The sequence below is a fragment of the Salvia miltiorrhiza genome, chromosome 7, assembly GCF_028751815.1.
Source record: "Salvia miltiorrhiza cultivar Shanhuang (shh) chromosome 7, IMPLAD_Smil_shh, whole genome shotgun sequence".
NCBI classification, from domain to species: domain Eukaryota; kingdom Viridiplantae; phylum Streptophyta; class Magnoliopsida; order Lamiales; family Lamiaceae; genus Salvia; species Salvia miltiorrhiza.
In genome coordinates this window covers 50,015,282-50,087,370 of record NC_080393.1, presented here as the reverse complement: position 1 = coordinate 50,087,370, position 72,089 = coordinate 50,015,282, and the positions used below count along the sequence as shown (strand labels likewise).

At 37.8% G+C, this 72,089-nt stretch overlaps 3 protein-coding genes across 3 annotated transcripts in view; 1 reads left to right on the top strand and 2 right to left on the bottom strand.

The window, feature by feature from the left end:
• Window positions 1-38,667: 38,667 nt before the first annotated feature.
• LOC130994649 (cyclic nucleotide-gated ion channel 18-like) lies at window positions 38,668-46,371 on the top strand. The gene is made up of 6 exons (XM_057919711.1): window positions 38,668-39,168; window positions 40,610-40,828; window positions 40,895-41,190; window positions 43,330-43,441; window positions 44,772-45,008; window positions 45,425-46,371. Exons 1-6 carry the CDS (start codon window positions 38,758-38,760, stop codon window positions 46,136-46,138), a joined length of 1,989 nt encoding a protein of 662 aa, XP_057775694.1. The 5' UTR covers window positions 38,668-38,757; the 3' UTR covers window positions 46,139-46,371.
• A 254-nt stretch (window positions 46,372-46,625) lies between these two features.
• Window positions 46,626-56,240, bottom strand: LOC130994648 (uncharacterized). The gene is made up of 12 exons (XM_057919710.1): window positions 55,981-56,240; window positions 55,322-55,440; window positions 55,066-55,172; window positions 54,855-54,942; window positions 52,382-53,381; window positions 52,163-52,217; window positions 51,998-52,079; window positions 51,322-51,402; window positions 50,471-50,575; window positions 50,342-50,391; window positions 49,343-49,457; window positions 46,626-47,038 (listed from the first exon to the last, which is right to left on the bottom strand). Exons 1-12 carry the CDS (start codon window positions 56,150-56,152, stop codon window positions 46,958-46,960), a joined length of 2,055 nt encoding a protein of 684 aa, XP_057775693.1. The 5' UTR covers window positions 56,153-56,240; the 3' UTR covers window positions 46,626-46,957.
• Window positions 56,241-70,875: 14,635 nt separating this feature from the next.
• Window positions 70,876-72,089, bottom strand: part of LOC130994336 (uncharacterized protein At2g29880-like) — a 1,232-nt gene continuing 18 nt past the window's right edge. The window contains exons 1-4 of the mRNA XM_057919384.1: window positions 72,024-72,089; window positions 71,352-71,940; window positions 71,018-71,133; window positions 70,876-70,893 (exon numbers count right to left, since the gene is read on the bottom strand). The exon at window positions 72,024-72,089 is cut by the window's right edge and continues 18 nt beyond it. Coding sequence (XP_057775367.1) covers window positions 70,876-70,893; window positions 71,018-71,133; window positions 71,352-71,940; window positions 72,024-72,089 — 789 coding nt within the window. The remainder of the gene's footprint in view (window positions 70,894-71,017; window positions 71,134-71,351; window positions 71,941-72,023) is intronic.

Here is a 72,089-nt window from a genome sequence, read left to right as displayed (position 1 = left end):
GTTAAAATGCTAAAACACTATCAGTATCTGTCTACACCCTTCTCTTAACTGAAATTATTTTCACTGATCACTTCACTCTACACCTTTCAGTATCAGTTGAGATACTGACTTCAGTTTACAAAAGAATTTTTAAACTAGCCTACTGGTGTATTTCCCCTCCCCCCATACACCAGTTCAGTAACCCTCCGGGATCCAACAATAGGATCACACTTTTTATGTGTATTGTTGATTCGCTAAAAGGTGCAAAGATAGTGTTTGGTGTTTAATCTAATTCTAGTCAACGTTGGAGATTGAAAGATATTTATGGACTAGAATGAAATAAGGCATATTATTAAAAAAAGTAAAAGAAAACCTAAGCCCTTGAAAGCACAGAAAAGTAGACTAAGGGCCGAGCCTCGTTAAAACCTTCATAGGGAAAACCCGCGAGGGAAAAATCCCTAAGAAGGAAAAAGAGTACTCGTCTAAGCAAAGCTAAAGAGGAAAAAGCAACTAAGAAGGACGGGAAGGGTTGTCTCGAAAGCTCCGGCCTAACCATCGCCCTCAAACAGCTCAGGTCCAAAGGAAAAAACAAAAAGAAGCTAAAAGAAACCAAGTTCCAAAGAAAAAAGAGCAGCCATAAGAGCAGAACCACGAAATGAACTCGACGCCGATCATAGGAGAACCCATGCATCGCGGATGGACTAGATTATGATATATTCTAATAAGCTTTAATTAGTTACCAAGTAGTTAGACTATTGGATTAATTAATTGGAGACCATAAAAAAAATTCGACCTATTTATCTAAGGTAACGGGAGTGGATTATTCCTATAAGTATAAGAATATACTTCATTCGTCTCCCAAATAACTTCCTAATATGGACGACATGAGTTTTAAGAAAAAGTTGTTAAGTGTGTTGATAGTGGAGAAAAAGTGTTATAAATTAGTATTGAAAGTGGTGAAAAAATGTTATAATTAGTATTAGGAATGGTGAAAGGTTTAAAAGTAAAAATAAATAAAGTATTATTAGTGGTGGGGAATGTCCCAAAATGGATAGGAAGTTATTTGGGGACGTCCCAAAAAGAAAATATAGAAAGTTATTTGGGGGACGAATGGAGTATTTCTTTTGTTAGACACATGAAAACATAGGAACACAAGAGAGAAAATACTTGGAGCACTATATAGAATTCAATCGGAGATTTCCTAGCTTTCGAAGATTGAATCGTGTATTGAAAATTATTCCTGCATCGAATCTGCATATACGTCATAGTAGCAGATTCAACTGTAGGAGTTGCTACAATCATTTACTACACAACAAGTAATAAGTTATTCTAATTTTTGACTGATTATTTCTACACATGATGCAATTATAAATCTAAAAATCTTATCCTCGATTATATTTTCATTGCGTATCATTAGATAATATCAAAGATTTCCAATAATAATCACACACATTTATTGAGTTTTCCATTACTTTTAATCAAAAGATCACAACTTTGCAAGTATTTTCTTTTCAAGTTCCGAGAGGAAAATTTATTTTAGTCGCATGTCTATTTTCAATCCGATTTCTTTTACTAAAATATACCACGTTGTTGTAAATATATCTTCTAGATATATCTTATGTGTGTTGACCAAGAAATCTCCCTGAAACCCTAGCTCCCTACTTGTATAAATAGAGGTCTCTAGTCCTCATATTGAATACGCTTAATAGTTCTAGTTCTCTCATCTTCTCTCATTTCCCTTCGATTGTAGAAAGGTAATTCTATTTTATTTATTGTGCCGATTTTATGTGAATCATATAAGAGTGTAGTTAATTAAATAATTTCATCTCTATTTGATTTCACGAAATTCTCATATTAATATAATTTTTTAGGGTTAGTTTTTATTTGAATGAGAGTATATTTTTTCGTAGTTCAGTATTGTGATATTAGTGACAAGGTTAAATGATACGCATATTTTAAATGTTAAACTTAAACCCTATCATTCATATATTTTTAAATGCTTATAGAAGAAGTTTTAAGATATATGAGATTTCACTCGAAGTGATGGTAATCACAACATAGGCATTCAATAAATTTTCTTACTGCTTTAATTGCATGTATTTGATTACATTAACTTATAAATAAATTATTTTAAAGTCTAATCAAACTATTTTTATATTTCGATTGCCGTCAAAGTGTTTTCATACTAATTTGCCGGAAAAAAAATGGTTTCTTTTACATTAACTCATACTTTGTGAAGTAAAACAAGATCTACATGTTAGCAACTTCTGTTCACCTTGTTTTATTGCAAATTTTGATTTCGATCATATTGCTAATAATTGTGATGATTTTTTTTTTTTTTTTTTTGCAAATCGAAAGATATGGAACAGTTATAGCTAAATTTATTAGACAACAAATCATTAGTATATATGTTTTCTACGGAATCTATATATTATGTTTTCTTATGATGATTATAGTAGATTACATGCCAAATTCCGTGATTCTTGTGCTCTTATTTTTGAAATTTGATATGTTATATTATGAAATAGACTATATATATACAGTTTTTTTTTTTCAAAATGATCTTGAAAATTAAATTGATGCTATTAAAGTAGCACAAGTAAAATATTCCTAAAGAATATTACATGCTTTTGAAGAGCAATTCATATTACATGCTCTCGAAAATTAGACCTTGAGCACAAGTAGTGTGCTTGAATAATATTACATTCAAGATCTTAAATTGATGCTATTAAAGTAGCACAAGTAATATTCTGACATGCTCTTGAAGAGAAATATATATTACATGCTCTCGAAAATTAGACTGTGAAGGTCAAATGGCCCTAAAGGCCGAATGGTTGTACTCTTTTTTCCCTTACTAAGTTTTTTCCTACGAGATTTTCTTAGTTAAGGTTTTTAACGAGGCAACTAGTGTAATATATGAGTAAATATATATGTCTTGTACTCTTTTCCTCTACCGAATTTTTCCGATAAGGTTTTTGCGGAGAGGTTTTTAACAAGGCATGAACATCTATATACTAACATCATATGGAATCTTGTGATATTTGTCTTGGTGATAGTGACAATACACATATTATTCTTCAAAAGAAGAAGTATTTTCTCAAGTTGACATTAGCTGAGGATAATGTTAACACAATATCAGGTGCATCAAACATCATTGAAGGCTCCGGAAGAGCTTGTATCATTTTGCCAAATGATACTAAATTAGATATTGAAAATGCCCTGTACTCTAGTAAGTTTAAAAAGAACTTACTAAGTTTCAAGAATGTCCGTAATAATGGATACCACATCGAGACAATTGTGTGGAAGGTAGAAATGAATATCTTTGCATAAATTCTTTTGTTTCAGGCTATAAGCTGACAAAAGAAAAATTAGCAACACTACCTTCTGGAGTGTATTACACATTCATAAAAGCAATTGAGACAAACCATGTCATGAACATAAAGTTCAATGATACAAAAAGATTTAAGCTTTGGCATGATAGGTTTGGACATCCTGGAGCGACTATGATGCACCGAATAATCAATAATTTATATGGGCACAACATAAAGAATCAAAAGATTCTTTCTACAAATGAATTCCCATGTAATGCTTGTGCGCAAGGCAAGTTAGTCATTAGACCTTCATATACGAAGGTTAATACTGAATCTCCATCTTTCTTAGAAAGAATTCAAGGAGACATTTGTGGACCTATACATCCACCTTGTGGACCTTTTCGATACTTTATGGTATTGATTGATGCTTCTTCTAGATGGTCACATGTATGCTTGCTTTATACTAGAAATGCATCATTTGCTAGACTACTTGCTCAAATCATAAAATTAAGAGCTCAATTCCCAGACAATTCAATTAAAAGAATTCGTCTTGATAATGCTGGTGAGTTTACATCTCAAGCATTTGATAACTATTGTATGGCTATTGGAATTGAGATTGAACATCCAGTAGCTCATGTCCATACTCAAAATGGTTTAGCGGAATCATTTATTAAACGTCTTCAAATTATTGCTAGACCATTACTTATGAAATCAAAACTCCCAACTACTGCTTGGGGTCATGCCATATTACATGCTGCAATATTAATTTGACTAAGGCCATCAGCCAATCATGAATACTTCCCAATGCAGATTATTTTTGGCTGAGGAACAAATCTACATACAGAAAAACACAAGGAACTCTCTTGAAATGAGAAAAACTTATCACATTTTAATTTTAGAACAAACAAATGTGAACAAGAAATTGAAAAGATCGTTCATTTGCACAAGATTGCAAATCAAATTCCTGATGCTTTTGTAGATACAAGAAAAGTGACACAATCTCACATATATGCTGCAAATACTCCAACTAAAATTGATGTCCTTGAAGGACAAATAAATTTGGCAGCAAATGAGTCTAAAATTTGTCAAAAATGTGTCGACCAGTTGGTTCCAAAGATTCTAAGCCTAGAAAAAGAAATGGACAAGATGGAAACCAAACAATGACGAAAATGACTAATCAACCAATGAAAGCGATGTAATTCCTAAAGAATTACAAGTATCTGAAAATAATGAGATCTCAATAAATTATTTACATCAGATACTAGAGAGAGAAAATATCATTGTTGATGATATATTTGCCTTTCATATAGCTCGTCATGTTTTAAATGAGGATCCTCAACTAAAATCTGTTGCGGAATGCAAACAGAGACTTAATTGGCCAAAGTGAAAAGAAGCTATAGAAAGGGAATTAAATTCCTGTGATAACCGGAAAGTATTTGAATATATAGCCCTACCTACGGAATCTAAAATCCATGTTGAAAACAAGTGGATCTTTGTTAGAAAGAGAACCGAGAAAAATGAAGTTACGAGATATAGAGCAAAACTCATAGCACAAGGTTTCTCACAAAAACCAGGAATTGATTATGAGGAAATATACTCTTCCGTAATGAATGCTATTACTTTCAGATTTTGATTAGTCTGGCTGTGTCACAAAGGCTTGATATGCGCCTTATGGATGTAGTGACTATTATGGATCATTAGATAATGACATATATATGAAAATTCCCGAATGATTTAAAATGCCTGAAGGATTGCAGTCAAAACCCAAAAGCATGTATTCAATTAAACTGCAAAAATCGTTGAATGGGTTGAAACAGTCTAGTCGTATGTGGTACAATAGACTGAGCGAGTATCTTTTGAAAAATGATACAAGAATAAAGATATATGCCCTTGTGTTTTCATTAAGAAAATCGAAAGTGGATTTGCAATCATAGCAGTTTATGTTGATGATTTAAATATAATTGGGACTCCTGAAGAGCTCAATAAAACTGCTGAATATTTGAAGAAAGAATTGAGATGAAAGATTTGGGAAAGACAAAGTTTTGTCTTGGTTTGTAAATGGAACGTATCCGTGGATGAACGTTTATCCATCAATCCACATATACAGAAAAAGTGTTAAAACGCTTTTACATGGACAATGCACACTCATTAGCATCACCAATGGTCGTTAGATCTATTGATACTAAGAAATATCCATTTCGACCAATTGAAGAGGGTGAAACAATACTTGGTCCAGAAGTACCATATCTAAGTGCATTGGAGCGTTAACTTATCTGGCTAACAATACCAGACTGGATATAGCTTTTTCTGTCAATCTTCTAGCAAGATTTAGCGCTGGACCCACTTTGAGACATTCCAACACATTCTACATTATCTAAAGGGTACAATTGACCTTGAATTATATTATCAAGAAAAATCTGATAATACTCTAGTGGGGTACTCAGATGCAGGATTTTTATCCGATCCACATGAAGCTAAGTCACAAACTAGATACGTTTTCACATGTGGTGGAACTGCTATATCATGGAAATCTGTGAAGCAAACCTTGACTGCAACATCCTCAAATAATTCTGAAATCATTGCAATCCACGAAACAAGTCGAGAATGTGTATGGTTGAGAAATGTGATGAGTCATATCCAAGAGTCGTGCGGGTTAGCTTCATCAAAGGCCAAACCAACTGTTTTATATGAAGTGCTGCTTGCATCGCGCAACTCAAGGAAGGATACATCAAAGGCGATAGGACGAAACATATTTCTCCCAAGCTCTTCTACACACACGACCTTCAAAAGGATGGCGATATCGACGTGCAATAAATTCGCTCAAGTGATAATCTGGCGGACTTATTCACTAAGGCATTATCAACATCGACATTCAAAAAGTTGGTACACAAAATCGGCATACGTCGACTCGAATATAATCAATGATCTCAAGTTCAGGGGAAGCAGTTGTACTCTTTTTCCTTCGACTAGGTTTTGTCCCATTGGGTTTTCCTAGCAAGGTTTTAATGAGGCAACATTTTTGTTTTAGGGATTGGTCAATCAAGGGAAAGTGTTGTAAATATATCTTCTAGATATATCTTATGTGTGTTGACCAAGAAATCTCCCTGAAACCCTAGCTCCCTACTTGTATAAATAGAGGTCTCTAGTCCTCATATTGAATACGCTTAATACATATTCTCTTCTATATTCTCTCTTTTTCTCTAGTTTATAACACACGTTTCCTATTCCATAAAATTTAGTATACACAAATACATAATCGCATGATTTTATCTAATTAATCTAGTAGGAAATGTAATATAAATTAATGAACCTCGTATATTTATTTTACCCTAGCATATATTCCCTTATGTTACAAACTTTCATCATGTCATATCTTTTCTAATTATTTAAAGAGATATTCGGAGATATACGTCCCCAAAGAGGTAAATACCCTTTGTTTATTTAATTATTAATTAGTAATTTTTTTAAGAACGAAGTCCATTTAAGGGGCAAAAAGTGTCTCGACAATGAACTAATAAAATGGAAAATTTATGTTTTTTAAGGTAAAAAATAAAATGGAAAACTTATTGAGAAGAGAGATTGCGGCAATCGAAGTTATATTGCGATTTAAGAAAGTCAGCTGAGAGGGTTGAGCTGTCAATGTTGGTGGTACCTTCAACTTTCACTTTCTGGCCTAACTTTTCAATACATGAGAGACCTCCTACCAAACAATATATATTTAATGTATATTTTGTATATTGATTAATACAACTAGTTATTTCAACCATACCCAAACCAACTTAAAATACCGCCCCATACTGCATTATTGTGCTCGCTCTCATTGATTTCACTCACTATATGCCGTTATGTCTTTTATTTATTTTGGGAACAATAATTTCGGCCGGAATTATTCTTTATTTTGGTTAGGGACTTGAGATGTACGTATCTCACATCTAAATATTGTTGATATATTTGTTGGTTCATTAGGCCCAACACCCTTCCAATTCTTAACAGCTTCGTATGCTATTTTACTTGAGGTATAAGAAAAATATAAGATTTATTTATTTTTTTTTATATCTCTTTTATTTTGATATAATAAAAAATTTAGATAGATGGTATAAATTTTTAGGCAGCATTTTTTTCTTAGAAAATATATAATTTTATATTTAAGGGATGGTAGTATAATTTCATACCATCTTATGAGAAGTGAATAGATATATTTATCTTTAAAGTCAAACAAGATATAAAAATGTGATCTCATTTTAACTGATAAATTTATGTCTCATTATATTATCCTTTTATTTATAGGGATAAAAAAACAAACACACCCTAGTGCCCTCACGCTTCTCACGAGAAACAGCTTTTATATTTTACTAGTGTGTAACCCATTGAATTTCGACGGAGAATTTGTAATAGTCCGGCGTCAGATTTGACGGCTGTCCCCACAGATAAACACAAGTCTTTTCTAGCGTGTTTTGTCATCACTCGCACGCTCCCCAAGAAATTTCTCAAGGGGTCACCGATCATGGAATTGCTCCAAGCCAAGCACGCTTTACCTTGAAGTTTCTTCCACGTGGTTACCAAAAAAGAAGATGCATCTTGTTGATATGAGTAACACTTATTAAATTATTTAAGCTCTCCTCGAATATGCAGTCTCATACCTGCATATTCTTGGAATCTCTCTCTTTCTAATGTGTTTCGATTCATTCATGTACCCCTCTGTTTCGAAGCCTTAATATGAGCCGCTCTTTGTCCGTGCCTCATGTCACAGAATCATTTTAAATTTTGATTTTAATTATATTAGATTGCTTTTGTATAATGTAACCATCTTTATATAAATTATCATTTAATTTGTTTAATTTGATTTGATAGAGTTCAATTTATATTAATCTCAACCACATTTCTTAATTAAATGTTAACTTTTGCTAGAATAATAGAAATATTGTTTAATTTATACTCCATCTGTCCTATAACAAATGTCATACTTTTCATAATGAGATGTTTCATTCCTTTTTTAGCAAATAATTAAAGGAATGTAATGGGCCCACCAACAATATTTTCACTCTATACCTACTTTTAAAATAATATTTAAATAATTTTCACTAACTCATTTTATCTACTAATTACACATTCCTTAATCTATGTGTCCAAAAGTAATAAAACATTTGTAATGGGACAGAGGGAGTATAAGTTTTCATTTGACGAAGTTTTAAAAAAGGTTGATGTGAGATTGAAGATTTTAGAAAAATCAAAAGAAAGAATATGTAAATTTGATGAAGGATATGATGGAGGGATTGATGTGTCACATTTTGTTCTTGATTGTATATAGACAATATATTTATTAATTTTGTACAAATTCCTACATTGACGGATAAGAATTAAGTTAAGACATCATCTGCCATTTGAGCATCATCCCATCTCAACCCTGTAAAACCAGATAATCATTTAGAGCTTGAAAGACTACATTTGACTTTTGAACGTACATTTGAGCATCATCTCGTTTATACCTTGAAATACTATATTTGACATTTATGAGTCCACATTTCAAACATCACGATCTGGTGCTTTAAAAATCATAACTGGCTTCTAAACATCATTTCATGTGGAGCTCCAAAGATCCAAGTTGATTTGTGAAATTATATCATTTGAAGTTTCTAAGATCATAACTAACTTCTAAACATCATCTCGAATTGAGCTTGAAAAATCATGTCAAACTTTTGTGTATCATCTCATTTGGAGCTTGAAATATCATAATTGAATTCTGAGCATCATCTCATCTGGAGTTTAAAAAACCAGAACTGACTTGTGAACATCATTTCATTTGAAGTTTAAACGACCATAACTAAGTTTGGAGAATCATTTCATGCGAAGCTTGATAAAAATTGATGTGACATTCACAAATTATATTAATTTATTTAGTATTTCATTTGGTAATTTTTTTATAAAAATCAATGTTGAATCCAAATTTTATTTAGTGGCCAAATTAAATTGAAGAAATAATTTATTTAATAACAACTATTTATTTTTAAAAATTAAATTAAATAAATTTGATTAAATTAAATTGACAAAGAAATTCAAATTGGATTAATCTCTCAATCATTCCGCCAATTAAATTTAAATTTTTGATTTTGGAGAATAAGAGCATCCTCTAATATAGGTTTTATTTTGGTGAAAATCTCATTAAAAAATCAATGTGGGATAGATAAATAAGAATGAATTAATATGAAAATATTTGGAGAATTAAGATAAATAAAAATGCAATAATATATGCCATATATGACTATTCCATTTCCCTATTATTTATGAGATGATTTTAATACTTGTTCTCGTCCTAAATCGGTATAATAATACCCACTAAAATTTAAAACAATAATTGCTTAATAATCTAAATAAAATTCCAAACAATGAGATCCTATATATTTTAAATACCTTTAAAAATTCTTTTATTTTATTTTTTTGAAGTTATGTATCCTTTTACTTAGATTTTTAAATGATAAAGTTTGAAAATTAATTTATTTAAATTCTGAATTGTAAAGTTTAGACTGATTATTATTTATTTTATCAATTTAATACTCCATTCGTCCCACGAATCTTGACACATTTTCCTTTTTGGACCGTCCTATGAATCTGGACACATTTCCAATATTACCTTATCTCTCCTACTTTATCACATTTATTATCTTATCTCTCCTATTTTATCACTTTTATTACCTTATTTCTCCTACTTTATCACTTTTATACTTTATTAATTACACACTTAAAACACTAATCTACAATTTCTTAATTCTCATGCCAAAATCAAATGTGTCAAGAATCGTGGGACGGAGGGAGTATTTGATCAAATAGAAATGCACAATAAAAAAATTATTTATTTGGCCATCAAGTTTCGATAACAAAAATATTTTGAAATTAAAAATAAACATATTAAACTTACTAATAAAAAATAGGGTTAAGTACCAAATTCTCCCCTATCGATGGCGTCCATATCGCGTACACGATTCTATAGTCAGAGTTAGAGTTGTTTACTACCTCAATGTGGCAAAATCGCACCAAATACCCCCCGATAGGGGGGAATTTGGTACTTAACAATTTCTAACAGTGTTAACCGCCGTTAAAACGCGCAGGGGGGAGGGGGTATTTGGTGCGATTTTGCCACATTGAGGTAGTAAACAACTCTAACTCTGACTATAGGGTCCTATACGCGATACGGACGCTATCGATGGGGGGAATTTGGTACTTAATCCTAAAAAATATAACTATTTATTTGACCAATTAATTAAGGGTTAATGGCCGCAAAATACACGAACTATCACCGAATTTGTATTTTGCACATGACCTTAAAAAATAGATCCAAAATACATCACCTTTTGATTTAATTGCAATTTGCACATGCGTTGACCATCCTTTAAATCCTAGATGACGTGTCACCCAGAATTTGCAGACGTGGACGCACCGGCGGTCATTTAAAACGACGTCGTTTTGTCAAGCTTTTTTTAAAAAAATTAAAAAAAAGAAAAAAAACGTAACAGCAAAAAAAAAACCTTCTTCTCCAAATCCCCAAGTCCCCTACGTCGCTCACCTGCAGATCGTCAAGTCCCCTCCGCCGCTCACCTGCTGCTTCACACCCCTCACTCCCGCCCCCGTCCCGCCGCCGGCTACAGGTGTGTCGGGTGTTGCCGCTCCTCGCTCACCTGCGGATCGTAGATGCTCAGTTGTGCCTTTGTCTCTCTATCTCAAAACAGAAAAAACACCCTTCTTCTCCAAATCTTCCACAGGAGGATGCTCGCCATGGCGCACGACTCAAGGTGGACGGAGGAGGAGAGCAGGTGCGCGAGCTTCAGCTGCCAGAGCGTGCCCCAAATCCGCCGCCTTTTTCAGGAAGCTGCGGAGGGTTCCAGATCCGCCCATTAAGTTGGGTTTTGTTGCTGCACCTAAGGTCCGACGCACAGCGGCGGCAACCCGTGCTGATTTCAGTGTACGAACTGACCTCATCGGAATATCAGAATCGTAGAGGCGGCGACAGAACTAGAGAGAGGAGGGTATTTCTGTTTTGATTTTGAATTTGGCAAAAAGTTGAGGAAAGAAAGTAAAAGAGCGACAAGAGTAGGGAGTAATTCCGACTAGAGGCCAGGGGCGACATTTGCCTGACTCAGACCGCATCAACGAAGGCGGTGGTCATTCATCGTTCTTCCATTGGCCTGTGGCGGTGGAGAAGTTTGAGGAAGAAGAGGCGACACAACTGTGATTTCTGAGAGAAACGATTTTTCGTGTTTTATTTTTATTTTTATTTTTATTTTTATGACACGTGTATTGCCAGTTCATTAAAATGACACACGTATTGCCACCCACATTAAATAATAGAACACGTCATTGCCGGTCAACATTAATTATAACCGGAGTTCTCACCGTGTGCAAATTTCAATTAAATCAAAAGTTTATGTATTCTAGAGCTATTTTTTAAGGTCATGTGCATAATGCAAATTTGATGAAACTTCATGTATTTTTCGGCCATTAACCCATTAATTAATTGGTCAAATTATATTTAAGATAAATGTAATTAATTAAATATGGCTTTATTAAAAAGAAAAACAAAAAACAAAAGAACCCTTGAAAGTACAAAAGGAAGCAGACTAAGGGCTGAGCCTCGTTAATACCTCCAAAGAGAAAACTCGCAAGGGAAAACCTCTAAGGAGGAAAAAGAGTACTCATCTAACAAACAGAAAAAACTAAACCACGAGGAATTACCGAGCGGAAAGGTAGCCTCAGAAGCTCCGGCCGAGCCATCGTCCCTAGGCAACCCGGCTCAGCAACCCCAAAACAAGAGAAACCCACAAAACAACAACCATCAAAGACGAACACGAACAAAACTGTGAGTGCCCATATCCAAGGCAACCGCCTTCTTGATTTCCTCAATCGCATGAGGCCACCAGCCTGTTGACCTCTTCGGATTAGCCATAATATCAGCCACAACATTACCTTCCTGGTAAATATGAGAAACCATAATCTGCATATCCCTAAGTAAATGCAGCGTACGATTCCACGATGCAACAAATCTCCAGGGAACGTCCTGAGTGCGAGACTGTAAGAGCCTCACAACATAAGTAGAATCAGCTTCAATCCAAAGGAAAAGCCATCCCCTATCATGAGCAATCGTAATTGCAGTAATGACCGCCAGTAATTCAGCCTCGAACGCATAACCACGACCATCTTTAGTGTGGAAGCAACCACGAACCCAGCCAAACTTATCCTAAAAAACCGCACCTGCAGCTATAAGACCCAGCGCACCCGAAGCCGAACCATCAGTGTTGACCTTGATCCAATGACCAACAGGAGGCCACCAATGCACCTCAATCATCGAAGGCGGCGGAGAGGCCCGAGAGGCAACTCCAATACTACGAGTGATCAAATAATCATGCCAAGAACTAGAAACAGTACCGATTTTATCAAAAGACCCATCCATTTCCTTGAACGCCACTTTCACAAAATTAGTAATCGACCTCGACTCGAACCTGTCATCATCGTAGACGACCCGATTCCTACCCTCCCGATCCGCCATAACATCGAGATAATCCCTAACTTCTAGAACAAAGCAATCTGCGAACTGAATTTGGCATTCCAAGCCATGACTAGAAAACTATGAATATTCGGGCTCTGCACAAAATCGCCATGCTGAAACCAACATGGTGTTTTATGAAACCAACACCTAAAACTACAAAGTGAAATCATAAACTATACCTAGTGCGATTGACTGAAGAAGACGAAGTGAATGATCGGAAACTTTGCACTAGCGAGAAATAGCTGTTCTATTCAAAAGTATATGATAGCCTAAATGTAATACACGAGTTGAGGTCTATTTATAGATTACAATTGAGGGTAAAAAGGTAAAATCAATACCCACGCATGCTTCTTGCGTGGTCGAAGGGTAGAACAGTAATTTTGCCTTTACGCGGGAAGTCTCCCGCGTCTCTGACGATCCCACGGATGGAGGTGATCTCTCTGGCGATGATGACTTCTCTAACGATGATGATCTCTCTGTCGAAGATGACTTCTCTGACGGATGTGATTCCTCTGGCGATGACGACTTCTCTGACGATGACGATCTCTCTGTCGAAGATGACTTCTCTGACGGATGTGATTCCTCTGGCGATGACCATTCCTCTAGCGAATGAGTTGTCTCTGGTGGATGAAATCCCTCTGGTGAGAGTGGTTCTTCTGACCAGAGTGACTCCTCTGATGAAGATGATTCCTCTGATTTGTATCCTTTCTCTACTCTGCACATATCACTCCTCATCAACCACTCCCCCCTCTAGTCTGGTTGAACCGGGTAGTCTCCGCATTCAACCAGTAGAGTTTTGTGAAGATCAGCACTATGCTGGTTTTCCCTGATCCCTGCAAATCATGAAGATATAAACACTCTAATATTACACGAGAATAAAGGTAAGTCCTGTAAGTTGCTCTCTGGTTTTTTTGTTACTCCCACCCCCTGGTCTGGCTAGTTCACTTCTGGAATAGTGAAACTAGTCAGAGGATTCGCCCGCATGGATGACGTCACCTGCATTAAATGCCTGCCCGATCTACAGTGCTTTTTCCCGTACCCCGAGGTTACTTTTTAACCTTTGCGTCTTTTCACCTTTCCGTAAGGATCTTTGGCCGTTGATTCATTTCCGTATGCCACGTGTCGAGCATCCCGCGTACTGGTAGTTGCCCGCGTACATTTTATTTAGTCGATTCGAACTTCCATTTTTCACTATTCTTCTTCTCCAAGTTTCCGAACTCCTTTGTCTGCAATTTCCGGCGATCTTCCCTCCTGTTCCGGCGTGTTTTTCCGCGACCCTTCCGTTCCGGTATTATCATCAATCTTTCTCTGGCCTAGGTAATTCGCGCATCTTCTTCGCCTGCAGTTTTTGTGCTTGGTACAAGTAGTTTTGAAATTTGTTGGTGCTCTGATTGAGCGTGCTTAGAAACCCTAGGTGCTCTGATTGGTACAATGGCCTCCGCTTCCGCTCCTCAACCCTCGCGGTCGCCTTCCCCATCTTCCCGAACCTCTTCGTCTTCTTCACCCCAACTCCAGGATCTCGAGAATTTCCCTTCCCCCTCTGCTTCTTATGACTCTCAAACTGTCCCCGATCCCTCACCACCTAAGAAGAGGGGTAAGAAGACACCCCAACCTCCCAAGCGTGTTCCTGCCTCCCGTCTTGGTGTCGCGGAGGTGGAAAAATTGAAGAGCAAGTGTCGACACCCTGAAAGTTTACAATTCGTAGCCTTTTCTAAAGACTCAACGCCCCCCGAGAGCCTTCGTCACCACAAAGTGATAGTCATCTGGCAAGCCCAGATAAATGCTGGTCTAAGGCTTCCTCCCCCTGCCCTTTTAGTCAGTGTTTGTAACCACTATCGCATCCCCTTTTACCAAGTTACTCCTTCCGCCATCCGGCGGTTATACGCCTTCCATATTCTTTGCCGCGCCCACGGTGTTGGAGACACCGGTAAATTATTTTGTCAAACCCAGACTCTCCGCATGCAGGGCAGTCCCCTGTATAGCTTCGCTGCTCATCCGAAACATCCCACCACTTTCCTTTCATCCTTGAATTCCTTTGATAAGGGCTTTCTATACAATTACTGCTATGTGCGCACCCTTGTCGGCAATTGGCATAATTACCATGTTTTGGAACTAGAATGGCATGGCTCCCGGACTACCTATAAGCCTGCCTCCCTAGAAGCTCCCTCCAATTTTGACTTAGGGGTTATAGCCCATTTGAACGCTATGAACAAAGCCCAGCCTTTAGACTGCAAATATCTTGCTGAGAACAATTCGGCTCTGGCATACAATGGCCTGTTTTTCCTATATCCACAGAAATCAATAGGTAAAGAATATGAGTTAGAAAAATACATTAACTTCTGTTACCCTGATGCTGATGGTATAGCATTTTGATTTGCAGACATGTCTTGGAGAAGCAAGTGCGGGGACAAATTGCCTGACATTACTGCTCCTGCTCCCAGTGGGGGGCATGGCTCGGGGGGTTCTGTTTCCAGGACGTCCCTATCAGAACAATCGACCGGGGCCGAGCTGATCGCCAATCCCTCTGTAGTAGAGATCTCAGAAGGAAATGTGAAAGCCTCACGCCCATTTGATGCAGAGGAGATTGATGCGGGCGCCCTTGTTCACAGGGGTAAACGTCCCCGTGCTGATGCTACATCTGGTACTGGTGGAGAAGATGTCCAGATTGTGGACATTACTGATGAGATTCCTTCGCCCGACTCGACCCCCGGTGTCACCCTTGCTGAGCTTTCGAAGAAAAGGAAGAGGGGTTCTTTGATCTCTGTGGGTGAGAAGGAGAAGCAGGAGGGCCTGAAGAAGGCCGACAAGCCCCAGGAGCCAGCAAAGAAGTCGGTTGGTGGTTCGAAGGTCCTCCCTTCTGCTAGGGAGAAGGGCAAGGGGCCAGCAAAGAAGTCTGCTGGTGGTTCTAAGGTTTCCGCCTCTGCCGGGGGAAAGGGCAAGGGGAAAGCTGTAGTGCCCCCTGCTGATGAATCGGAGGATGCTGTTCCTGGGCCGATTTCAAGTTTGTCGGGTCAAGGGCTAATTGATGCCTTGCTAGCTCGTGTCCACTCACAAGACCAGGAGAAAGTGGAGAAATTGCCCCGGGGGGTTTTAGCTACTCAGTTGTGCCAGTTGGCTCTTCAGGTACCTTGTCTCTTATACCTTTATCATAGAAAGAAAAACGAAGTTACTAACCTTTTTGTTGTTCTATCGGAACCCATTTTGTTTTCTTGCAGGTGGAGGCTCGGATGTGGGGAGCTGTTAAATGTATCCATGACTATGACATGTCAGAGAAAGAGAAAGAGAAGGAGCAGGTGGACATCGCCAAGCGCGATGATGATGTCGCTGGGGTGGTGGAACGTCTGAGCAAAGCTGAAGCAGAGATTGCTGAGTTGAAGGCTCAGCTGGCCCAAGCAGAGGCGGAGAAGTCTTCCCTGGTTTCTGAACTAACCAGGACGACCAAGGAAGGTCATGAGAACCTGGCTAGGTTCAAGGCGGGATATGAAGAAGCCTACAAGGCGACTCGGCGTGATTGGAAGAAGACGCTCGTGGAAGCGCAGAATCGTGCCTATGTCCTGGGGGCGCGAGATCAACGCCTGGAGTATTTCTTGTCTCCGCAGGGTCAGCACTTCCTGGGAGTGATGCTAGAGGGCACTCTGGAGGCTTTTAAAAAGACTCCCGAGTACTTGGAGGATTTTGGGCCCCTTTTTGCTTACGTGATAGAGCGTACTGCTACAAAGGCACTGGAGATGGCGGGAGCCACCCCGGAGCAACTTGCTTCCTTGGATTTTCGAGCCCTGATGGATAACCTCAAGGATGAGGAAATAAATGAACTGATGGGGATCCCTGCAAATTCTCCAGGGAAACCAGAGTGGTGGTATCCAGTGCTGGAGAAGGCCATTCCCTATTTTACTCTTGGGATTGGATTTGACTCGTTGCCCTCTGCTCCCATGTATATGCCTGCTTTCTCTGCTTCTCTGGTACGCTTTGTAAACCGGCTGCGGGATTCCACTGGCAAAGGCACACGGACATTTTCTCAGTTCAGCATGGAGCCTCCCCTGCCCTCTGATTTAGCGCCTTCAGCCTTCTCTGACTCTGCCTCTTCCTCTGCTGCGGTGGACCAGCTGTTTGATCTGTATAGGGATGAGAATTTATATGTGCAGGAAGCTATGAAGCTGTTGAATTTGGGAGGTCGTCTTCCCAAGGTGAAAGAGATCGGCATGCTGCCTGTGTTTACAGGGGGAACCTCTGCTAGCCAGATCCCTGCCAGTGGTGTTCCTCCTCCAGTATCCTCTGCCTCTGCTCCTACTTCCTCTACTTCCCCTGAAGATGCCTCCATCCCTCCTGCCTAATTTGATAACAATTTTTGTAGCTCTTTATTTTGTACAGACTGAATACTTAAAACTACATAAAAACTCCATCCAAATCGGCCTAATCACCGAGCACTCCCAGAAAAGGTGGGAGATCGTCTCCTCTGACTCACCACAAACAGAACACTAATTAGGCCCCAGAATACCATGGCGAATGATAATATCCAAAGTCGGTAAACGATTCTGAATAATACGCCAACAAATGATAGAACGCCGCACCGGAATATACTTCTCCCAAATCAAATCACCCCAAAAAACTTTCGGATAGCTATGGCAATTATGAGCGCAGGCCAGAGCTACCGTGACATCGCCCCAAACAGAAGGTTTCCAAAATTTAGTGTCATCTCTCTCCTTAATAGGCAAAAGCAGAATGTCGCAGACCGTATCAGGAAACTGAATTATGAAGGCCTCAGAGAAGTGCCAAGCCCCTTCAAAAAAATAATCCGCAACCGACTGATGAAGAAACTCATGCATGAAATGCGGAACCTGAAGCTTATCAACCAGCCTATAACCAAGCCAGTCATCAAGCCAAAAATAAGTACTGGAGCCATCTCCAATAAAAGAGTAAGAATTCTCCACCAGCTCACCAATATTCTCACGAATACTCGTCCAGACCGGCGAAGAGACCAAAGAAGTTTTGGCATGACCAAAATTGTTTAGATATCTAGTATGAAGAATGAAGTAAGCAAAATCGTTACCTTTAATCTACTTCCAAGCCATCTTCATCATGAAGCTTTTATTCATAAGCCCGAAGGACCGAAGACCAAGGCCTCCCTCCGCGCGAATAGCATACACTCGGGACCAACTAACCGAGCAAGTAGGTCGTTGGTCCACCCTGCCAGTCCATAGGAAATTTCGACACTTCTTGTCCAAGCTGTAAATGAGAAATTTCGGCCAACAATAAACCATCATAGAATGAGTCACAGAGCTCTGAATGACCGAACGAATCAGACAAAGTCCTCCAGCCATGGAAAGTTGTAAACCTTTCCAACGAGAGAACTTCTGCACAATCTAATCATCGATGGCAGTGAAATAAGAAGCACGAGAGCGACCCGTGAAGACCGGAACACCAAGATAAGTAGCCGGGAGGCAGCCCACCGTAAAACCAAGCTCACAGGTAATATTACGACGCATGACCGTCGTCACCCCAGAAGCAACGAAAACATGAGATTTCTCCACACTGCAAATCTGACCAGATAAGCGCCCATAATAATCCAGGATCTCTTTAATTTTACGTGCATTCTTCAACGAAGCTTTGCAAAAAATAAGAATTTCATCAACGTAAAACAGGTGAGTAGGAAAATTCGTCGCTTAATTTAGTTTTTAAATGTAATATGAATATGCTTAATTCACTTTATATAGGTTTTCATTTCATGAAGTTTCATATAAAGTCGATGTGGGATACAATATTTTAAAAAAATAAAAAGAAAGAGCAATGAAAATTAAGTAAATTAAAAATTATTATACTATTTTCTCTCATCTCAAACACGTATGATAATATTAGCTAATTATGTTTAGTTATTATAACTCGTTGAAAAAAAAAATTATACTCATCTGAAACCCTTATTTAAAGAGATTTTACTACACGTTCTCATCATTAACCCATATAATAATATATACAATTTTTATTGATAAATTACACAAGTAAATAAAAAATTAAAGGCCGGACGTCGGTGGACTCAAACCTAGGACCTTAGGCCTTGACATTAACAACGTACCGCTAGGTCAACACTAGAACACATATACAATTTTTTAAAATAAGTTTTGAAATTATACAATCTATAAAACCTGTTTAGAAGTTATCTATGTTGCATAGGTACGGAGGTGCCGATGCGGGGGCGATACGATACGAGTACGGGGATACGGGTTTTTTAAAATTATAAGGTGCGATTCGGCAAGGATACATCTAATTATTAAAATTTTATGATATATAATGCTTATAAAATATATACAATTTAAATTTTCTTAAATTAATTATATGTAATTTACATTTTATTTTACCCAAAAGTTAAGCACTTTCAATTATATAAGTTAATTGAGCAACAATATAACGATTCAAATATTATTAGTCCAATATATAAGTCATAACTGAAAACAAAATTATCAAAATAACCTTGTGTAGGCATTTCGTGCACAAGATACGTGAATTTCGCCTATGGAATATGCGAATCCGGTTTATTTTTATAAATTATTTTAAAAGATATGCCACGTGGCGAATCGGTGGCGAATCCAACGAGAATTCGAGAGAATCGCACCCTAAAAGAATACGATTCACCGTACATGCTAATTTTTGAAGAATCCGTGCATCATATGAACTTATATATTCGTATCGCTCCCAAACATGATAAAAAAACTAATATACTGCTTTTTCTTGTCCCAAACTCATATAGTAATACTACTTATTACTAAGTTCAACTATTCAAATCCATTCAAAATTTATATACTTCTATTCGTCTCAACCTCGATTAGTAAGTGATTTTACTATCCGTTTTTGACAAAACTCATATAATAATACATGATAATTTGTCAAACTTATTTACAATTTATAAAACTAAAAAATATTGAAAAAAATTAATATTAACGATTAATTTTTAAAAATATTATAATAAAATGATATTAACGACAAAAACTTTTGTCATTAAAAACATTAAGAAATAGAAATAAAATAAAATAAATAAAGACAAAAAATAATAACGATCGAATTTTCAATCATTAATTTATTTTTAAATAAATATTATTAACGGTCAAAGTTTGGTCATTAAAATAAGGGTTAAGTATCAATTTCAGCCCTAACGTGGAGACCCTTATTACGTTTAGCACCCTATGGGCAGGGGTGTGTCAACTAAGCCCCTGAAGTACTTATTTTCTTTCACTTAAGCCCTCCGACTTAACGGAGAGTTAACACCGTCAACTATTTTTTTTTTTGTTAGTTGGTGGGAACCATACCTTCTTCTTAACCAAACTCACCAGAAACACGCCGGTCCGACCCCTATGCCATGAACTACCGGTTCATCGCAGCCGACACGCTTCAGAAGCTGATCGTCCTCGCCGGAAACACGCTGGAATCTGGGAACGACAACAGTGGCGGTGCACCCTTCTCCGCCCGAACCCAGCAGTCGCCCCTCTCTTATCTAAATCTCGTCGCCGTTGCTTCTCCTCCGGCGACGTCGCACTGCGTAAGTTCGATGCCCTTCTCTCTCTCTACCATACGCAAAATCCCAAATCTCTCTCTGATAGCTAGCATACGCTCAAGCCAAAAGGGCGAGCCCCAATTCGTCCCCTAAATCGAAATCGCCGCCGCTTGAGCCAAAATCAGGTAACGTAGCGCCCTTCTCTCTGGTGTGGTCGATGCCTTCACGCCGAAGGTCTACTTCGTTCCCCTTTCCCTTTCGATGTTGAGCCCTAACCCTTCCCCCTTAAATCCACCGTCGTGGGTTCTATAATTCCGGCGATTTACAGTCGTCGATCGTTCTTCTCGGTTACCGGAGTCTCTCTCACCTTTTGAATTCAAGGGAGGGTGCCTTCCAGCAGGTCCGAGTCGTAGCCCTTCCTTATCACGAATCGTCGTTGTTGTCCTCTTCGGAGTCCACCACGTCGTTGCTGGGTTCGGGCGGAGGAGGATACGCCGCCACTGCTGTCGTTCCCAGATTCCGACGAGCTTGGTGAAGAAGAAGGTTGGGTCCCACCACCAACAAAATAAAAAAATTTAAAAAGAAAAATAGTTAACGGAGTTAACTCCCCGTTAAGTCTGAGGGGTTAATTGGCGGAAATTAAGTACTTTATGGGCTTAATTGACACACCCCTGCCCATAAGGTGCTAGATGTAATAAGGGCCTCCATGTTAGGGGGCCAAATTGATACTTAACCCTTAAAATAAATAAATAAAATATTTATTAAAAAATAAAAAATAAATGAATAAAAAAGAATATTAACGATCGAATTTTCAATTGTTAAATAAATAAATAAAAAATCAGTAATAATCGAAATTTCGATCACTGAAGAATAAAAAAGATCGATCGCGAAAAAGTCGTAAATTGATCGTTAGGACCCTTAATTTAACACCAAAATCTGATTGTTATAGCCACTTTTTTTTGATAGTGAAACGACTTCGTCCTTGGATATAATAGCATCACAAACCAGGAAGGCTCCGATTGACAATCTAGAATAGAGGCAAAGTTTGCACCTAGTGGTTAATAAGTCACTCATCAAAAAATTTCACCTATGATAAGCTTTTGTGATACTTGCTACAATGTAAGATTACAATGCAACTCGAAACACAAATACATGAAATTAGAAAAACAAGAGATAAACTATATATATTGAAATTACAGATAAATTTTGAATTAACAAACTATATAGTCAAATTGAGGAAATCCTCTTTCCCCAAGATAAATTACGCCTCAATAGTGCTCAAGGCATTAGTGTATCATCCAACTTCGTCCTTCGAATTGATGTAGGGTAGTAACTTCACAAATAAAGAAGGCTCCGACAAATAAAGAAGGCTTCGATATGATTAATTTTTTTATAAGAAATTTTTAATTAAAAATAGTAGAAGGTAATTTGATAATAGTTGGTAGTATATACTCCCTTTGTCCACCAAATAAATACTCATTTGGGGTTGACATGAGTTCTAAGAGAATTTGTGATGTGTGTGATTTAGTTATCTATTTTCGTGTCGTTTTGCCGTTGATTTTTCCTTGATATTATCCAAGTTGTTGACATTTGGCGCATGAATTAGATGGATTGGAGATAGATCTCGTGGATGGAAGAAGTTGGTGGAAATCGAGCTTTTGATGAAGATTAGAGTTGATTATGGAGGAATTTAGAGATTGGGCTTGAAGTCAATTATTTTACATTTAATTAAGTCCAAAACTCTTATTTTAATTATTTTGGGTTGTGTTTTAATAAAGGGGCCGAAGCCCATGAACTTGTAAAAGGCGGCAATTTTAGGGATCCTTATTCCCATATATATATTTGTTTTGTTAGATAGGAGCCGCCAACTATTAGGAGGGAGATTAGAATTAGTTTATTATATATTTTTTACTTAAGCATTAGGTATTTAGTTTGAGTTTTGGAGAACAGCCGCAACATTGGAATTGAATTAGTTATAGTTGACTTTTATTTTTCATGCAAAATTACTTCCATGCAATTCTTTCTCTACGCTTTTAGTATTTGATTCCATAGCTTTGCTTAGTTTTAATTCTTGTTCTTTACTTACAATTGCGGCTGGAATCGACTGGAGTTGGAAGCAAAAGGCAGACGAGTTCTTTGGTTGATTCAAGTGGTTAAATTATTTCTTGCAATTTATTTCGTTAGTTTTTGTGTTCGATTATTTATGTTTACTTTTATTTATTTATTTGTTTCTAGTTTAATCATGAGTAGCTAATTTCTTTAATTCGGCGAGAATAATGAAACTCTAATTTAATGATCTGTGAGACCTAATTGGTTTAAAATTGATTCCTATTGATTCCGATTAATTCCTAGGGTTTAAAGATAATTTCGATTTTATTTAAGTCTGGCCAACTTAGGTTTAATTGGATTACAGTCAATTAGCACCTCCAATCCGTAATTGTTGGAATAGGGCTGATTAGTGATAAAACTACCATGTTCGTAGTAGGAATTAATTGGTGTATTAATTATTACTAGCGTATCTAGGATAATTGATATAAAGTGGGTTCCTTCATCTTAATGCTATTAGAATGTTAAATCTAGGTCTGGTGTCTCCAGCTAGGTTATATTTTAATAAGGGAAATAAGCAGGTCTGGCGTCTCCAGCTGTTTATCGACACCGTAAGTAGGAATTGGGGTACGTCCGTTGCGTTTCACGGTATCCTATAACTGGTTGGTTGATATGGATTAATTAATTATTGCGTCGATGATCAGAGTTTGAATTAGAGTGGATTTATTTGAGCCGAATTACCCTTTTTATTGATTTACTTCAAGCGTTTTTTATTTGATTTAATTTGCTTTCTTAGTTAATTAATATTCTTCTCAAATTTAAGGCGTGGTGGCTACACCAAAAATATAGATTTTAGGGAATCGAATGATTTTACCTGCTCTCTGTGGGATCGACCCTGCTTATCATCATACTCATTTATTTTGATAATTCTGCAGGAATAATTTGGTGTTTGGCGACGTCCACCAAATTGGCGCCGTTGCCGGGGAGCGGTGTTAATCTAATTCTTTTCCCTTTGATCTATTTTTTATTTTTGTTTTATTTTTGTTTATGAGCAGATCTTCTAAGCCGAAACTCCTATACGATTGTGAGCTCGAGAAAACCGCAAAGAAACTGAGAAAGGAGGCTAAGGCAAGGAAGCTACTGGAGCTACTGGATTCGCAATCAACCTTGTCCGATCGCACGGAACAGTTCGTCGAGGCGAAAACCAGTACTGCCGCTGCTGAAGAGGATCTGTTTGCCCAAACAGACCCTGAATCGGAGGCAGAAATAGATTGTGAGAAAGAAGTTGAGTCGAGTTCGGACGAAAGCACCGAAGACGACATGGCTGTCAACGATCCTAAGCTGTGTGACCTCTCCAGCCACGAGGCCGATGACCCACCCACTCCCATTCAGATGCCGGCAGCTACTACCGGTATCGAGATCAAGCTTGGACTGCTTAATGTTCTCCCGAAGTACTATGGCAAGAAGGGTGAAGATCCGTACAATTTCTTGAGCGAATTCATCAAAATTTGCAAAGTCCAGAAACGCCCCACTGGAGTTACAGAGGAGCACTTTAGATTGACGGCTTTCCCATTCATCATGACAGCAGAGGCGAACTCTTGGTTCGCGAGTCTTCCACCCAATTCTATCACTTCATGGGCAGAGATGAAGAATCTATTCCTGGAACATTTTTTCCCTCCCACCAAGACGAATGCGCTGAAAAAGGAAATTAGTGGAGTGAAGCAGGAGTACGATGAGTCACTGAGCACATACTGGACTCGATTCAAGAGATTGGTGGATAGCTGTCCAAACCACAAATTTTTTGAAGGAGATCTGCTGCAATACTTCTACCAAGGGATGACGGTAGATACCAAAAATTTGGTGAATTCATCAAGTGGAGGAGCATTTTCTCAAAATACTGTTAGTGAAGCAAAACGATTGATTCAACACTTAGTGGAGGCCACAAGAGAGTATGAGGAACCGCGCATCCAACTGCTCAAGAAAGCTGCTCAAGCAAGTTCGTCAGACTTTGAGGATAAGTTTGAAGAGAGGATGGGTAGAATGGAAAGATTGCTAACTACTGTGGTGGAGGTGGCAAATGCTGGACAACCGACAGAAAAACCATGTGGAGCGTGTGGTAACTTTGGCCATACAAGTTTGCAATGCGCTGGGGGCGACGGAGATCTTCAAGCCCAAGTAAACTCGTCTCACAACTTTTACAGCTGTTCTGATCCACTGCGCCCTTTGCCCAAACGGGACCCCTACTCGAGCAACTACAATGCGCCGTGGAGAGATCACCCTAATGATCGTTGGAGAGACCAAAGAAATCAAGTGCAGCAGCAGCAACATCAAAGCTATAGACCGCCTCATCAAAGAGGATTCCAACAAGCACCACCACATCCACAAGAAAATCAAGGAAAAGCACTTGAGGAGATGATGGCGGACTTGATTGGTAACCAGCAATTTCTGCAAAGTAATGTGCAACAACTCCAACAATCCCAAGCCGAGCAGAAGGTGCAGATTGAGGGGTTGGCTCGTCAAGTGTCTCAACTCGCAACTTCCGTGAATCAACTCAAGGGCCATCAAGGAAAATTGCCATCGCAAGTCCAAGTGAATCCTCAGGAAAGTGTGAACTTGATCACCTTGAGAAGTGACAAAGAATTGGATGAACCACCAATCAAGAAAGTGGAAAAAGTTCGAGAAGGCGAATCTGGCGAGAGCAACTGTTTGCCCAAACAGAACGATTCTGAAGAACCAGTGCTCACTGGAGGTTAATCTGGAAATATGTCTCGTTTGCCCAAACAGGACGGTGAGTCCGAAGCTGTGCGGAAAGGAAGGGAGGCAGAACGAAAAAGGGTTGAAGATGATTCGACCAAGGAGGAACCAATACTGAGCCTCCGCGATCCTAAGTTTGTGCCACCAGTACCTTTCCCAAGAAGGTTAGCAAGGAAAAAGCCTGAGGAAGAGATCAATGACTTCATGAAGATATTCGAGAAGTTGGAGAGTAATCTTCCATTCCTCCAAGCACTCAAACTCCCTCATCTGAGCAAGTTTTTGAAGGACTTCATCGCTGGAAAGTCTAAGAAATCTGGAAAAATTGTGATGGGCGAGAACGTGTCAGCAGTGATACGAAAAGAGTTGCCGCCCAAATGCAAGGATCCAGGTATGTTTTCTCTGCCATGTTTCATAGGTGACACCAAGATTGAGCATGCCATGTGTGATCTAGGAGCTTCTGTTAATGTCATGCCTTTAGCTGTTTATAATAGCCTAATTGGTGTGAAGTTGGTGCATACTAAGGTGGTGATTCAGTTGGCTGATGGGTCACGTGTTCATCCTGAGGGTCTTCTAGAGAATGTTCTTGTAAAGGTGCATGATTTTGTTTATCCTGCTGACTTTTATGTGGTGAAAATGAAGGGTATGCAGTCGAAAGAGTCAACCGGTGTTCTGTTAGGTCGTCCTTTCTTAAGGACCACTAGGGCACTCATTGATGTTTATAGTGGTACTATTTGTTTGGATTATCATGGAGAGAAGTTCACTTTCAACATTGATGATACCATGAAAAATCCTCTTGTTGTTAAAACTGTTTGTGCCACTAACATTACTGACCCTTCTGTCCAAAAACATCTTGAGACTAAATCTGTGCAGGACAAGTTGGTCCCGACCTTGATCAAAAGAGCAACTGGTCTTGATGCTCGTGGGATGAACAATGAAGAAGTCAAAGAATCTACCAAGTCTCTCCATGCTCACTCGAAATTGGCAGATTCTGGAAATACGTTCTGTTTGCCCAAACAGATCAAATTTCTTCATGCTGACTCAAAACTCACAGGTTCTGGACATACAGTTCGTTTGCCCAGACGGAAGCCACGTTATAGAACTCTGCATTTTAATGTGGAACCACCCGACTTAAAAGATAAGTGTGAGGAGGAGCTCCGTTTGGAAGCCTATAATACCAACATGGGGTATGCAGATCTAATAGCGATAGCTTATCACAAGCATCGATTCTGGAGAACATTTGAAGTCGGTGAAAAGGTCCGATTCATGCTTGGAAAGCAATGGATAGGTCCTTTTGAGATACAGTCTGTTTGGCCAGGCGGACCAGTGGAGATTAAGAGTTTGGCTACGGCAAAGACGTTTGTAGTCAACTATCACAAGTTGGAGCCATATTGCGATGCATCTCATATGACAACAGTGGAAGAAATTCCATTGTCACCTCAGACGAGATTCTGATTGCATCAATAGTCTAGCCAAAGACTTTAAATAATGGCGCTTATCGGGAGGCAACCCGATTTTCTTTCCCTTTTATTTTCCCGTTTTGCTTTCTCTTCCTTTATTTTTGTTTCGTTAAGTTTTTCTTTCAGTTTCTTAGTTTCCCTTCCTTAATTTAAATTTTTGTTATGTTTCAGTTAAAAAAAAAAAAAAAGATCGATTGGAACGTGGCAGCCCTACAGGAGAGCATTGCGAACTTGAGCGCCACCATTCACCACGAGCTACGGCGGCAGCGCACACGGTGACTTCCTTCCTTGTCTTGCTTTGTTTCGTGTGTTTTGTTTTGTTTATGTCTTTGTTTTTTTTAGTTGTGTGTTTCATGTGCTCCTTTGCTTATGCTTTGTTTGTTTGCTTGAGGGCAAGCAAAATCTAAATGTGAGGGGGGCGTCTTTGAGTTTGTGTTCTGTCGAGTCCGTCTTATGTTGTTTTGTGTGTCTTGAGCTTTGTGATTGTTGAAGTATTAGTGATAATCATGCTGCCCGGTTGAGTTATGTGATGAACTTGAGGTTTGATACTTGAGAATTGGGATTTTGAGATTGAAAATTTTGTGTTTTCGTTGGATGAAATTTGGAATGACAAATAAGAGTAACAACGAGTAAAAAGCCACATATATGTGAGAATTGAGCTTATTAGAGTAGAGCACTCTCTACTATTTTTCTTTTTGAGTGGTTTGTTATTCATGAAGTTGTGATATGTTGTGAGTCATTGGTGATGCATGATAGAAGGCACTAGGGTAGCCATTTGGCCTGCTTTTGAATTCCTACCTGAACATTAACCCCTAGTGAGCCATGTTTGAAGCCTTGAACCTTTTTGTTCTTATTAGTCACTAAATAATTAAGCCAAGGCCTGTTTTGGACTCTCTCTTTGGCCCAGTGATGCATGTCTAATTCCGAACTTCATTCCATTAATTACTAGAGAAAGTTAAGCTGTGTTCTTATGTGCCGTTTGCCCAAACTGTTGTCTTGTGTAAAATGATAAGAATTTGTGATCCATTTGGCCAAACAGTGGCATTGATCAGTTCAGTTTTCTGTGATGGGAGCAATTTTGGGAGACGATTTGTGGGGATCTTTTGTAGATGATGATTGCATGTTGATTGAGGATATAAAAAAGGAAAGGTGCTGCAAAAAAAAAAAAAAAAAAAAAGAGAGAAAAAGAAATCGAAAAAAAGAAGAAAAAAAAAAGAAAAAAAAAATGTTGCACCAGTTTGAGTTGAGCATGTAGTATCATTGTTATTGTTGGAGTTTTTCCCCAAGTTTAGTAGCTTTCTTTCTTTCTCTATGAACTTGAAATTGTGGATGATGGTTTGGATTAGATGTGCACACTTTGAGTTTCAATGCTTGAGCTTAGGACCCATAGGATCTTTCCAAAATCATGAATGGTCCTTAGCCCCATTACAACCAATGAGAAAAGACCTCCTTGAGTTACTATGTGACTATGACATATCACGACTAACTGGATTTTCCTTCTTGTGTGTGAATTTCCAAAATAAATATTTGAGAGAAGAGTGAATCTTGAGAGGAACTTGTTGTTGCTTGATTTGAACTAGATAGACGACGAAAACACTTGTTTGACATTTCCTTTTCTTGAATTCGGGAGTTGAGAGTTGATTGTGAGTTGCATAGTTCGATTTGGCAGTATGTTCTGTTACTAGTGTTTTGATGATTACTCGGCTGTTGTTTTTAGTTGAGTTTGTCGTTGTTAGTGTCGTTGTTCTTTTCTGTTTTCTTTTCAGTTGCTTGTTAGTTTGTTTCTTCCTTTTTCTTTTGGAGTCTTTAGTGTCGTGTCGAGGAGGGAAGTTTTGTCTAGATAGCTATGTCATCTATTGAGTCTTTTCTTCACTTCATACTTGAGGGCAAGTACGATTCAAGTGTGAGGGGATTTGATGTGTGTGATTTAGTTATCTATTTTCGTGTCGTTTTGCCGTTGATTTTTCCTTGATATTATCCAAGTTGTTGACATTTGGCGCATGAATTAGATGGATTGGAGATAGATCTCGTGGATGGAAGAAGTTGGTGGAAATCGAGCTTTTGATGAAGATTAGAGTTGATTATGGAGGAATTTAGAGATTGGGCTTGAAGTCAATTATTTTACATTTAATTAAGTCCAAAACTCTTATTTTAATTATTTTGGGTTGTGTTTTAATAAAGGGGCCGAAGCCCATGAACTTGTAAAAGGCGGCAATTTTAGGGATCCTTATTCCCATATATATATGGGCAAATGGTTTTTAATACCCACTTTTATAATACATCTATCAAATCTACCCACCTATATAAAACATCTATGAAAAATACCCACTTCATAGTGAAATACCATTTCTACCCTTATACTTAATTTCTCTTTATCTCCCATCTTTTGCCTAATTAAGCTTGACTAGTATATCGGCTGGAAACTTTCCTCGTGCCCAATAGGTTACTTCGGTAAACTGGGTCTGGACTGTGAGACAACGCCACGTACTGTTAAGCAAAAATGATTAAAATTTGGTAATTGTTCAAATTGATCCCGCGCTTCTCAAAATGGTATCAGAGCTTATAAATAGCCCTGAGCCTCTACCGCGTGATCTGTCACGAAGCGTAGCTCTCCGTAAGGGAAAACCCCACTCTGATACATGGGTTGCGCCGTAAAAAGTCTAATGACTATAACTTGTCGGGGCTCCCCCTTTCGGGGGTTGGAAGTGCGGCATGTATCGGGTAGGGTTAGCAAGCTGATAGGTATCTTTTGATGTGGCACCCATTCCTGGGCACTGAGTCAAAATGGTATCAGAGCCGGTTTTTATAGAGGAATTATATAAAATTTAATTTATTTCATAATTAACCCATGTGGGAGGAGACTCCATTAGAAAATATGGATCCGGACGAATGTCCGAGATGTATTGTGTACAGGAAATCTCTTCAAGATTTGGAGAGAGAAACGACTCGTCTTATAGACGATCTCAACTGGAATAATCGAGCCCTCGTGACGAATATTCGGCGAGGAGAAGATGCAGAAATTATTCGTGATATCATCACGGGTATTCAATCATACCATGAGACTCTCATGGGAATCGTCGGGATAAGAACGGCGATTGAACGAACCAGAGACGAGGCCCATCAGTCCCACGATTGATGGAACCAAAAGACAAGGCGGGAGTAGCTTTTCCAGGCTACCAGAAGATCGAGCCAAGTTCTTCCGACAACGTCAACTTGCGGGAGATCCAAAAGACGGTAGAATATTATGGCGTCAAGCTGTATGATCTACCAATGGAGCTGAGCAGAATATCACTCAAACAAGAGGAAATACTAACCCTCTTGCGTGATATCCAGAAGAGGATGAAGGAAATTGAAAGGCGAAAACCATGTTCCGGGAAAATCCGGAAGCAATGGTCCAACGACCCGACGAATTCCCCTATATTTGATGCAGCACCCAAGGAGTTGCAGCCAGAGGATATAATCCGAATCATGAAAGGCAAATTTCATGAATAGCCTTGATCGAATCGGATTAGAAGATCTACAGGAGTTAGCAGAATCTTTTGCTAACCTCAATATGGTTGATCTAAAGATGAACCAAGGAGATGAGGTGCCTAAAAACGAGCCTCAAGAAGAAAGTTCGTCAAAAAGGGGTGGAGCTTCAGACGATGCAAGCCACTACCAACGAACCAAAAGACGGAGGCCACAGATGCGGGATACTCCTGTAGGGAAGGCCACACTTGAACCAATCCATCCATATGGATTGATTCTCAACCTCGACGAAGCCAGTTTCAAAGATTGGGAGGATCTCATCGATGAGTGGGCTTCAGCTTTGAATATCGTAGTCACCACAATTGAGTACGATAAAAAGGAGTTTGCCAAAATCTTCGAAGCAAGTTTGGCAGGAATGGCAAAACAATACTGGGAAAAAATCAACATCTCAGTAAGGGAAGAACTGTTTACTAGCACAAAACCTTATGATATCATCAAGGAGGCTACTAAACAGATAAAGATCCATTTCTTGGGAATGGGTTTTTTCGAAGGATCTGCAGAAGAGAAGCGCAAGAAGTATCATCAGGCACTCTACAATCTTCGATTAGTGGTGCTAGAGCCAAAAGCTCTCGATGAATTTCTACGCCTTTATACCCTATATATTCATATGGGGGTAGTTGATGATACAACCGCCAAGGACCTCTTTTTCACAAAGTTTCCAAGTCCATGGAGGGAGATGCTCATCAACGAATACGTGTCACCAGGAGAATATCCTCTTGATAGTGCTTCAAGAAGGATGTCTTATGTTCACAAAAAGTTGTCCGAATGGTGCCAGAAGGCGGCGGACCTGAGAAATCTCAAGAAATTGAGAAGGCTCAACAAGAAATCTCCATTGATGTGCGATAACATTGATCTTCCAACAGAGATTGGTGCGGAGCTGCTATATCAAAGGAGAAGCAGAAAGAAACATAGGTATCAACCCTATGAAAGAAAGTCCAGAAGAAGTTCTTGGAAGCCAAGGACTATGTGGACCAGACAAAAGGCACGCTCATACAAGTCAGGCCAACGGAGCGGACCATCAAGAAACCGATTCTCAAACCAAAAGAGAATCCCGGCGAGGAAAACTTTCAGGCGCACTCAGGCCAAAGCAAATGAAAGTTTTAAAGATTGCAACTGCTGGACATGCGGTGCAAGGGGGCATATTTCAACCAATTGCCCAGACAATGAAAAAAGGGAGATGAGAAGATTCGAATCCACACCGGATATCGAGGACGCAATCTTCTACCAGAAATTGATACCCGTGTATCAATTTGAAGATATATCCTCTGATGAGAGTATATATGAGCAAGAAGAAGTCTTTAGTTCTGAAGATTCGGGAATGTCCGATGGATCAACCGGAGACGAGTCAGACTAAAGAGGAACACGAGGTCCACCACACCCAGAAGGAGGATCAGAATGGATTTACTAGCCATTTTTTGATTCCACAGGAAGAAGTGGTGAAAAAGCTCGTAAGAAAACTCAACCGGGAAACTGGAGAAGTACAAACATACCAAGGGTTTTCCAATGGAAGATTGAATCGAGTTTTTAATAGCTTGATACCATCAAAGAGGAAGCATCATGTCTATTTTGGTGTCACAAACCGAGAAATGGCGCTTCCAATGGAGATTACAAGTAATCAGGTGGAGATCCAGCTGGTTCCTGCTGAAGAGATTAGGCAGGATCTTAAGAAAATGAAGCCAGAAGTCGCAAGTACGATGAAATGGATTCATATTGGAGCAATTCAGTTGGTGATCAAATCATCCCTATCCCCAGGGACAGACCAACCAATTGATGTTGCACTTTGCGACAAGAGAATCAGAGATAATAGAGCATCAGTTCTGGGAGCCTTTTCCGGCAATCTCTATGCCAAGACGATTATAACCGAGTTCTATCCACAGATCGCTTATAATCTACAGGATTCATCCTTCAGCAGAGCCCTGACCCTCTATCAGGACTACAAAAGGAAGGAGCTGTTGACAGATGGGAATAGGCCATACTCACTGACTTATCAAGTCTCGTATGCCCTATCAAATTCTCATCACACGGAATTATTTCTGGGAAAAGAATTTATTGAGATTCCAGAAATATTCAAGGAGGTAGCCAAGGCAGTCAAACCAAACCGAGTGGAGATTCCTCAGATCGGAGAGATCGACATCGATATTGGAGACAAGACGGTGCTAAGCCATACTCAAAGTCTCAGACTGGGAGCACCGAGGCTATCATTCCAGGGAAATAGACTGACTTCAGGGTCTATTACAAGAAGTTTCTCTCAATCATATGAGAGAAGGGCGATCCAGGAAACACCAGCTCCAGACATGAGGGTTAAACTCAAATGTCCCGAAGGATGGAGACAAGTTTCCACAAAATTTGATACAACAAGCAGGGAAAATCAGTTTCCTTGTAGTTCGTTGTATTATTTGGCCAATCCAGGTGACAACCGATACATCGGAACTCTGGAGGTTGGAGGTTTTGAAATCCAGACCGAAGGCCAAGCCGGACAAGAAGCAGATGTCCTGATCTTAGGACGAGATTTCCTTGACAAATATAAACCATGGTCATGGAAATCAGGAAGAATGGAGATCACAATCGGGCGTCAACGGTTGATGATCTAATGACAAGTCCATTCTCAATATACATCTCTGTTGGGATGATATACGAGAAATTCAAAGCAGAATATTTTGCTGCTTATGTGGATTCGGGAGCAGGAATCTGTACAGCAAAACGAGGAGTCTTTCCAGCAGAAGTGGAAGAAGATCTACCTCGAATTGCAGGAAGGGATTTCTCCAAAAAGATTTTGCTTCTATCAAAGGGAGTAAAACAAACGGAAATATTGATCGGCGGAGCAGGACAGACACCTTGGTACAAGGTCAAGACTCCACCAATTTATTTCCATGATACCGGAGCAGATATATTATTCGGCAATAATTTTCTGCAAAGCTTCAAGAGGTACATACAGGACAATGAAGCCAGGAGGCTAGTGTTCACAACCAATTGTGATCACAAAATCATTGTGCAAAGGCTCAATGGGGCTTTTCATCGTTCACTGCCAATCAAATTCCGCAGCAAGCGTGGTGATGATGGCAGACTCCGGCGACCCCAAATGAAGGATCAACGGAGATTCGGAGAAGTTTTGCTCAAATGCAGAACTGAGGGATTCCCAAATCTCTCTGAGGAAGAAACTCAAATCCTCAAAGTGTACCTGATATCACACAAAGATATCAAGGAAGAAGAACAGGTGTCCATTGCCGACGTCAAAAGGAGGATTCAGAAGAGTTACCATGAGAATCCTTTGGCATGGTGGGACAAGAACCAGCTCAGAGCAACCTTGAAAGTTAAAACTGGAAAGGAGCATGAGTTCGTTAGGTTCAGACCTATCCTAATGAACCCTCAAGATCAACAGGATATGAGGAGCATAATCAAGGAACACCTTGATTTGAAGCTAATCGAACCAGGAAGATCACCCTACAGCAGTCCTGGATTTCTGGTGAGAAATCATGGGGAGATCAAGCGAGGAAAACCAAGATTGGTCATTAATTACAAAGGAATTAATGATATTCTTGAGTTTGACGGATATTTCATCCCAAGTAGAGAACACCTCATCGACTGCATCAGAAGTGCAAGGGTATTCTCAAAGTTCGATTGCAAATCAGGTTTCTACCAGATTCGCATGGAGAAAGGAAGTAAGAAGTTCACAGCCTTCTCAACTCCTCAAGGACATTACGTCTGGAATGTCATGCCAATGGGGTTAGCCAACGCGCCTCAGATATTCCAAAGGAAGATGGATAATCTCTTCAAAGATTATTCTTCGTTTATGTTTGTTTATATTGATGACATCCTCATTGCATCAAGAAACATTCATGAACATGTCAAGCATCTGGAGATCTTTGCGGATGTTTGTCAACAAGAAGGACTGGTGCTGTCTGAAAAGAAGGCAGTCATAGCCACCCAGAAGATGGAGTTTCTGGGGATTGAGATCGATGAATCTGGGATAATTCTACAAGATCATATTGTGGAGAAAGTCCAGAATTTTCCAGAAGATCTCAAGGAGAAGAAGCAGCTCCAAAGTTTTCTCGGAGTTGTCAATTTTGCAGGGATGTTTATCAAAAACCTTGCAGAACACAGAAAGGTCTTCAGTCCACTACTGAAGAAAGATGTTCCATTCATATGGAAGGAGGAACATCGAGAGGGTATGAAGAAGTTGAAAGAGATTTGCAAGAATCTCCCGAAACTTTCAATACCACAAGATGAGGATGATCTGGTCCTCTACACCGACGCGAGTGATTTCTGGTGGGCGGCAGTGCTTACAAAGATCACCCCATATGGAGAAGAACCTTGCAGATACTGTAGCGGTCTTTTCTCCAACGACGAGGCGGTGCGATGGCACATTTACGAGAAAAAATTCTTTGCAGTGCGGAAGGCGTTTAAAAAATGGCCGCTTTTCTTACTGGCTAAAAAATTCGTTTTGAAAGTTGATAACACTACCGTTAAAGCTTTCTTAACTAAAAAGATTGAATCTAAACCTGAAAAGGCTAGATTAATTAGATGGCAAGCAGAATGCCAATATTATGATTATGATATTGTCGTTTTGAAATCTGATCAGAATGTTCTTGCAGATTTCCTTACAAGGGATGGAGCTCCCTGAAGCGGAGGCCATCGAGGCAATACAAGGGCAGCTCTTTGAAAGCTTAGAGCTGCTACAACAAGAGTGGCACAAATGTGTGCTGCATACTAAACAAGCAGGAAAGATACAAGCGGCTGATGAAGCCAAAGTATCTAGCCAAATCGATGTCTGTTTCATGAAGATGTTCAATCTTCAGGAAGCAACTGAAAAGCCGCTCTTGCGCGCTGTCCGTGAAAATCGGGCAAAAGCAATGCTTTCCGTACAGGGCGGATTACCTGTAGCAGGGGATTCAAGTACCCCTAGCCCAAGTCCTGAGAGAATGGCTTCACCGCCGGACGCTCGAGGAAAAGATGTTGTTAAGGGGTCACTCCCTGAACCAACATGTCAACCCTCCACCTCTGGGGTAAAAGAGGGAGAGATCAGCCTTAGGCCCATGACAGGCCAAGTTAAGGTTGATACTAATCTGATTATTTCTTCTCCTTCTTGGCAGAATTATCAAGACAGGTGGGAGAAACTTCTTACGAGAAGGGGCATTAATCCGGGAAATTGCCGGGTTGATGTTGCAGGAAAATATCCAAGGGTTTGGTTTACTCCAGGAGCCAATCCAAATGATGTTAAAGAATGGTATGAATTCGGGGCATTAGCTTCAGTTTATACCACTTCTCCGGCCTTCACCGAGATCAAGGGTCTACCCAAATGGATCCAGAAAACGGTGTTCGACACATGGGAGAACAACGAGTCCCTCAAAAGGGGAGATGTTCTGGAATTGTACTTCTTCAGTGCAGCTCCAGAGCCAGTAGGCAAAGGAGTCTACGAAGCCTTCCATTTCATTAAGCTTCGGAGACCAGATACAGGAGCCTTGAACCGAATCAAAGTTCCTGAGTTTAATGCCGCAATCGTCTCAACATTCACGGAGGATCAAATCTCCACGAGGCGAGCATGGGGTCTATGGGTCTGTCTCACAGAGATGGACAAAATGAAGTCCAGATTTAAGTTCTTTCAAAGCTCAGATCTGGGAACGTTCCTAGTTAACACAATGACAGGAACAACAACTCAGTTTGCTGAAAATTCTTTCGAGAATAAGAGGCAAACTATTTGGGAAAACAAGATCGCGGGGAGCAAAGAGACTCGTCGCAAATTCTGCAATATGGCTCATGTGAGCCATTGGATCGAGAGAATCTGCGACCAATGTTCGTCGCAGAAGGAGCCAGAATTCGGCAAAGGTTTCCTCCCGAAACCTGACAGAAGAAGGTTCCGGTCTGATGAACATGACGAGCGTCAGACACCAAAGGGAAGAACACCTCGGGCACCAAAAAAGTAAGGTGGCCGACAAAGCTTGGTGAATCATGTGATTCACAGCAAGGATCGCACCCACAAAAGAAACGACAAAAGTGGGTGGAAGAACAGGAGGACCACTCCCCAAAAGCTTCAGGACAAAAGTGAGTGGAGAAGAAAAGTAGCCGGCCCCTACCAGCATTATCACAAGACGATAAAGCAAGGGTCCAGTACCATGTGAAGCCACTAACAAGTGTCGGCAATCAAGGCCGACAAAAGAAGGTGGATGTCATATTCAAGCAAGCTGGCCACGAAGAAGGAATCCGAGGCCAACAACCAAGCAATAATAGAGGGGTCCAAACCTCTATATAAACACAAGAGCTGGAGAGAAGAGATCATCCGAAAATTCACAACATTTTCACACACCACTTCCTCTCTCTAGAATTATCTTTTGTAATTTTAAATTTTGTTTTCAAAGTTTTTCATTTTAAGTTTTAGTTCCTTTTTATTTTTATGTACACAAGGATTAGCTACTATGAGTAGCTGAAACAAGTTAGTCTCCTCCATTGGGGAGTTTTTATGAAATAAAATTAATTATTATATAATTCCTCTATAAACACTTAGTTTTTGTCCAACTATTCCGGTTTAGTAAAAATATTTTCTTTTTATTTTTCAACAAAAATATTTGGAGTCGACACACAGTGAAGGAGGGAAACTGATTCCTGAAGGTGACCATTCGGCGAAAGCCGGAACACAGTGAAGGGAGAAGGTTGCAACCACCACTTGCGAGCGTGTGGTTGGACGAAGGCCGAGGAGGCAAGAAGTCCGTAAAACGCGATTTAAGCTCCGGAAGGTGACCCGTCGACAAAAGGTATACTGTTGATTTATGATTTGAATTATTTAGAAGTTGTACGGAAGCATGTTGGGCCTGATTATGTCTTAATTGAATTTTGATAATTTGAACATAAAATGGTTTAATGATGGATTTGTTGAGGATTTGTTAAAGGGTAGTTTTGGCATAAATGATGAGTTGGATATGGTTGATAGGGGTTTTGTGAAAGTGGGTATTTTTGATAGATAAGTTATGAAGGTGGGTATTTTAAATTTTGACCCTATATATATTTGTTTTGTTAGATAGGAGCCGCCAACTATTAGGAGGGAGATTAGAATTAGTTTATTATATATTTTTTACTTAAGCATTAGGTATTTAGTTTGAGTTTTGGAGAACAGCCGCAACATTGGAATTGAATTAGTTATAGTTGACTTTTATTTTTCATGCAAAATTACTTCCATGCAATTCTTTCTCTACGCTTTTAGTATTTGATTCCATAGCTTTGCTTAGTTTTAATTCTTGTTCTTTACTTACCATTGCGGCTGGAATCGACTGGAGTTGGAAGCAAAAGGCAGACGAGTTCTTTGGTTGATTCAAGTGGTTAAATTATTTCTTGCAATTTATTTCGTTAGTTTTTGTGTTCGATTATTTATGTTTACTTTTATTTATTTATTTGTTTCTAGTTTAATCATGAGTAGCTAATTTCTTTAATTCGGCGAGAATAATGAAACTCTAATTTAATGATCTGTGAGACCTAATTGGTTTTTAATTGATTCCTATTGATTCCGATTAATTCCTAGGGTTTAAAGATAATTTCGATTTTATTTAAGTCTGGCCAACTTAGGTTTAATTGGATTACAATCAATAGCACCTCAAATCCGTAATTGTTGGAATAGGGCTGATTAGTGATAAAACTACCATGTTCGTAGTAGGAATTAATTGGTGTATTAATTATTACTAGCGTATCTAGGATAATTGATATAAACTGGGTTCCTTCATCTTAATGCTATTAGAATGTTAAATCTAGGTCTGGCGTCTCCAGCTAGGTTATATTTTAATAAGGGAAATAAGCAGGTCTGACGTCTCCAGCTGTTTATCGACATCGTAAGTAGGAATTGGGGTACGTCCGTTGCGTTTCACGGTATCCTATAACTGGTTGGTTGATATCGATTAATTAATTATTGCGTCGATGATCAGAGTTTGAATTAGAGTGGATTTATTTGAGCCGAATTACCCTTTTTATTGATTTACTTCAAGCGTTTTTTATTTGATTTAATTTGCTTTCTTAGTTAATTAATATTCTTCTCAAATTTAAGGCGTGGTGGCTACACCAAAAATATAGATTTTAGGGAATCGAATGATTTTACCTGCTCTCTGTGGGATCGACCCTGCTTATCATCATACTCATTTATTTTGATAATTCTGCAGGAATTATTTGGTGGTTGGCGACGTCCACCAATTTGATTATAAGATAATTTGATTAAGTGTGTGTGATCAGTGGAATAAGGGTCTCACTTTTATTATGGGTGGTATCAAAAAAGGAAATGGATAATACTCGGACCAAAAAAAAAATCTGAGTACTTATTTGGTGGACGGATGATGTATAATTTTCTTAGAACAAATTATGAATATTTATTTTTCTACGAGTAAAATGGCTAGTTAATTTATTTTTTCCTATACACTGTATTCTATTTTATAAAAAAATACCTGTTAAAAAAGAAAATATAATGAAAAAGATGAATCTTGAAATGAGATAAAGATATTTCATTGCTTGAAATTTTGTTATTTGGACAACTAATTTGGTGTGTCCATCGCACATTCCTTTTTGCTAATATTATTCATAAACAATAAACAATATATACCCAATGCCGAAGAGTCTCTCATTTTGGCGCTCTTTTAACGAACTTAACGGCCTCCTCCCTCCACCATATCGATCACCTTCCCCTCTCTCTCTCTCTCGATGAATATCCCGAAGCCGACCTCCCTTATCCACGAGCGGCAGCAATTATGGTGGCGCCAAATCCTTGATCCGAGCGGCGAAACCGTGAACAAATGGAACCGCATCTTCTTCGTCATATGCCTCATCGCTCTCTTCGTTGACCCGCTCTTCTTCTACCTCCTCCGCTTCATGCCCGGCCGGAATTGCCTCGCCGTCGAATACCACCTCGCCGGCATCCTCGTCATCACACGCTGCATCGTCGACCTCTTCTCCACCCTCCACATCCTCATCAAATTCCGCACCGCCTACGTCGCCCCCAACTCCACCGTCTTCGGCCGGGGCGATTTGGTCACCGACCCCGACCGCATCGCCGTCCGCTACATCAAGGGCAATTTCGTCGTTGATCTCGCTGCCGCTCTCCCCCTCCCCCAAGTACCATCCTCTTCTTCCTTTCCATTTTCTTTTAATATTGCAATTGCTTTGGTAGACGTGATAAATAAGACTGATAGAATTAGAAGGGTGATTAAATAATTCACTCGACCTCATATTCATAAATAATCACGTATTTTGAATGATTAGATACTAGCCATATTATTAACCATAATCAAATATTTAATTAAAATAAATTATTTTATCAATCATTCAAATCAAACTAGCTTATTAGAATTGTTGATAGATCCCTCTGTATTTGTAGCGAATTAGACACTCCCTATTTCTTTTGACTGCCGAAATTTTGATGCATTTGATAATGTGACACGTAAATATGCCACATGTGAGTTTATGACAATCGCGTTTGAATCTAAAACTCAAAAAATTCGTCCAATTCCACCGACTCAATTTCTTGGGTTTTAGTTTGAAACGGCAAAGTTCGGTCGCACATGGAATAACGATTCAAAAGTGATATCGAAATTACATGTTGGTAAGAGGTAGTTTATCATTGAGTTATTAATGCGTAAATACACAATTTTTTTTTCTTTCTGAAATTTAATATGAGGCCCGTAAATATATGAACTTAGTATTTTGTTTCTAATTTTGATACCAATAAACAAATTAATTATTTACTGTTAGCGCAGAGGCCGAAATGCATGATATAGACTACGAAATGTGCACTTGAATAGAGTAATTATATTCATTATTTTGATTGGAGAGTGAATAACGCGCATGGTACCTTCACCTCAACAACAATAAATTAGAGTTTTTCTTTGTCGGTGTCAAAAATTAGAAAAAACGCTAAGTCATGTATTTGTGGGCAGAAAATAAAAGTCAGGTTAAATTTCAGAAAATGAAAGAAGTTTGTGTACATTTACCACACTAATAACCCTTTTTATTATTATTATTATTATTATTATTATTATTATTATTATTATTATTATTATTATTATTATTATTATTATTATTATTATTCAACAATTAATTATATATAAAATATAAATGTGCTTTAAAATATAAAATAGGAGTTATTTTCAATTCTTTGATCATGAAAATTTATGATGAATTCATGGTCTTGAGTTCAAATCTCATAAGAAATGAAAACTTTAATTTTTCAAATTCAGACATTTATACAACAAATTTAGACATATTCTACATAAAATTCAATAGTTCGTATTCTATATATTTACTTTACGGGTGAATTAATAAAATATCTATTTTACTATTGTAAATAAAAGGACATTCTGATAATTTACAACCATGGAGCATCTAGTCGTAACTGCCTTTTAACTGAGTTGACCTTCACAATCCATACTCGCAAAGCTTCTTTAATTAATCGTATAAGACTAATTCATAGGTAAAATAGTATGTTAAGCCTAAAAATAATTATATTTATGTTTTTGGATAATAAGAAAGTTGATGAATAAATGAATTTGTTTGGCAGTGTGTTGTTTGGGGCATCATGCCAATGCCAATGTCACAATCGCGAACGAGCAATCGTGTGAATCATGCGATTTCATTTCTAATAATCCTTCAATACATTCCACGCCTCATAATCATCTTCCCTCTCAACTGGAGAATCATCAAAAACACAGGCGCCGTCGCCAAAACTGCTTGGACTGGAGCTGCATACAATCTCATTCTCTACTTGTTAGCAAGTCATGTAAGAATTCAACATCCCTAATTTTCTTAATTCAACATAAAAATTAAAATATTCTTATTTATGCAGGTTTTAGGAGCTGTATGGTATTTGATGTGTGTGAGTCGAATATTTAGGTGCTGGTCTGTGCAATGCAGGCATGAACAGCAACTCACATCGTGTACCAATCCCTTCCTTGATTGCTTAACCAAAGGCCCCAAACGCGATGCTTGGTACAATACGACGTCGGTCTTCACCATCTGTGATGTCAAAGCCAATCAATTCAACTATGGAATGTTCGCCATTGCTTTGCATGACAATCTTACCACTGCCAATTTTTTCGAGAGATACTTTTATTGTCTCTGGATTGGCTTAAAAAGTTTGAGGTAATTACCTACTTTTATTTCTGTTATTATTTATTTCATTTTCAATTAATTTACTAAACTCTAATAGCTACTCATTAAGATTCAAAATATTCTAGTTGAAAATCAATAAATACTAATTAAAACATTAATTAACTCCTAATTAATCCTTAATTAATGTATAATTAATTAATGATTTATTAATATTTAGTTATAATTAATAATGCTCTTTCCGTCCCACTATAACAGTGGCTCAAAACTTTTCGGCACAAGAATTAAAAAGGTGTAAATTTGTTAACAGTGATAGGGCCCATATTTTTTTAAGGGTTAAATTTTTCTATTTATGGAAACATACCATTTAGAGTGAGACAACCCAAGATGAAATACAGACATTCACGTCACTGTTTTGGTGTTTATTGATACACATTAAGTCTCATGCGCTCAGTCCTACTATGTGTGCGGGTCAGATTGGCTTAAATATATTTTGAATCTGAGCCTAAATTTCATACCTGAATTCATGATCCGTTTATATAATGTCACAATCCAATTTTCTTTATCTTCATTTACTTTTTGACTACTCTCTCTATATGTCTCTTCATTTATTTTATCTATATTTCATTAATTTGCATTTCTCATTTTTTTGGAACGTTATAAATGAGAGTAATTGTTAAAAAAGTGACAGTTGTTATAAATAAAAGTGACAACTATTCCACATTGAAGTAATAATATTCTAAATAAAAGTGATAATTATTATAATTAAAAGTGACGGTTATAAAAGTGATACTTATCTTTAATAAAAATGCTAGTTGCAAAAGTGACAAAACATAGAAAAAAGGGTTAATAGCCGCTAAATCCTATAACTATTTTTGTTTTCGCGTTTTGCATCGTTTTCAGAAATTCTGCCTCAGTATATCACAACTAATTAAGGAGTCGCGATTTGCATCCGACGAAGTTTTCCGGCAACATAAATTAATCTACGTGGCATTTTATTTGCTGACAAGGGTGATTATCATCTACATGGCAATTAGTTGTTAAATTTTTTTTTTTAAATGACGTGTCTCACCCTCTCTATCTCCTCTCTCACTCTCGATCTCTCTCTCTCATAGAAACCCTCTCTCTCTCTTCCCCTTGCTTCGCCGCGTCCATCTCCAGTGAGGGCCGCCATTGGCAGCGCGCCTCCTGCCCCTATTTCTCCATCTCGCTCGGCTCCCTCTCTCTCTCTGTCTCCATTATCCGCCGCGCTACACAGCCACAATCCCGCTGCACAGCCAGCGCCGGCGGCCGTCCCTTTCTCCGTTTCTATTTCTTCTCAGACCCTCCACCCTAATTTCCCCAAATTTCAAAAACCCTTCCCCCCTTAATCTCAGCCCAAAATCTCTCTGAAACCCCCTCCCTTTCCTATCATACGACAATGGCCAATAGCTGTCGCCGCTTCACCCTCGATTCACGGCGAGAATCGCCGCTCACTCACATCCGGCAACAACAACATCAGCCCCCAGGCTCACTGTCACCACCGCCCAGCCGCCCTCCACCGCCTCTATCTCCCTCGCTCTCTCATCGGAACGGGCAGCAGCCACCTCCGCTGTCCCGAATCCAAAGGAATTCGCCATTTCAAGTGGATTGCGAGGAGGACGATGAATTCACCATTTCACCCAATCTTATGAACCCTAATTTCAGCTCGAAAATTATGAGATTCAATCCAAAATAAACCATAGTTATACGATTAGTGTTGTTAATTCTAAGAAGAACAAAAACGACGACGTTTTGATATTAATAAAATTAAACAAACGTAAGACAAAACGACGTCGTTTTGCCTATCGGAATTCTATGCCACGTAGATTAGTCCGGCTGCCAAGTCATCTTCAATTTTGCCGGAAAACTTCACATGATGCAAATCGCGACTCCTTAATTAGTTGTGATATACCGAGGCAGAATTTCTGAAAATGATGCAAAACGCGAAAACGAAAATAGTTATAGGATTTAACGGCTATTATCCCAAAAAAAAAAGGGCGAAATTCATGTTTGTGTCATCCACAAAGTATTACATGCATGATGGATGGAGGAGATATTTTTTTATGTTAATTTTTTTGATGGTATATTAATTTTTGGAAACACATTGAGATAATCGAGCATAGACGATCTTTGTAACTCACTGTTTTGTAGCTCATATGGGCAAAGTTTGGAGACGAGTGCTTATCCATCGGAGACAATATTTGGCATTCTTGTATGCATCATGGGCCTACTCTTCTTCTCGCTCCTCATAGGCAACGTCCAGGTATTCTCAATTCTATTTCTCTGCGTCTTTACCGTTCCTAACGCTACCTACTTAATGCCCATATTTAAATTGAGCTTCTAAGTTTGAGTTCATCGTCGTGTGATTTTTAAATTTATTTATTTATTTTATCTAAAAAATCAATTCTACATATATAAATATAATTACTTTGTGTGTAAATGTACAAATTTACTGGTGATGGATGCTTTAAAAAACTAAATTGTTGCATCGCAATCATTGCACGAACAAAATCTGTTTGTGTAATTGTGTAACAAATAAATTTATTACACGTACCTATGAACAAAATCAGTTCATGTTTTCGTGTTTTGAACCATTATACGAATGCACTAACACATAATCTTTAGGTATTTTTTGTTAGGTTAATTATTTGTAAAGTACTCAATTTTAATTAAATTCTAATTTTGCATAAATTTTAAAAATAGCGTGATAATTACTGAATTTTTATCAAATTCTAATTTTGTATACAAACTTTAAAAGATAGCATGATAATTATTGAACTTTCAGCACATTCTAATTTTGCATACAAATTTTAAGATGTAGCATGATAATTATCGAACTATATATTAATGTAATCTGATTTTGCTACCAGTCGAGATTTCGGCCAAATTTAATGCTGACATGGCTAGCTAGATAATTGACGTAGCATATTAATTGGCAAGGGAATAAAACGACTTATGTGATGACACAATTCAACCACTGTTCAAAATCATGTAGATTAGATTATTCGGCTAGCCATGTCGGTAGTAAATTTGGTCGGAATCTCGATTGATAACAAAATTAGATAAAATCAATAGTTCAATGATTACCGCTTTACTTTTTAAAGTTTGTATATAAAATCAGAATTTGATGAAAGCTCAGTAATTACCATACTTCCCTTAAAAGTTTTCACACTAATTTTTAAAGTTTATATGCAAAAGCAGAATTTGATGAAACTTTGGTAATTATCACACTGCCATTTAAAATTATATGCAAAATCAAAATATGATGAAAGTTTATCAATATTTTACACGCAATTAATCATTTCTGTTATTCGGGCATCGAAGAGTATTTAGTAACATGTTGGTATGAATGAAATATTTTAGAAAAAAATTTAATTTGTATATTTTTTTTTCATAAAAATAGCATTAGAAGGGTGTGACATATTTTTACTAGAATAATATCTTGCACATACACATTAATTGTGTGATCACAATGATATCTTTTGTGTATTTTATTTTTTTTCATTTAGACGTGAGACTATTGTGTTGAAGAGAGTTACATATATAGTTGGGAATTGGATTCACATATAGATTTGTTGGTGTGGATTTCATAGACATATCTACAATCCTCAACAGCAAGACTGGAAGAGTGGAGAGTGAAACGAAGAGACACAGAGGAATGGATGAGACATCGGCAGCTACCTCCAAACCTGCAAGAACGCGTTAGGCGATTCGTTCAATACAACTGGCTCTCTACAAGAGGTGTCAAAGAAGAAGAGATTCTCCAGGATCTACCCCTCGACCTACGTCGCGAGGTTCAGAAACATCTTTGTCTCGATCTTGTTCGTCGAGTAAGTCAACTATTTCTAATTCACGAGAGTCTTGTGTCACATCGTTTATATAAGAATCCAAAGAAAAATAAAATACACTACTGAATCTTGCCAACTTTTTATGTTTAATTTCTTGGAAACATAATTTATTATAGCTTGTATCCTCAACTTCCAACGTTATCCAAAAAATGCCTCAACTTACATTTTCACTTCGACGACGTAATAATAAATGCCTAGTTAGAATATGCACTATTCAATATTAATTTGAAGAAAAATTTCTAAATCCTAACAATCAATTTAAGAATTTGGCAAGATGACTTATCATTCCGTCGTCGAATTATGTAACGTTGGACATAAGTCAATTTCTTTTTTAGTTGAGGATTTTTGAAGTCAAAACATACAAGGTGAGTGTTGATGAAATATGATTCGATTGATAGGTCCCTTTCTTCTCGAAAATGGACCACCAGCTACTGGATGCAATATGCCAGCGCTTGGTTTCATCCCTAAACACCAAAGGCACGTACATCGTCCGCGAAGGCGATCCGGTTAACGAGATGCTCTTCATCATCCGGGGGCAGCTCGAGAGCTCCACCACGGGCGGAGGCCGGTCGGGCTTCTTCAACTCCATCACACTCAAGCTGGGTGACTTCTGCGGAGAGGAACTGCTCACATGGGCTCTCATGAGCTCCTCCCACCTCAACCTCCCGGCCTCCACGCGAACCGTCAGGTGCATCACCGAAGTCGAGGCCTTCGCCCTCCGTGCAGACGACCTCAAGTTCTTCGCCAACCAGTTCAAGAGGCTGCACAGCAAGAAGCTGCAGCACTCCTTCCGCTACCACTCGCACCAGTGGAGGACTTGGGGAGCCTGCATCGTGCAGGCCGCTTGGAGACGCCGTAGGAGAAGGAAGCTTGCTGACGAGCTAACGAGGCATGAGAGCATGCTGTATGTGGACGAGGAGGAAGACGAGGACGACGCTGCCTCTGACCGTGCTTCCACAGAGAGCAAGTCAGTAACCACTGCTCTCTTAGCTAAAAGATTTGCTGCAAAAACAAAGAAAGGGATAAGCCAAAGGGTTAGGCTTGCTCGGGCAGCTGCGGAGTCCGCCTCCCAAATTCCGAAGCTCTTTAAGCCTGACGAGCCTAGTTTCTAACAACATCATTTTTAGGTAATTCATACCAAGTTTCATTGAGTATATACCACTTGTACAAATGTGATATTATTTGTGTAACGAATAGTAATAATAGCATTAGAATAGATGATGAAACACGACACAAGATTTCAAGGTTAACCTTAAATTATAGTGCGAACTTTAACCTCACGGTGACTTTTTAGCCCGAATTTACAAATATTATAAATATAGCTCGTACTTATTTATGTTATTCACTTAATAGCTCAAGTCTAAAAATTTAACCAAATGAAACTGACGTGTATCGCCAAAAGTTGATTTTGCATGGAATGAAAGAATAAGTACATGTTGATATATTTGTAAATTCGAGCTAAAATGTCACCAATGGGTCAAAATTCGAGCCATAATTTAAGAATAACCCAACCCAAGATTTTAATTGTATTGTTCTTAGCATAATTCAACCACTGCACAGATCGATCGTTCTAATACGAAAAAACGGAGATGATGAATAGGAAGAGAAAAGGCCACCAAAATTTTCATCAGTTCTTCCTGAACGAAGCTATGATTGTATGTATGTCTGAATTATACAGAGTTTGACATTTAAAGCACCTACCGCTACTAGAAGTCTAAATCCTGGAGAATCCATAAGCATATGGATCTTTATGACTAAAGTGAGAAAATCACGGCTGCAAATTCATGAGATCAAATTTGCAGCAGAGATTTACAAAAATGGGATTTGTAATTAGCTTTTACAAACAAGGTGCTACGAACCGTATAAGTTCCACACGCCAAGAGATGGTTGTAGCATTCACATGACTTGCACGAAACCAGCATCAAGTACTCTCACATGATGGCGCACTTCTCTTTCAATTTGGACTCCTGCTTAGACGAGGAAGGCGTGGGTTTCCCACTGTTGTGTAAAACCTGCAATTGACGTTGAGGTTAGAATAATACTTAGGTTTTCCAAAAGTAAGATCGAAATGCTACAAAAGACGGAACACATAAAAGAACCAGATAGCTGCATATTATAGTTCCGACTTAGCTCAAATAGTATAGAGAAAGCAGGCTCAAAAGTTATGACCTCATATTCTTGAATCATTACTATCACTTAAAAATGACAACCTTACTTGGCCCCAACTCACTAGATATTGAACAGATCCTGTTCGGCAATCCAGTAATATCACAGAATTTAACATTACAAGTTTCACCACCTTTCCTCTTCACCTACACAACTCCCAGGTTTCAGAGTTGAACGAGGCTTCTAGATTGTTTTCTTAAATCCCAAAAAACACATGTTTCTCCATGAAAAAGTGATAAAAGTACAAGAATTTAATACTCCACCAGCCTAGAGGAACACCAACAAACTCTTCTCTTGAATCCCCCATAAAGTTAGACTAATGATACAATCTACATGCATGCTAGTTACCTGCATGTCCAAATAAATATCACTCTCCGTCCCAATTGAATAGGCCACAAGGCCTGGGTATGAATGTGAAATGAATAGATTACAATAAATCAATGACATTTGGTATAAATAATGAGTTATGTGGGGGTGTTTGTTACATATTTATTTACTATTTTAGGAAGTGGCCTATTGAAATGGGACATCCAAATAAAGAAATGTCACCTATAGAATTGGGACGGAGGGAGTACTAAACAAGAAATTGAACGAAATGTTAGTAGAGAACGAGAAAGTGCATCTGTGCATGGATGATAAAAAACCGAAGATCAACTATCATTAAGTATATTTTTTGGAAGATAATTCTTTTGATAACACCATCCAATTTGGGTCACGAAAAATGTTGCATTTGATGGAAACGTGTAATGTAATTGAAACTCCACTCCACTGGGAAAGGATGAATGTTATTTCTCGAATACGAGGACTTCTCATGGAAATATGACTAAATTACCAGGTGTTTCTATGTAATTGCACCTTCAGTCATCTGTAAGTCTCTGGATGTGGTGTCTAAGTATAACTCCAATTTCTATCAGGGGTTTGATTGGTGAACAGGATAAACTCCCCAATTCTGGGCAGAGTTGAACTTAAGCAAGTACATGTTTTGTCTTGGTCCTTGTTTATTTATTACAGTTCAACGAGAAATGAGTTTCCTATGTTGTCCTAAAACGTGACAAACATACGACATCAAAGGAAGACCGGAATGGAGCACAACAATAGACATTCCAAAGATGCAGTTATCTACGTGAGCACTTAAAACAAGTAATTCACTTAAAGTTATAGATCCAAGAGGCTCTTAGGCACTATTAAGATTGTATACAGAGCCATGCCAGTTTTATTTGGATGTTTTTGGGTTTCAGGAATTTTGTCTAGTCAGAAAAGCTAAGCTAGGGCAATCAAATCATATTCATAAAACAATACAAGGGCCCCCCATGTTTGGCTTGTAAAGACATTATAAAGTGAAAAAAAGTCATATATCATGGGCTCCTTACGGATCACCTAAACTTTGATTAGAAAAATGGCTATTAAGTATTAAGTATAGACACAACAAAAACGATAGATGAAAAGTCGGGGCAAACTTCTCAGTTCTTCACTAAATGTTAATATTAGAGAGACACTAAACAAATTCTCAAGTCATGAATCGAGAAGCATATAGTATCTCCCCCTCTATCAACTATTCGAAGTGAAAACAATGCTCCATATTGATTGGACGAAAATTGTGAATACTTTGGGAAGCCTCAACCTAGACAACATGCTAACATGAAATAAAGTACATCGCAAGTTGGATAGGTATCATCTTTTCGATAGGGTCATGAGTTTAGCAAAGTTTCCATACAAATCAAAGCTGCAATTGCAAGGCTATCAACCTGGGAGAACCTTAAGTTGGCCATGGAACATCAGTCAGAGCTTGGGCAAACAGATTATTACGGCAGTCAATAGTCATCATGACCGCTTCGATTAAGAAAGTTTATAGCAACCTAAATAAAGTATTAAAGATTCTCGTTTTTCACGCATAATTGTCTAATATCAAAGATTCAAATCTAACAAAAGGAACTATTTCCTACGGGAACTTCAAACTTAAAACTGTGGTTACTATGGACTTGTGCAATATTATCGCTCAGCAACAGCCATTTAACAAACTGTGAACCACTTATAGCTATTATTTCAACAAAACTTCAAAGAATTAACATTCAGATATACAACTACTCAAGGAACAATACAAGAAAATATTAAAATAATGTACAGCACATGAATTGCTTCAAAACAACTACCTGCGGACTAGTGATCATCCCTGAACCACTGGCAACAGTTGGTTGTACTGATCTCTGAGGTTGCTGTTGCTCAAATTCCTGTTGTTGAAGAGCTATAGCCAATTGCAAATCAGAACTGCAAAAAAAAAAAAAAAAAAAAAAAAAAAAAAGCATAAAGTTTGTTCCAAACAACTGCAGGTTGCTCAATATCAGTAATAGCATAATGAGATGATGCATATAAGCCAAAGATACCTACAAAAGAACATCACAAACTTCCATCAAGTTGAAGACTAGTTTCAAACGACAACTAAATTATATACTGACTGTTAATCTGTGGAATCTTTACAAAAGAACATCACAAACTTCCATCAAGTTGAAGACTAGTTTCAAACGATAACTAAATTATATACCGACTGTTAATCTGTGGAATCTTTTTCCAAGAATGAACACCCACAAATGATCGGAAATAAATGTGATAGCGTGTGCACATATGTTAATCAACTAGATTATGGTTTATTAATTACGTTATTATATTATTGTTATTAGTTGGAGTCTTTTTAATAGTTTGCATGGGCTTGGCTCCGTGAGTAGTTAGATAAATAGGGTTTCATTGCTAGATTTTCAGTATCACGGATTATTAGTATTTTGGGACGATGCTTCTGTAGGGCCTGATTTGAGGAGAGTCTATTTCAATTTTATCATTCTTCACATAAACCACCTTAACTCTATCAATTGGTGCTGATATACGAGGAATTAAAGATGATGAGTTAAAGATGCTGGTTGAACTTTTTCAGGGGTTGGGTTTGTTAGTTTTACTATTACTTTCGTCCGTCCACGAAACCACACTATAATTTTTGTATTTTGGGATAGCCCTGCTGTAGGGCCTCTTCCTCAAACAAACCTTAACTCTATCAACAATTATATTTCTAGTTATGTATAACAGTCAGAATCATTTCATGTGCTCCTATAAGTGAAGTGAACAAGATAAGGATTCAGCTACCAATGAGGTTAGAAAATTACTTGATATTGGAATCTGATTGAGCTACGCTATCAATGCTAGCTATATAGTCCTGCAAAAGCAAAGTTGAGGCTTAGTTTAGTAGTCATGCATTTCAAAACCCAAAAATCCGGAAATGGAGAACTACATACAGCCGTATTGGCCATGGCATTCTGCTCATCCCAGGTGACGTTGGAATGATCATCCATCTTGAAATCCTTAAAGTTTCCCATCACGAACACAGTATCGCCGTTCACCTAGTCCAAGGAAAGAATTTACAAGATATAAAACACAAAAATTCACACCATTATTCTAAAGTTGACCTACAAACTAAATGATGTTTTCTATACAAGAATGAAGCCCACTCAATTACCAGAGTGTATTTATATTTTTTTAGACTACATTAAATTAGACAGAGAGACAGAGAGGGAAAAAAAGAAAAAAGAAACCCATATTCACGTTATCATGACATCCTGTAATCTATCGTGACTATCAGAATATAAATTCCGGTTCCTATTTTGGAGAGAATTAACACACTGCTGGGTAGTCATGAAACTCTGAACATTAAGATGATTGAAAAAATTAAATTAATAAAAGGGTTATTGATCAACTTACAACTTGACTTTAGAAATTTGAAAAAATTACAACCCTGATCTTTCAACAATCTTTCATACAGCTGAAACAGTTGTAATCTATATTCTGTATAGTTAAGTTGAGACAGTTATATCTAAAACATGTCGTTGTAACAAATTTCAATATATTCTGGAGAACTCATGAAAGAACAGTAAAATGTTTACCTAATTTTCTAAACGGCATGAAATATTTAAATCAAGAGTGCTTCCTAATCACACAATTTCACACCACCAACAGATTATCTTCTTACTTAGGAATCTTTGATTGGCTGAAGCACAATAATCATTTTCATGCTTTTATACTATCCACTGAAATGAGACATCAACTGTAAAACAATTTAAATATAACAAACACCAGACTAGCATATTACCTCATTTAGTTTTTCCCATACTAAATCTGGCTGATTTATGTAACCTTGGTCCGTTGCCAAAATATACAACTCACCTTCATACTGCAAACAACCACATATTAGCTTTAGAGCCAACACCAAAATAGCAAGACTACTTGTTATTATTGTAAACCAAAAGGAGAAAAGGGAGAAAAGAAAGTAAACAGGACAAACATAATGGCATATTCTAAACCTCAGGGGGGGGGGGGGGAGTAGTCATCTTCTGATGTCTTATTCTAAAAAGAGCATCATAGAATTTTCATAGTATTTACTAAAAGCATCAGAGGTCATGTATATGCAAATACATATACTAGATAATGCCGTCACTGGGGTCAATGGATGAAACTGGGATCCCTTGTTATCTTGTCTTCCTACTATATAGAAGAATTGTCTGGGTAAGAGCTTCTGATTTGCAGAAATAGGCCGAGCACAACAAGGCCGGTCATCAGTAATCAAGTTAGTGATCTTAATTAAAAAAGTTCATGTGTTTGGTGAATTCTCGTCCAATTGAAATTGGCTAAAAAGACAATCCAACCACATTTTGTCACAAGTGAGAAATATCAGTAAGTAGACAAGTAAACTACTCCTAACTCCTAAGAGATGCCAGTATGATTGCCAATAGAAAAACATATACTGTAGGCATACATTATATACTAACCTTAAACATAGTGTTGAAATGATTATTTCTGAAAAATACACAAAGCTCACGTTCCTTCACTTTATCTAGTAAGCTAAATAGGCTGCAAATACAACCAACACTCAAATCCTGCTAAAGCTAAAAAAGCTAATAAACAACAACACAGCAGAATTTCGTAAAACTTACCCATAAATAGTCAATTGACTAGCACTGTTCTTCATAAAGTTCCTGATTAGTTCTCCTAATAAGAATCAATAAAGGTAAATAAACCTCATTAGCAAGAATGCACTGCACATGAAAACAAATAAACAAAGAAGCAAGGAAGAGGCTAACTTTACCCTTAATGAATACAATTAAGAGAATTAATCAATAAGAAAATAACTGTTATTCCATCAGAGACTTAACCTTGTGTGAAAGATATTCTCTCCTTAGAGTCACCATCATCAACAGAACCTCTATCCCCTTGTTCGGCAAGAACCATCTCACCCTCATAAATGGGCTCTTGATTTTGACAGACCGCAGTTCCTGATTCCATTATACACTCTTCCCCTTCATAAATGGGTTCACTGACATCAACACTTGAATTGAGGACAGGACTACCAGTGTTATGTATTGGGCCACTTGATGAACCTAAATCTGCAGAAGCAGTCAACAAACTTGGTGAATCTCCAGCTTTACAATCATGTGTGAGATAACTTTGATCATCCAGGTCGGAAGTGGAAGTGAATTTATTTTCAACATGTTCAGTATTCCTGGGTTCATCAAGACAGTGACTAGAAGGAACTTCTTCTAAAGAGAGAGGTTCATCAACATGATCACTATTCCTGCGTTCATCAACTGCACTTTCACAGGATCTTTTAGAGTCTTCGCAGGTTTTCTGTACACAATTTTCCTCTTGATCAGCCTTTGGGAGTGAGCAAGCAGCTTCTTGGGTGACTTTTCCAGGAATTCTTTTACCTTTACTGAGATTGTTCAAATTATTGCTGTCATCAGAAAATAATGCCCCAGCCTTTACAGCTTCACTAGAAACATGATTTTCCACTGGTTCTGAACATATCAACACTTCAGAGTTCTCCCTATGTGCACTATCAGTGTTTAAAACTACACCAGCTGCTGCTGAACTAAGAATTTCAGCCTCCGATAACTTCAAGACTCTCAAGACTTCTTCTTCTTCTTCCATGTCTCCCTTTTTCACACTTTGGGGTGAATCAGTGAAGGATTGACTTCTTGAAAGACTAGGAGAAGGAACTCCAAGAACTGCAGTTGTCGCAGCCACAAAATCTACACTATCTTCTTCTAGATTCTTATTCTGTTCACACTCCATAGCTTGAGTTTCCAATGAAACAAGCTCGCCCATGAGAGTGTTATATGATTTTGAACCAATAGCATCAGCAGTTTCAATGTCCTGAAACACAGATGTAAAGAGAACAATCTAAAAACATAAGTAGATGATCTTGAGATATACAGAAGATTGGTTGGAAAGTTGAATTATCTTTGGGTGTCACTGCCCGATATTACTTATCCTTTAAGTGAAGTGAGTTAGAATATGTCATTACTAACTATTGATAGCTCGAGGGTGGTAGAGCAGATTTTGTGCTACTAAAGGGAGCGCCTGGCATGGAATCACGTAAAGTGACCATGGTCATAATGAGATTGATTTCGTGTACTTAGAGGCCTAAAAGGAACACCTGGGTTGGAATCATTTATAGTGACCATGGTCATAATAAGATCGAATGTTTCGTAGATGCTGATGGGCAAGGTCAAATGAATATCGAAGATCCACTTCATAATATTGTCTTTTTTGGAGATAATTTGATTTTGTGGAAAAGCAAGAAACAAAATGTGATTTGAAATTAAGAAAATCAAGCTATGACCAAATATGTGCTAGATAGTACAGAATACAGATACATCAATTTCTCAGTGAAGTGGGTTTGAAATTCCTAAGTTGTAGCGTGATAATCAGATTGCAATTGAAATTGCATCTAACTTGATCTCTCATGAGCAAACAAAACATATTGAGGTTGATTGTTAGTTTGATTTCTAGTGAAGATCAATTGGGAGACATTCTCACGAAGACTCTCAATGGGGTTAGGGTTGATTATCTAATTATATTATAACAAGCTAGGGATGATTAATATCTATCCATCATAAACTTAGCATTTTTAAAATCATATATTAATCTACATATATATATATATATATATATATATATATATATATATATATAGGGAATGGTTCAATTGAGAAGCTCAAATGTGTTGAGAAGTTGAGAAGCAATGTAATAGATGAACATGTTAGTACATTTTGATGAACATGGTAATTAGACCCTAGATCAATAAATTCTTTGATCATACCAAATATTACTGACGAACATACGAATCTATTTAATTTGTTAAAAAATACGTCACCGCCAAGGATCGAACCCCAGATCAAACTCGTGTTCATAAAAACTAATTGACATGTTCATCTATTAGATTGCTTCTCAACTTCTCAACACATTTGAGCTTCACAATATAACCTAACCCTATATATATATATGTGTGTGTGTGTGTGTGTGTGTGTGTATGTATATAGAGAGACTGAAAGAGAGAGAGAGAGAGAGAGAAAGAGGGAAAGGATCCAGTGAGAATGGCTAAATGTGGTGAGAAATGAGAATGAATTTGGAACATCAGATATTCAAATCTTGTGGCTGATATTTATTCGAATTAATTGTGTGAAATGAGAATAAGCTTAGCCAAACACCCCGTCACCCCCTAGATTGGATCCCACGAATTTACTATCGCATTATCATAAACACAAGTTCCATAGACACAGCCCAAAATAAAAGCATTAGAAACTGAAATTTCTTGCTTGCAGTGGTAAGGCAAAATTTTGAAACCTGTGGATCAACAATCCATCCATGGTAGAGTGGGATATCCAGTAAATCAAATATTGCACATTCTGGAGTGAACTCAAAATCATCGATTCTGAAAATTTCAGATATACATTTCTCAGAATATATCTTGTAATATATAATTATATTAGTAGTTTTAACCTTTGTCATCTGAAAAATGAAAATCAGAAATCTATTAACAAGAAACCTAATCTACCTTCTGAATTTTATATTCACATCAATGCCAGTAGTGAGTCTAGGAAGTAAATCAATAGCATCTGCAATATTTTGCTGCTGGTTTTTAACATATCCAGCATCTTTGTTCTGTCACAAGATTAACAAACTCAAGTTAGTTGAGATTGAAACAATCAGGTTTGGTAGAAAGATGGGAACATATGCAAAGGAAGATCATTTTGTATGACCAATGCAAAGTAATTTATTGATGAAAAAGGAGTGGATAAGAAAGAAATTACATCAACTTTACTGTTTGAATCAATCAATCTGTCAGCAACCAGAGAGAGCAATTTATCCTGTGAAACCTCTGGCATATCCAGGCTCAAACTCAAACTGTTCTTCAGGGAGAGAACATTACCTATTACAAAAACACAGCAATTAAGTTACCTAGGAAGAAAGTGCAGCAAGAATTATACGGCATACATCACTATAAAGTGTAAATACAAAAACTCAGCCAATATGAAATTGTCAATCTGCATAAATGCTAGAAGTCTGCCAGAAACTCAATGCAGATTCAGATAACTGAATACACAGCTGCAACAAATCGAATTCGATTCCTCTATATGCCCTAAAGACTTTCACAGTTTCACTACATACAATTAATATAGCAATGACTTGAAATTCAAAAATGCCCTCCCAGTTACTGATATTGAAGAGCAATATCTACACAGCTGCACTAAAAGCATTCCATTGTTCACGAAACTATTCATTCTCTGTTAATTTCGTCTCGCATCATTTACATTATTTCATTCAACCATCTCAGGTCGTCTTTTTTCCCGTCAATGTTCAATTTCTTCCAGGAAATTGACCAAAATAGTAGATAGTTATGGCAGCATTGATCAAGACATGCATAAGCAACAACAGACAAAAGCCGTAGATGGAGAAAGAAGAGGCGTACATATAGAGAGGAGAGGGCAGGGGCCATTGTTGTTTTGGAGAATGATGGGAGCTGTTCGGCCGAAGAATTCAATCGCTTTCGTCTTGTACACAATCTCATCCAGCGTGGTCTCCGGCTCCCGCTGCGGCGGCGCGCCGGAGGTCGAAGGTGGCAATGTAGAAGAAGAATCCATATGTAAATGCTTCTGAATCTTGAAGATGTCAAACACTTGTGTGTAAAAAAAACAAAATGTCGAATTGCAGAAAAATAGAGGGGCTGCACTACTCCCGGGAAATAAAGTTTGTTTTTTTTTTCGGGTTAATTGTAGTTTATAGCCCGAACTTTTGAGTCATTTGTAAATATGGCCCGAACTTTAAAAATTACAAAAAGATAGCTTGAACTTTAAATTCATTTGTAAAAATAATCCGAACTTTTAAAATACAGAAAAATGACATGAATTTTGTAGTCATTTGTAAAAATGACCTGAACTTTAAAGTCATTTGTAAAAATGACATGAACTTTAAAAAATACAAAAAATGGCATGAACTTTGAAGTTATTTGTAAAAATAGCCAAACTTTAAAGTCATTTGTAAAAATAACACGAATTTAAAAAAAAATACAAAAATAATTTGAATTATGGAGATTTGTAAAAATGACCTGAATTTTAAAAAATCTAAAATGGCTCGATCTTTCATAAATACAAAATCTAAACTGACCTGAAAAGTATGTGAAAATTCTCTGTCTGTGCGTAATATGAATTTTATGTACTCGAAGTTTAAAAAATTCGTGTTGTCAATAATATTTTACGAGAGAAAAATTATTTGTATGAGATTAAAATTCTTATGGTAAGAGAATTAATTATCATACTTTATTATAAATATTCCAAGTGATTTATAATTTTCATATACTTTTCACGTCAATTTCGGACTTTCCACGTTGTCATAATTCGATTCCGAAAGTGTAAGCTCATGCCATTTTTATACATTTGATAAAAATTGAGTCATTTTTTGTATTAATAAAGTTCGTGCCATTTTTACAAATGACTTCAAAGTTCATGCCATTTTTTTGTATTTTTTAAAGTTATCATTTTTACAAATGACTCCAAAGTTCAGGCTATTTTTCTGTATTTTTCAAAGTTCAAGCCATTTTTACAAATGATTTTTCAAAGTTCAAGCCATTTTTATAAATGATTTTAAAGTTTAGGCTATTTTTTATAATTTTTAAAGTTCGGGCCATATTTACAAATGACTCCAAAGTTCGGGCCATAAACTACAATTAACCCTTTTTTTTACTTGGGGAGGTTGGGGAGGGGAGCAGTGGGGTTTGAATCCGGGACCTTACTGTTCACACACATGAGATCGCACCGTTTGGTGTCCCTTAGGGGACATGGGAAATAAAGTTGAAAATAATAATTCAATACGTATATTTTATTGAATATTTTAAAGAGTTTTATAATCAAAATTATGCTTGAGATTTACTCCCATCAAATTAGTCTTTAATATAGTCATTTTCTTAATTTGAATTATATTAAAATAGAATTCGATAAATCAAACTCAATTTTAAAATATAAATTAAAAATCATTTTCAGTTCTTATATCGTGGAGATTTACTATGGATTCATTACTTTATTGAATAAATTTATAATCTTGAGTTTAAATCCACTTGAAATAAAAATTTCATGTTTAAAAAATTTAAGGTTAATTGCCTGTAAATTCATAACATTTTCTTTGAATTAATTTTTACTCATGATTTAAAAAATCTACTTTTACATACATAACCTTTAGTTTTTTTTCTCAAATTTGTCTAGTGACCGATTTTTTCTTACGTTGCGTCGAAAATGACACGGTGGCAGCCGGAATTGACACAGTAGCAGCCGGAATTGCCATGGTAGCACATTTATGACATGTGAAAAAAAAATTAAAAGAAAAAAAAACCACATCATCATCTTCCCCAACCTGCCCTCCTCCCAAACCCTAATTTCACCTTCCCCACCCGCCGCCGCCGCCGCCCCTGCCATCACCATCGCTGCCGAACGCGGTCGCCAAAGATGAAAAGGGCCATGGATCTGTGAATCTCAACCACCTAGTATTCTCACACACATGGTGGGGGAGAGAGGGAGAGAGAGAGAGAGAGAGAGAGAGAGAGAGAGAGAGAGAGAGAAAAAAGAGAGAAACACTGCTCGAATTGAGGCCGCCACCCCCCTGCTCGATTTCTTCTTCAACTTAGTCGGGGTCTTCCCCGGTAAGGGGTCAGCTGTTGAACCGTGACCTCCCCCGCGTCAAACTTCTACTGGATTCAAATTGAGGTCGTTGCCTCCTACTCAATTTATGTGTGTGTGTTTCTGTGTGTGTTTAAATGAGGGGTGGATGATCCCTATTTTTATAGCAACAAAAACTGCAACTAAACAGTGTAATCGTAGCACAGAAACAGCAAGTCGAGTATCGTATCCACAGGAACTATTATAACTAATCACTCTAAGTAATCCCTAGTAAACTCTAGTAGTATTCAGGCAAACTCCCATAAGAACAAAGAACAAAACTAAAATCCAAACAAAACAAAATAAAACAGGATAAAAACTCAAATAATAAAAAAAAAACTCTGACCCTAGGGATGTACTATCGTTACTCATACACATACATTCAATCTATTAATTCAATTACCAATTTAATCCAACCCTGATGAAAGATCACTATATTATTCACAAGCTTCTCTAACGAACACCTATGAACGTAGATTAATTTACCCCTTTTCACATTCAAGACTCCAAGGAATAAATTAACTCCAAATAGCACACAAAGAATAGCTTCATATAGCTTCACATGTCGCATTCAAGACTCAAGGCTAACACTATATCATGCATTCCTGAATCGGCTGAACAATTATCGCATTCAAGACTCAAATTGAACAGCTAGACATGTAAATTATTGATCAGGTAATTAACAAGAAAACAGGCACCAAGAATCATGAATCACAAGTTGGAGGGCAAATTGATATCAACAAATCAAGCACACATATTAAATCAACTTTGTACAAACCCTAGGTTCAGATAAAAGAACTTAGCCAGACATCGCAAAAGAAAACATAAACATAATAAATAAGAAAGCAAGTGGAAGAACTGAATTATATAAAAACTGAATAAGAACGATTGTAGCAGCTTGAATCTTCAATCTTGATCTAAGCCTTGAAACTGGAAAATAAATGTAAAAGTAAAGCTATAATGCTAGAATGTAATGTGTGGAACCCTAGATAGGTCAAAAGATGACCTATTTAAAGTGTCAGGGTAAAAAACAGTGTTTGGAACCCAGAAGAACTCTAAAAATCGAAAAAACCCGCACAAAAACTCGTTTCGGCGGTCAAACTCGCCACCCGCCGAGTTTGGGCTTCAAAAGGGTCAAAAACGGTGCCCGCGGAACTTTCCGGACAAAGCACAAAAGTGAAACAGAGACTTCGGCGACCAAATCGGCGCCCGCCGAATTGGTCGCCGAGTTTAGCCTTGAAAAACTCCGATTCGGCGGTCAACAGCGTTTGACCGCCGAGTTTTGACTGCTGCGCGCGATGTTCTTGTTTTGATCATAACTTTCTCGTCCAAACTCCAATTTAAAATCTGTTTGCCCTCACGAACTCGTATCGAGACGATCTATAACTTCTATTTCATCACAGTTTTCCAAATTTGAACTCAATAAACCTGAAATTTCCTTCAAAGTTCGAGTAAGAATCATGTTTCACAAGATAAAGCAATTTAAACACAAAACAATCATCCAACACTCAATTTCCTATAAAATTAACTTCAAAAGAACATTAAAAACCATGGAAACATGAGTGTTATCAGTGGATAGAGATGAATTGGATTCGAATTGTTTGGAATTGTTCGGATGAGAGGGTCGCCGCCTCCAAAGGTTGTAATTCAGACCAATTTCCTTTAATTGTTTGTTTTGGTGTGTTGGGGTCCCAAAGAGTTGACTGACTGGTGTATGGGGGGGGGAATACACCAGTGGGCTATTTTTTGCAAGGCATCAACAAACTAAACCAAATTTCAGTTCAAAATAGGTTGAGACTAATACTGAAGATTCCTCAGTGGATTGACATCAGTTGAGCGTTGGGCTTAACTGATGTCCAGATAAGGCTTCAGTCTTAGTTTGTAAACAGAGTAGAGTTATTAATCTCTCTGACTAATTGCCGTCAATAGGATCAATAACTCAGCATCGGAAATTAAATTTAGTGTGAATAGCCTTTAGAAAATTGTTTGTCACTTGAAAAATCCTTAGTTACACTTTTCAGTTAATCCAGTTCAATTGAAATCAGTTCAGCACAGACAAATGAGATAACGAAAAGCAAGTAAAGAACACAAGGATTTTAATGTGGTTCGGAGACATCTCCCCTACATCCACAGCCAGATAATTTGTCTGACAAACTTCTCTGGGCTAATGCTTAGAGGTGCACAGCAAACCTACCAATCCAACTGAATTGGTTTTAACACTTAGCATGCCCTGACACTGTCGTGTCCAATCAGCTAATGCTAAGGTAATTGGAGCCATAACCTTTAAGCTGGACTCCTTCTTGGTTTGACGGTACCAAGGTAACCTACCTAGTTTAGTTTCCTGGTACGTACTAAACAACAACCACTTGGCTTACCGGGTGCCAAGGGACCTACGGTTTAGTTTCCTGGTACTAAACCACAATCACTTGGCTTGACTGGTGCCAAGGGACCAACTGCTTAGTTTAACGGTACTAAACAACCATTGAGTTTAGTCTGAGTCTCAAACTCTATTACAAACACTCTTCTCTCAGAAAAAGGGTTATGTAATAATCAACTAGGATTACTGAGAACATGCTCTCAAGTAATTAATAACTAGGCTAATGATATATCTATTGTTTGCCTAGTTTCTAAGATAGTTTTTGTAATCAGGAATTCTGATTGTTTGATTTGTGTATACTCTCTTCTTCGATTCAATGCTTACGAAGGTTTAGCTCGAGTTTGATCTTTCGATAAAGCATTTACATTGATAATTGAATCGAACTTTCTCTCTCTCCACTTCCCCACTTGTTTGGGGTGTTCTTCTGAGCTTTTATAGGCAGCTCTAAAGAATAGATCCGTTGGTGAAGATCTTTTCTCTGAATCCTGCCGTTGTGAGATAACGTCTAAGTCTACTCAGGTTCTCTATCTTCATTTCTCTTTGTTGGATGGAGAGATGGCCTTCTTGTCCTTTGGTATGGATGTTGCAGGCTTTTACATAGAAGATGAAACTTCGTCCTTTAAAGTCATTGCCTCTGACTTCTTCAAGTGTTGCAGCATATCTTGGAGTCTGTCTACGTGGCCTTCCCGACTTCAGTTGAGGCGAATGCCATGACTCATGGATTCTTCAGTTGCTTCTGATGCAGTTTCCTTCAGTTGGGATCTTTCAGTTGAGCCTGCGTCTCTTGGTGTGTTCTGGACTTGTGCGCGTCCTTCAGTTAAGCAAGTCTTCAGTTAAGCTGACACCTTCAGTCATATTGTATTCACTGTCCTGTCTAGCTATCCAAGAAGCTCAAACCACCATCAGCTAGAATGTGTCTTTCAGTGGTTTTGGTATCATCAAAACATAGGGTTGGATATTCTTTCCTTTCCCAACAATTTCCCCCTTTTTGATGATGCCAAAACCTTGCATGATACATTCCAGGGCACGACAAAAATAATGACTGGGAACATGGAACTGAATAACAGAGTTCCCCCTAAATAATGTAATCAGGCAACAACTGAAAGTAAATGCTCAACCAAGAAAAAAATCCTTAGAACACAGTAAGAAGCAATTTTTAAATTCAGACAAGAATAAATTATATTTGAGGAAAAACAGTCTTCAAACAAAATTAAGAACAGAAGTGATGAGTACAAAGTATATTGCGCTTAGCAGATGAGTAGATTCTCTGCCTAAGGCGATTGTACAACAAACCTAGACGCTTTCTGGTTTAACATGGTAGAGTTGGTAGAGGGCGATCCTTCTCTGAGCAAAGAGGTCTGAATCAGTGATCCTCCAGATTTCACTGATGCTTAGCACTTCTCGTTCTATGACGTCTCTGTCAGTTCATCCTTTTCTCCTTGGTGGTGTGATGGTATTGAGCAGGGGAGGAGGAACAAACGCCATCTTAGCAGCTTTCCTTGCTTGTTCCATCCGTTTGAACTGAGCTTGATCATCCCAATTTCGCATGAAGTATTTCCAAGCGTCAAAGTCGTCCTTCTTCTGATCGAGCTTGGCAGCAAGAAACCATTTGCTGAAGACTTCTTTTACTCTGACCCACCAGTCGCTTATCTCTCTGGGAACCCAAGTGTCCGGTGTTGGGAACTTAATAATATCATATTCCTTATTTTGATGATACCAAAATCAATAGGTCTTCCTTGTAATAGACTAGAACTGTTCGAACTCAAGTGTTAAAGTTCTTTTCTAGTTTAGTTGCTGTTCTGAAGCCTGAAGACTGAAGTTGCCGACTGATGTGACGATTAAGGCAAAGTCAAATACTGATATTTGACTAACCAGTCCAAGAATCAGTTACGACTTATTATTTAATGCGAGCCACGTGGATTCAGCGGACTGATACTAAAGTCAAGTATCAGTTAAACATTCTTCCTCGGACTGAACCTCTAAAGTTTAAAGGAAGCTACGCACTCCAGAAGTACAACCGTATTAAATGCAGAGATCTCAGGATCGTCCTTTCTCTGCAGAGGACCTTCCTTTGTGGTGATTACCTTTTCAGAGACGTCGTATCTCCTGTTCTCAAAGTAGCCGTCTCACTAAACAAAGGAACCTCGAAGATTGAAGCATCAACAAAGTTCAAATCTATCTCCAACGAATGAATTATTGAAGACCATTTCAGCCAACGGATCTATTCAAGACGTCTCCTATAAATAGAACTCGAGGATCACTTCAATCTTCACCGATTCAACTACATAAGTTGAAACGCTGCCGAATTCGTCACTCAGCAATTCAAAGCCATTCTAAAGTTTGAATCGAAGAAGAGAATCACTAAGCCAAAAATCAGTCACTGCTGATTACATACATTCTCTTAGAATTTAGGCAAATATTGTATATCCAAAGCCTAGGTATAACTGATTACAGAGAACTTGTTCTTTGTAATATAGTTGGCAAGTTTTCGAACCTCTTTTCAACCGACCGAATTGAGAGTTTGAGTTGTAAGGAGTTCAGACCAGTGTTCTGACTCCAAGAGATCTTAGTCTTTGCAGAAAGGCATAGATTTGTCTCAGTGAAGCTAAGAATGAGAAATCCAACCAAGTGTGCTGGTACTGAAGATTGGATCTTCAGTTGTTTAGGTTTGCTGTGCACCCGTAAGCACAAGCCCAGTGAAGTTGTCAGTCTGATCAACTGACCGTGGATGTTGGAAGTATTTTCTGAACCACGTAAAAATCTCTGTGTTGTTTACAGCTTTCAGTTTTTACCTTCTTACTTTTGTTCAAACCTTCTCCAACTGAAAACTGATTAACTGCAAAGAGAAACTTAATTTCTGACAACGTGATTAATCTCACAGGCTATTTCGAAAGAAAAGTTTTCTGCTGCGTGTGTTATTAGTCTAACTGATTAATCCCCGGATAGTCAGTAAGATTCATAACATCTCTCTGTTCAACAAACTTGACTGAAGCTTTACGTGTATCAGTTAAAGTCTCAGACTTAACTGATAACTCCTTACTGAAGAGTATTCAGTATCAGTCATCAACCTAAACTTTACTAAACTCTTTTAACTGAAAAAGGTTGTGTCAGTTTGTTTTCGTTTGAAAAATAGCCTATAGGTGTATTCCCCCCTATACACCTATTCGAGACCCTCAAGGGACCTAACATCCGGATTCTTCAGTTGATTCCCATGAATGTGGGATTTTAGAATCCTTGAGTTCTGATAAGCTTGGATCTCTTGATGTGGCTTTGGTGTGAACGAGGAGTTAGGCATTCCAAGTTCCAATCGTCTCCTTGACTGATGTGGGCTTTCTTCATCATTGCTTCTTGGTCTTTTCTGCAATCGTTCTTCAGCTGTAGCATGCTTTAATTCCCTTGTCTTTGGCTCTGAGCTTGGTCTGAATAGACTCCATCAACTCTTTGACTTCTTGATTTGGGCGATCTCCTCCATATGATCTTTCCCCCTTTTTTGGCATCATAAAAAAGATGAGTCGTGGGAGCCCGTTGTGAGTTGAGAATTCTTCTTTCCAGAGACTGTAGTCTCTCATGCATTAGCTGCAACTCTTGCTCAGCAAAGACATGAAGAGCACTTCTTTCTGTTGAATTGTCACTTTGTTTGGTGACAATGGAAGTGATCTTGTGACGAAGTTGGGCAAGCTCTGCCTTGATCTCAAAGAACTTGTCTTTCTCCCGCTGACATGCTTCAGTGCGTTGTCTGCAGCGTGCATCACTTGATTGACAAGTTGTGGAAGGTTCTGGATAATTGGCAGCAAGGTATTGATGTGTTTATGGAGATCTTCTTTCATTGCCTCTGATCGATTGTCCAGAAAACGTAGATATTAGTAGATCATACGTTTTTCACTTACGAAATCTTTGAACAGATTTTCCACAAGGATTTCCACACGGCGGAGCTTTTGAATTTGTTGTGCTGCAAGGGTAGTCCTTTCATCGAGTTGCCTCTGGAGATCCTTGATCTGTAGTTGATGAGAGAAGAAATTTTAGTTTATTCATAATTGTTTGATGTGTGTGAATTAGTTATCTATTTTCATGTGGTTTTCTGTTGATTTTGCTATGATATTATCCAAGTTGTTGGCATTTGGCGTAGGAATTAGATGAATTGGAGACGGATCTCGTGGATAGAAGAAGTTGGTGGAAATCGAGCTTTTGATGAAGAATTGCATGGATTTTGAAGATGTTTGGAGATTGGGCTTGAGATTAATTGTTTAGAATTTATTTAGTCCAAAAACTCTTGTTAATATTTTACCTTAATATTTTGTAAGGGGCCGAAGCCCATTTTTTGGGATGATTGGCGTCACTTTAAGGGATTAATTCCCTAAGTCCTAGTTATTTTCCTAGCCGCAACTTACTCCTTATATATATAGGTTTATTTTAGTTTTTTGGGGGACACATTATTATTGCTTTAAGTTAGGTTATTAGTTGATTAGTGCTACACGTGTTTGATTATTCAAGGTTTTGAGTTTTAGATTTTTTTTTATTCTCTCTTGCTTTTGTTTGGTGATTGGCGGTTGGAATTTCAAATAGGGCAGACGAGTTTTTCCTTTTGTTAATTCAAGTGTGGTGATCAATATTTATTTCAATTCCATTTACTTTTCTTAGTTTAATTTTCATTAGTCCTTTAATTGCAGTTATTCGTTATTTGTGTTTGATTATTTTATGTTTGCTTTTATTTATTTGATTGTTCTAGTTTTAATTATGTGTGACTAATTTCTTAATTCAGCGAGAATAATGAAGTATTGATTTAATAATCTGTGAGACCTAAATGAGCATATAATTGATTCCTGTTGATTCCAATTAATTCCTTGTGTTTAAAGACAATTCTGATTTTATTTAAGCCTCATCAACTTAGATTTAATTGGATTACAGTCAATTAGCACCTCCATTCCGCAATTGTTGGAATATGGTTGATTAGTGATAAAACTACCGTGTTCGTAGTAGGAATAAATTGGTGGACTAATTATTACTAGCGTATCTAGGATAATTAATCTAAATTGGGTTCCTTCTTCTTAATGCGATTAGAATATTAAGGGGGGTGTATTCGTTCCGAATTTTTAAAGATTTTAAAAGTCCGTGGATTTTAAAAGTCTATAGAATTCTAACAGAATCTTCATCATTTTGAATGAATTCTTGATGAGATTTTTAATGAATTTGCAAGACTTTGAAGCGATATTTTTGGATTTGAATTCTACAAATACAGCCAGCGTTGGGCTTCAACGGGCGATAGAAACAAAGTCAGCGGCCGCTAGCATCACACGAACGCTGGATACCCAGCGAGCGCTGGGGTCCAGCGAGCGCTGGTATTGTGTGATATATATATGTTTGAGCGGCCACTGGGTGCCCTAACTCTATTTTCCTCCATTTCCATCTGCGAACCACAGATCTCCAGCCACCGCCATTTTCTCCTTCTTTCCATTTTGTCCGCTGCCTCTCATCTCCACCGCGCTCCACCCCACGCCTAATTTTGTTATTTCCTCCAACTCCAAAGGCAGCTGCACACACCTCCTCTTCCCACCCAACCCTACGACCTTTGCCTCCTATCTCCACCGCGCGAAAGCTGCCACCCAGCCCAACGACCGCAGACAACAGACAATATGCCGCGAACAAAAAATGCCAACATCAGGAGAGAGGAAGATATGGAAGATGAATATTCGGAGCAGGAAGAGGAGGAGGAAGATCTCTCGGAAAGGTACATGTGTCCCTTTCAATTGAATTCTGAATGGGAGGGCATTGTATTTAAAAAGTTTAACGAATCAGAGATTACTACTCCTCATTATTTAGATTTGGATTTGATTAAGGATCTTCGACTTGAGGGTAGAGTAATGAGATTGTTGAAGAATTTGGGAATGGATACTTTTGCTAGGAATATTAATTTTTCTGGATATGATCCTCTCTGTTATGAATTCTTAACTACTATGTCTGTGCGTGGTGATAAGAAGAAGATTACAGTTAAGATGAATGAGAGGGAGTATACTGTTAGTTTGGCAAGAATGAAAGCTACATTTGGATTTTCTTCTAGTGGGGAATCTGAGAGACCTCGGTCATTCAATGCAAATCAAGCTTGGACTGAATTGACGGGGTTTGATAATTGGAATTCATCTGGTATGCCGAATGGATTCATTAAAGATCAGGCATTGGTCATAATGCACAAATTTCTTGCATATAATGTGTCTGGAAAGGAGCAGGCAAATAAAGTGAATACAAATGAAGTGTTCCTGTTGTCTTGTGCTTTAAATGGCACAAAAGTTTGCATTTCACAATTTATTTGGTCGGCTACGACTCAGATGCAGAAACGGTCTTCTGCCCATGCTTTTTTTTGTCCCATTGTCACTGGTTTGGCACATGCATTTGGAGTTCTAACTAACACCGAGGACGCACAGGATGGTCATGAGGAAATCAAGCCTGAATTCATTGATTTTAGTGAGCTGAAAGGAGCTCAGTTGATTTCTGATAGATTCACTATAGTTCCTTATGCAAAAAGGCAGTGTGTTAGATCGTTTGTTCACTCCGAGATTGCAGCTGGCCGTCATCCTCCCACTTTTGGTGATTCTGGGGCCGGCACATCATCCGCAGCTGGTGGGAATGAAGAAGAAGATAACGAAGATGAAGATCAAGAGGAAGAAGAAATGGGCAATGAAGATCAACAAGCTGGTGGTTCAATGTCGGGAGATTACTATCAACAATTTCATGATGATTTGACTTCATTCCGTGATCATTTCGATGCTTCAATTGGATCATTGAGGCAAGATATGAATGCCCGATTTGATGCACAAGATCAGCAGATAGCCGAGTTACAACGTCAGTGGGAGGCGTGGAGACCTCGTGGGTGATTTGTTTAAATTTTAAATTTGGGATGAATGTTTGGATTGTTTTATTATTTTGGATCATTTTTTTTTTTAAATTTGAGTTTGTATTTGAAATTGGATTTCAACTATAAATTTGTGTTATGATGAATTCTGTTATTTGTTTTATGAATTCATTCTTTGGTTTGGTGCGTTCCCTACAAAGGATATTGACATTTCTCATCTTGTTTCTTACTTTTCATTTTGTACTATGATGAATGGACATTCGTGCCGCTTGATGATTATATATGAATAAAGTATAACTTTTTAGTATATTATTTTGATTATTATCAAACCATCTCCAAATATTGAAATGTTGGAAGAATTATGCTACAATCTACTATATCACTTTATTTTGAGCAAAATAGGATCGAGCAGAAACTTGGCATCGCATGAACTGCTACGACCCAGTGATCACTGAGTCCCAACGAGCGCTGGACACCCAGCGGCCGCTGGGTCTCTGTAGTTCATGCCATGCCAGTTTCGATATACTATTTAAATTCTAATTATAATTAATAAAATCTAATTATATAATAATAAATTCTCAAAAAAATTGATAAATCCTAATTTCCACTATAGTCGATCATGCCTTCGATTATATTTATAATTCAGTCATGTTTTTTTCGTTCAAACTACTTCATAAATATTCATACAAAAAATATAATTCATCAACATCCATTAAATAAAATATAATTCCTCAAAATCCATTAAAAAATCTGACAAAATCCATATTAAAAAAAGTTATAATTCAATGACATTGGGATAACAATCCATCAAAACACATCCCTAGGCATTATCTTCAGTGTCATCATATTCGTTTCCATCGTTTCCATACGTTGACCTTTTTTCCCACATAGCATTAGCAATACTTGCTCTCCATGCATTAGCTTCATTCCTCTGAGACAGCTGGCTTTGAGAAAGATATTCCAAATTGTCTGCATCGTTCTCAACATCGGGTGCAACATTCTCTTCTTCATCTTCAATTGGAAATTCATCAGAATGACACTCCTTTCGAAGAAAGTTATGTAATCCAGCACAAGCCAATACCAACTCTGCTTGTGTTTGAAATGAAAACGGAGGAGCCATTTTGAAAATTGTGAATCGTGATTTGAAGATTCCAAAAATTCGTTCAATCACGTTTCGCAATGATGCATGTCAAAGATTGAACAACTCATCTGCATTTCTGGGGTGACGACCTTCACCACCGAAATCTTTGAGATGATATCGAACACCACGCATCGGAGCCAAAAACTGACGTCGATTAGCAAATTCACAATCCACTAGGAAATATTTACCTTGAGGCACATGAAGTCCATTAGGTCTGGATAATGCGTTAGTTAAAAGTTTTGAATCATGGGCCGAGCCTTCCCATCCACTAAGCACATAGATGAACTGCAAATCAAAGTTACAAGCTGCCAAAACATTTTGCGATTGCACCCCATGACGGTTACGATAACTGCTTACGTCTCTGCCTGTGATCATGGTCGGGATATGAGTTCCATCTATAGCTCCGATACAATCCTAAAATAAAGTGAATATGTTATACAAATAAAGCATAAAAAATTGATATACTACAATAACAACAATATAATATCGAAATAATCCATACCTTAAAGAAATGATAAAATCTTGTACTTTCCCGAATTTTAGCGGGTATTGCTGTAGTCGGCTTAACCATCATGTCCGGTGCTATGGTGTTCAATGCTCTCAAGATTTTGTTGAAGTTCTGACTAGTAGCAAAATGTGAACGATTAAACCTTTGACGAACATTACAATAACGATCGTTGTGTCCAACAATGATCAAGAATGTTGCCACCATTTCTTCAACAGTTGTGTATCGTGTATCTTGAACATGAGTTTTCTCTCTAATGATCTGGCATAATTTGATAAAGACATCCGGATACATTCTATACAACTGTCGAAAACTGTTTGGATCTCCATCGAGCATATTACGTACAAAATGGAATCCTTCCCTAGTTTTTGGTCGTCGCATCAAAGAGTTGTCAATGGTCGGAGGCATCTGGTGGACGTCGTATACCACCAAATAATTCCTGCGGAATTACCAAAATAAATTAGTATAATGGTAAGCAGGGTCGATCCCACAGAGAGCAGTTAAAAATCATTCAAATCCCTAAATCTATAAAATCGGTGATGCCACCACGCCTTAATTTTAAGAAGAATTAATTAAAACTAAGAATGCAAAATTAATCAAATAAAAGACGCTTGAATTAACTCAATTAAAAAGCTAATTCGGCTCAAATAAATCCACACTAATTTAATCTCTGATCATCGACACAATAATTAATTAATCCCTATCAACCAACCAGTTATAGGATACCGTGAAACGCAACGGATGTACCCCAATTCCTACTTACTGTGTCGATAAACAGCTGGAGACGCCAGACCTGTTTATTTCCCTTATTAAAATATAACCTAGCTGGAGACGCCAGACCTAGATTTAATATTCTAATAGCATTAAGATGAAGGAACCCAATTTATATCAATTATCCTAGATACGCTAGTAATAATTAATATACCAATTAATTCCTACTACGAACATGGTAGTTTTATCACTAATCAGCCCTATTCCAACAATTACGGATTGGAGGTGCTAATTGACTGTAATCCAATTAAACCTAAGTTGGCCAGACTTAAATAAAATCGGAATTATCTTTAAACCCTAGGAATTAATCAAAATTAATAGGAACCAATTTTAAAACCAATTAGGTCTCACAGATTAATAAATTAATGTTTCATTATTCTCGCCGAATTAAAAGCTTAGCTACTCATAATTAAATTGACAACAACCAAAGAAATAGAAGAAAACATAATAATCAAATATGATAAATAAATAATACGTAAATTAAAACTAACGAAATAATTAAAAAGCAAGAATTTAAACTTGAAATAAATTAACCACAAGTAGGAAAAATTCGTCTGCCACAATCGAACTACTCCAGCCAAAATCTCCCAACTTCCAAAGCTAATTCAAATACTAATTAACTAAAATTGCATGCATGGAAATCTAAAAGAAATCGTCTGATCAAAAGCTAAAGAAAAAAGTATATAATGTTTCCTAATCAAAAGTCAACTAAACCTCCTCCTGGTCCAAAGTTGCGGCTAAGTGTAAATAAAAAATAATAACCTAATTTTTCTACTAAACTATGCGGCTATGCTTTAAATAAGCTAGGGGAATTAAAACCCTTAAGTTGTTGCTAATGGGCTTCGGCCCTTACAAAATAAAACATATGAAATAATTAAAATTAAGAGTTTTGGACTTAATTAAATTCTAGATAATTAATTCCAAGCCCAATCTCTAAACTTCTTCTCCATAGTCCACCATCTTCATCAAAATCCATGCAAAATTCGATTTCTTCGACTTCTTTCATCCACAAGATCCATCTCTAATTTTCGCTCAATTCCTACATCCAAAATACCACAAATCATGTAAAAGCATATAAAACCATAGCAAACACACACTAAACTAGGTAACTAAAATACACACATCAGCATCGTCATAATTTTTTCCAATAAAATGATAATTGCCTTAGTTGCCTCCATCAAAAGCCTAACCTGATCATAATATTCAAGCTCCATTTCTGTTTCAATTTCATCTTCAAGTTCATCTTCCATTTCATCTTCAATTTCATCTTCAATTTTATCTTCATAATTCATGATGTAATATAAACAATGAAATAATAATTGAAATAATAATAAAAGCAATTGACTAAAAATGCAAAAAAAAATACTTATTCATTAATGAAGAAAATAAAGTCTTAAAATAAAAAACCAACAAAACAATGTACTCATATAAAGAGGGTATAAAAAAAACATCACTATTCCCTAATCTCTCTAATCTTGTAAGTTATCCATCTTTTACGTTCATCAACAGTCATTCTCAAAAATCCATCTTTTTTGGACTTGGTATCAAGCAAGTCAAATGCTTTGGTGCGGACGTCTTCAGTCAAATATGGGATTTCTTTGATAGCATCCCAAGTTGTATAAGTTTTTTCCCTTTCTTTCTTCTCTAGCATAGTATCTCGTTTCACCAAGAGGCTTTGAACTCCTTCTATTGTGGTAGTGATTTTTTTGATTTCTGCCATGAATTCCTGATGCGAACTATTTTCAGTGTGACCAGAATTTATCTCAAATTGGCCTCTACTTCTTTTGGCGGGAGCTCTTCTCTGAGTGGATTCCACAGACACTTCAGGAAATACCAAAGGTGATTTGGAACCGGATGATGGCGGATCGTCTTGAGTAAGACCTACAAACGCTTCATTTTCAGCATCATAATTCAACTCCTCTATGTGCGGAACTCTATTTTCATCAGCTCCTAGTGTCCTAGCATCAGTAGCACTACCCAATCCAATTGAGTTTTTCCCTACCGCCACACCGTTTCCAATAGCCATTTCCAAGTCTTCATAATCCGGACAAGTCCCATGGCGCAAGTATGCATCTTTTGGGTGAGCCTAACATAATAAAGAATACATTTATTAATTAACTATATTATTTAAATAACATTGTTTCAAAAGTATAATTCCTAACAAGTTACCTGACAGTATGCATCCCAAACTTCATCCGGGGCCGTGAACTTTTTAGCTTTGTTGTCATAGCCAAA

Coding starts and splice junctions, on each gene's coding strand:
- LOC130994649 (XM_057919711.1), top strand. CDS start 38,758: ATGAATATCCCGAAGCCGACCTCCCTTATCCACGAGCGGCAGCAATTA. Junction 39,169..40,609: donor CCGCTCTCCCCCTCCCCCAA/GTACCATCCTCT, acceptor TTTGTTTGGCAG/TGTGTTGTTTGGGGCATCAT. Junction 43,442..44,771: donor TCCTCATAGGCAACGTCCAG/GTATTCTCAATT, acceptor TGGATTTCATAG/ACATATCTACAATCCTCAAC.
- LOC130994648 (XM_057919710.1), bottom strand. CDS start 56,152: ATGGATTCTTCTTCTACATTGCCACCTTCGACCTCCGGCGCGCCGCCG. Junction 53,382..54,854: donor GATGGATTGTTGATCCACAG/GTTTCAAAATTT, acceptor TCTGTGTTTCAG/GACATTGAAACTGCTGATGC. Junction 50,392..50,470: donor ATGCCATGGCCAATACGGCT/GTATGTAGTTCT, acceptor TTGCTTTTGCAG/GACTATATAGCTAGCATTGA.